Source organism: Euprymna scolopes, chromosome 8 (assembly GCF_053919585.1).
Source record: "Euprymna scolopes isolate OS-2025 chromosome 8, ASM5391958v1, whole genome shotgun sequence".
In the NCBI taxonomy this organism is placed as follows: Eukaryota; Metazoa; Mollusca; class Cephalopoda; order Sepiida; family Sepiolidae; genus Euprymna; species Euprymna scolopes.
Window position 1 is genome coordinate 91,600,301 of NC_136489.1, and position 67,500 is coordinate 91,667,800.

The 67,500-nt window shown below is 31.6% G+C and overlaps 1 pseudogene; it reads right to left on the reverse strand.

Moving 5' to 3' along the window:
• Nucleotides 1-18,086: 18,086 nt before the first annotated feature.
• LOC145284293 (U2 spliceosomal RNA) lies at nucleotides 18,087-18,186 on the reverse strand (annotated as a pseudogene).
• Nucleotides 18,187-67,500: the final 49,314 nt, after the last annotated feature.

A 67,500-nucleotide genomic window follows, 5' to 3' on the forward strand; every position in this document is an offset into this window, starting at 1 on the left:
ATATATATATATATATATATATATATATATATATATAATGATGTGCTGCACGTTTACATTTTTGACCTTGCGTTGCATCCGAACGTATCAGGATACCTCTACTATCGTTGTAAATTTTGAAACCTATACAGTATAAAATAGAGAACTCGCTGTTTACCGTCATAATTATGATGCAATAGAATGAGTGCTACCGAGAAAGGAGACCGGCTGGCGTTATGACGATTACAGGAAGAGACATTGCACACATAACCGAGTGCCAAAGAAATAGGCGATCGTACGGACGAGTTATAAACATGTATTATCTTTAGCTAACGACGCACCTGGCCGTATCGAATTACGCAAACTAATTACTCTTAACAAATTCTGAACAATCCCGACCTTGATGCATAGCAAAACGCTTCCACGAAAGTAGACTTTCTGGTGTAAGTGTGAATGTGGTAATAGAGAGCTTATTTAGAAAAGCGTAGCAAATACATTTAACGACTGCCGGAAGATTCTAGCACATCTAAATGCTTAGGAATAACTCACATCTTATAAACTTCGAAATCTTATGAGTGGACAATACTAGAAAACGCAATCTCCTGACATCAATGCAATACGAGGTGTGCTGCAAAGAGCAAAAAACTGCCGGGCTTAGAATTAGTACAACGTTAGAATATCGATAAGAAAAATATTATTATAGAACAATAAATAACGAATAACTATGCTAATGTACGGTGTTATTCTTATTAATAATTAAGCACCACTAAACAAAGCGAAATAGCGTTTGGAAATAAGCAGTAATGAGAGTTTTAGTATGAGTAGTGTAAAATGATGGACGGAATTAACAAAGTTGATAATATTGCATTTGAAGGTAGCCATGTTGTAGATCGTGAAAAAATGATTCTGCGGTAATGTATCCCACTGATTAGAAATACGTGGAAACAAGTTATATTGATGAAAATCCTAACGTGACGCACACGCAGGGCAAAAGGAATGCCTTTTGGCTTAGCTGTGATAGAGAAACAAGTTCTTGGTTTTAATGTTTTACAGTGAAAACAGCAACATTGAAATTCTCTCAAGCATCTTCCGTAGACATAAGGAAATGATAAAAAGTCTAACAGTATCTAGCCCCATGCTCTACGGGCAAATAATAATATATCTTCTTATAGCATACTTCATCATTTCTGTCCTAGGACAATATAATGAATTCCTTTTAGACTGTGGAAATATTTAAAGCCAGAGCACAGTGTTAGAGCGTAGCTGGATTTTCCACAGTAAAATTCAACATTGTACCAATTCGCCACCACCGAGAGATAAGACCTGTAATCTGAAAAATGACGTTACGCATAGTAGCCAATACAAGCAAGATCTATCGAGCAGTCAAACTGTCGATAATCGATGACAGCTTTTTGAAAAAACGAGAAAAAAAATTTAAATATACCCTAGAGAAAGACCTCCAATCTGTAGTGGAATGAGGACAAAAATGGATGGTAACTTTCAATTTTGCCAGGACTAAGCTCATTTCCTTTAATAATTACAAGAAACCTTCTCAACACGCAATAGCTATGGCTAAAGATACATTATCTGAAAGTACTTCGTTCAAACTGTTCGGCTTATCGTTCATAGGAACATTAATCGGAACAGATATATCGAGGGCATTTTCAAGGCTCCTTCTAGGAAGGTGGGCTTTCTCTACAATGCTAGAAATTTACTTACGCCTGAAAATATCTTTAACCTCTACAAGGCCACCATTCGCCCATTTATGGAGTATTGTTGTCATATTTGGACTGGTGTATCTGTTACTAGTCACCAACTTGATAAATCCTGAACTGTCGTCTAAGCTTCAATTTGTGTCTCACCGTCGAAAGGATGCATCCTTCTGTCTGTTTTACAAGTATTTTAATGGTGGATGTTCCAACGAACTACAACCCTCTATACTCCCTCGACATAAATACTCCCGACAAACCTAACAAGCAGCAAAGCCCCATACTACATCGTTGAGATCCCCAGATGTCAGGCAGCCTTCTATTCTAATAGTTTCTTCCTCAGAACTGCTAGACTTTGGAATTCCCTTCCGAGTTCCTGCTTTCTCAATTGTAGTGACACGCAGAAGTTCAATTGTAATGAAGACAATCATCTTGCTGCTCAACTCCCTACATAGTATCCCTGCAATTTATGTGTCTCATAGTAGCCCCTACATCAAAGTGCCACTGTGCCTTGTTTGGGGTGAGAATGTAATAAAATTGTTTTAAAGAGACGTGGCCGTGTCGAAATACCTTAATAACTGTAGTAAAATCTGAAACAATGTTTACAATACCGAAATGGCAATTCCAGAAAATGAATGTGATTTTGTCTCGCCCATTTCGCCAATTTATGAGATGTCAGATTAAAAACCGATAACCCTGCCAACAATTTACTAGGCGAGCTTTATGGGCCGTTGTTGGGCCCAACTGCCAAGATATGCAAGACGGTTTTCTTGTTTGTTCCCCAGCCAGAATCAATCAATCAAAATAAACTTGCTTGGATTAATTTGACGGCCATATTTCCTTATCTTAGTGGAAAGTACGCACTTCGCCCCAGCGCTTCTTAAGAATAATAAAACCGATTTATTCAAATGTTTTAAAGATTTATAAACTTTTTCTCCTGTTCCTTTTTTAGCTTGAATATAAAAGAAACTATGAATGTTAATCACTATCCAAAATCGGTATCAGCTATGAGTCAGAACACTATCGCCATCCTTAAATAATAAATGCGTTTGCAATTATATATATATATATATATATATATATATATATAATTATGATTAGTTTTTTTTTGGAAAAAGAATTCCAGCAGAGTGCTCAATTAAAAGGAAAATCCAAATTGTAAGAGCGTATTTATATTTTGTGTACGAATATTGGCTGAAGAGAGCTTGATAAGGATACCTTAAACGGGCCTTATTATCGGGCTTGAAACCGACGGTACCAATGATCTGTCTCAGCTAAGAACTTTCTGTACACAATATATATATATATATATGTATATATATATATATTACCGTTTTACCTGCTTAGTTACACATGTTTCGGTTACCGAATAGTATCAACGACCCAGTAACTTCATCAGATTTTATAGAAATGGTTATTATGATAAGAAATACGATATTAGAAGAAGCATACACAAAAGAGGGGAGGAAGAATTTCAATTCTAATTCGACAATAGCTAAGTTTTAAGATTTATTAAACATTAGAAGGTGGTAAGCGGCGAGGGGGAAGTTTAAGATATTCAAAAATACACGGTTAGAAATAGAGGGAGGGGGAAGAGAGAGAGGGAGAAGGTTGGAAAGAAGGGAAGAGCCTAAGATGGGTTAGACTTTGAAGGCGGGAGCTAACATCAAGTACCCCGGATTAGAGTATTAAACCAGGTAATTACCCCCAGTACATTATCCTAGACCCCCCCCCATTTTTCTTTCTTTATTTAAACCTACCTGAACGTGTCTTTTTGAATATCTCGCCGCTTACCACCTCCTAATGTTTAATAAATAAAAAAAACTTTAAGGATTTTTTAGCCATTATAGCTTAACCCCTACCTAATGAACCCTTATATCCGATCAACTCTATAGAGACTCCTAAATATTAAACTAACCACATATCTAGGAACATAATTTATCATACATCTGCCTAGCCTCGCTTAATTAATTATACTTATTTATATATCCTATTTTATGTTATTTTATTTATTTATTTATTATTCTATTTTATATCCACTGTATTTGTACAATTACTTAGCGAATATTATCCGATTTCCTTTACTTTTTTTTTTAATTCAATTTTCACCCCAAACAAGGCACAGTGCCACTTTGAAGCAGGGGGCTACTATCAGGGACTTAATTAGCAGGGTCATTATGAAGGGAGATGAGTAGAAAGATGTTTGTTAACATTACACTTGAACTTATGCATATCAGTGCAGTTGGGAAAGCAGAATCCCGGAAGGGAGTTCCAAAGACCCGCAGTTCTGGGGAAGAAACTATTGGAGTAAAAGGCTTTCTTGCACCTAGGGATCTCTATTGTAAAGGGATGAGACTTGGTAGCTTGTCGGGTTTTTCGGGGGTAGATACGTCGGGGAGGTACAAGTGTTTGCAGTTCGTCAGAGCATTCACCATTAAAGTATTTGTAGAACAGGCAGAGGGGTGCAATATCTCGTCGATGGGACAGAGGCTGAAGCCTAGATGATAGTTCAGGACCTATCAGGTTGACGACTCTCTTTTGAACCCTGTCCAGGAGCGAGAGACAAGCAGCAGATGCACCAGCCCAGAGGTGACAACAGTACTCCATACATGGGCGAATGGTGGCCTTATAGAGGTATAGGATACTGTCAGGCGTAAGTAGTTTTCTAGCACGGTAGAGGGAGCCAACCTTCCTTGCAGCAGCCTTGGCAATACTCTCAATGTATCTATTCCAGTTCATATTCCCTGTAAACGTTAGGCCGAGGAGTATAAAGAAGTACTTTCAGGCAATGTGTTCTTGGCCATTGCTATTGGTGGTAGAGAAGGTTTCTTGTAGTTATTGAAGGACACAAGCTTAGTCTTAGCAGCATTGAATGTGACCATCCATTTTTGTCCCCATTCCACCACAGACTGGAGGTCATCCTCTAGTGTTTCTGCCATCTCCCTGGATATGTGTTCATTTGTTTCCCCCTCATATCTGTTATAGAGAGTGGTGTCATCGGCAAATATACCCATCTCCGAAACAATTTTATCAGGGAGGTCATTTATGAATATCAGGAATAACAGAGGTACTCCCGCATTTATGTCATATTGTTTAGATGTACGACCGTCGAGGACAACTTGGATTTTTCTCTTACTTAAGAAGGATTTAATTACATTATGAATTCTTCCAGTGATTCCATATGATCTAATTTTCCTTAGAAGACCATCGTGCCATACCCTGTCAAAAGCCTTAGATATATCAAGGGCTACCGCTCTACCCTCCCCTGTTTTGTCCAATGAACGGTATATACGTTCAGAAACTACAGTTAAAATATCTGCTGTTGAACGGGCTTGCTTAAACTCATATTGTTTGTCAGTCAGGAGTTTAGCAGCTGTTAGGTGCTGGACAAGGGCTTGATTAACTAAGAACTCAAATATTTTGGCGAAAAGCGGGAGGAGGCTAATTGGACGATAATTTAGTGGGTCAGTTCTTTCACCAGAATTCTTGAAGACTGGTACCACAAAGGTGGTTTTCCAGCAGTCGGGAAAGCAAGATTCGTTAAGCCATTTATTATAAAATTTGGAGAGAACTGGAGCAACCTCGGCAGAGCATTTTTTTAATAGCACAGCCGGGATGAGATCTGGTCCACATGCTTTTGAGGTGTCTAGGTTTTTTATAATAGCATGTACCTGAGAAGGGGTGATTTTCAAATCGTCAAGTGTGGCGTCTGTTCGCAGAGGAAAATCAGGGAGGGAGTTGTGTACCGAGTTCAGTGTGGAGTTTGAGGCAAACTGACTGGCAAGCAGATTAGCCTTGTCAGTTGCTGTGCAAGCAACCTCATAATTGTTTGATAGTGATGGAATAGTTGACTGTCCATTATTTATTACGCTGTTGTAGATTTTCCAAAAATCCCGGGTTCCTAATTTCTGTGCTTCGATGCGTTTTCTGGTGGTTTCAGAGTAATCTGTCTTAACTGTCTCTATCACTCTCTTACAATTATTTCTAGCTTCTATAAACTTCTGTTTATTTGAGCTGGACTTATGTCGGTTGAATCTGCGGAACGCATGCTGCCTTTGACAAATGACAGCTGCACAAGCAGGAGTAAACCATTGGGGAGAGTGGGGCTTGGTATGGAATTTCCGTGTGGGAACATGTGCTTCAATTGCAGTTTTGAACCATTCAGTTATCTCATTTGCACACTGTTCCGCTATCATTATTATTATTTTTTATCTTTATCATTTTATTATTATTATTATTCTTATTATTATTATTATTATTATTATTTATATCCTCCTACATGAATATTTTCATGATTTTATATCCTATTATATTTATTTAATCCATATCGGGCAATTTTTAATTTACTTTATTTCTTAGAAACCATTTATAGTCAATGCATCTAAATAGATTATGCATTTAAGTTGGATGTAACTAAGCCTGCTTTGAGAGGACGCATCTTAGTTATTGAAAACAATGCCCACCTACCAATCCGCATAGATCTTTAACGTGTCAAACTCCATATGACGTGTATCTAACAAAGAACCGCGAGCCGCATCTTGAACTACTTGTCTTTCTTCTTCTCCCTTTAGTTCTTAGTTTTATTTCTTATCCCTCTCTTTTTTTCTATAGCAGGAATGAAATTACCCCCGCCTTCAAAGTCTTACCTATCTTACGCCCTTCCCTTCTTTTCCACCGTCTCTCTCTCCCTCACCCTCTCCCTCTATTTCTATTCGTGTCTGGTTGAATATCTTAAACTCCCCCCTTCGCCCCTTACCACCTTCTAATGTTTATTAAATCTTAAAACTTAACTGTTGTCGAATTAGAATTGAAACTCTTCCTTCTTTTTTGTGTATGTTTTACTAATATCGTTTTTCTAATCATAATAAATATTTCTGTATAATCTGATGAAATCACTGGGTCGTGGATATGATTCGGTAACAGAAACATGTGCAGCTAGCAGATAAAACGGCAATAAAAATATATATTTGCTCTGCAATAGTATTTAGCACTTTCTTCAGGCTTTTACTAATTACCATTTTTACTTTTTTTTATTATATATATATATATATATATATATATATATATATATATATATATATATATATATATATATATATAAACGTGTATACGAGTTACATTCCGAAATGAATGCCTGGTATTTTTCTATTCGGATGGGTAATTGCAAATTGTATTGTTATGATAACTAAATTATGCATTCATGACCCAAAAGTTTTATCTCTCAGTGGAAGATATTGACGGTATCAGATTGCTAAGACAGCAACCCTTTTGGTGGATGTGCGTCAGAAGCAATGATGTATCCTTGGATTCGTTCATGCAGTAAAAATTGAACCGATCAGCATTCATTGACGCCTTTTATTTACACTAAACAAGGCACAGTAAAACTTGGACGTAAGTGAATACTATTTTTGAACATATCTGCAGTGACACAGTGCAAGGATTTGAGCAATGAGATGTTTTTTCACATTACATTTAAACTTGTGTTTGTCAGTTAATGAAGCAGGAAATCGTGAGTTCGAAGGAAGAAGATATTAGAGTAGAAGCCCGTATAGAATCTAGTGATCCGTATAGTGTAGAGGTGCGAGTTTGTATCTCGTCGGATTCGTAGGAACTATTTACGTCGAGCGGGCACAAGTGCTGCGAGTTCGTCAAGCACATGCCGTTAAAATACTTCTAAGATAGGCACAAGGATGAAACATTTCGGCGATGGAACAGTAGTTGGGTGTGGTTGACAGTGGGGACGTATTAAGTTGAAGACTCTGAAAGAAATACATATATATTGATACGTCTTATGTATTCCTTTATATTATATATGTGAAAGAATTATGAGAACACACACACACACACACATATATATATATATATATATATATATATATATTATATATATATATATAACCATAAAAGAAAACTTGGATTTCTTCTATTTTTACGCCTCTCTGTTCACCTGCTTACTCCGAATGTATTAGAGCCCATGAATATAGGTTCCGAAAACCTTTCATTTATTTCATGTCTGGCTTTACACACACATATACACACATATAGAAACACACAAACGCATACGCGCACACACACACACACTTATATATATATGTATATTCAGGAAAACATTATTAAAAACAACACAAATACCTTGCTTAATGATTCTTTTTTTCATTTTTTCGATCTTTCGTAAGATTTTTTAACTTCAAGATGGAAGGTATTTACAAATGTTCCATGGTTCACACGAGCGCTTTCGATTCTTTCTTGAATCATCATCAGGTGGAGATAAAATATTAAAAATAGAAGTGAAATATATAGTTACGAATGATAAAAAGAGTCAATGAAATGTCGATTAAAATATACATTTACGAGTGATAAAAAACTCGATTAAAATTAGGATGATAAAAGGCAATATTAGTAAAACCAGTCGTATACTGGTTATGCTAAACATTTCAGCACATTATTGCTACTTTAAAAATTAATGCTATTTATAGATGGGTGCTGGGTTTTTATATATAGTGCTTCAAATATTTTTAATTTTTTACAATTACTTTCTCGTTGCAAAATCCTTGTGTTGTCCAGGAGGACCTTTCTACGATTAGAGGGGGGACAGCTATGTTGATTTGTTAAATGCTGGTATATTGAGCTAGTACTGTTCAAATGCATCGTTAATCGACGGGACAATGTTGTTTTTGTATGTCCAATATATGCGTTTTTATTTTCGCAGTTACACTCTCCTAAGGGGCATTGAAATTTGTACACAATATTGGTTTGCTCTAACATTTTTGTCGCCGGCGAGGAGTTATTTTTAACGATGAGGTTCTGGGTTCGATACTTCTTATAGTATATAATAAATCTAATCTTAGAATTGTTCTCTAGAGGTGCTGTATATCTATGTATGATGCTTTTAATTATTTTTTATTCCACTCTAAAATTTGGTGTCTTTTGGTTTATATAAAATATGTCTATAGGGTTAGTGTTAGAAGATTGACTAGTATTGCTGTTAATGTTTTTAGGGGACTGTAACAATAGTTTAATTTGTTGATCAACAATATAATTCGGAAAGTAATTATTTATAAGAACCTGTTTGATATTTTTAATTTCTATTAGTAGTGCTTTGTTCGTAGAAGAAATCATCTTAGGACGGTTTAAAAGATTTTTTATTATGGCAATTTTATAACGCTGAGGGCACTCACTCTTAAAGTTCAAGAGGCTGGATTTTGTACGAGTTGGTTTTTTGTATACAGCTGTGTCGAAAGTATTGTTAGATGAGTCAATAAGGATCTCCAGAAAGTGAATTTGTTTGTTATCATTTAATTCTATTGTAAACTTAAGGACAGAGTTTTTTTTAAAAAGATCTTGAAGTTTATATATCTGTTCGTCATTATCAGCTAAGAGGAGTATGTCGTCAACATAACGTACATACATAGGGGGCTTTATATTATTTTTAAATGTTTTATTTTCTAAGTCTGCCATATAAAATTCACTCAGGGTAGGTCCGAGGATTGATCAGATTATTAATATTTTTAATATATTTTTATTAATTTTAAGTGGGGGGAGTGACGGATGATTGTAGATATTGTTTATAATTATATCTATGGTTTTCGCTACAAGAACATTTGTAAAAAGACTTTCTACGTCAAGGGAAGCGATATTTCTATTTTCTGGTTGCATTGTTTTAAGTATTTGCATGAGCTCATGTGTGGATCTAACGCTGTACTTGCTAAGAATGTATCGGCTGATAAGTTCGTTTAAAGTTTTGGTAAGTGAGTGGGAGTGGAGACAAAAATGTTGGAGCAAACCAATATTGTGTACACATTTCAATGCCCCTTAGGAGAGTGTAACTCCGAAAATAAAAACGCATATATTGGACATACAAAAACAACATTGTCCCGTCGATTAACGATGCATTTGAACAGTACTAGCTCAGTATACCAGCATTTAACAAATCAACATAGCTGTCCCCCCTCTAATCGTAGAAAGGTCCTCGTGGACAACACAAGGATTTTGCAACGAGAAAGTAATTGTAAAAAATTAAAAATACTTGAAGCACTATATATAAAAACCCAGCACCCATCTATAAATAGCATTAATTTTTAAAGTAGCAATAATGTGCTGAAATGTTTAGCATAACCAGTATACGACTGGTTTTACTAACATTGCCTTTTATCATCCTAATTTTTAATCGAGTTTTTTATCACTCGTAAATGTATATTTTAATCGACATTTCATTGTCTCTTTTTATCATTCGTAACTATATATTTCACTTCTATTTTTAATATTTTATCTCCACCTGAGGATGATTCAAGAAAGAATCGAAAGCGCTCGTATGAACCATGGAACATTTGTAAATACCTTCCATCTTGAAGTTAAAAAAAGCTTATGAAAGATCGAAAAATGAAAAAAAGAATCATTAAGCAAGATATCTGTGTTGTTTTTAATAATGTTTGCCTGAATGGAGGAATGCTGCCTAAATACACTAATATATATATATATATATATATATATATATATATATATATATATATATATATACGTTCCTATCAGTTTTGTTCAAGAGAAAATAATTTGATATATTCAAATGTTTAATGTTTGATAGCGTTCAACATGCGATAGCAAGGAATGAATAAATATTTACAAGCCTAACCCAAAAGGAATGAAGTTTGTAAGTAATGGGCATGGTAGACGGATTCCTATTTCAGTAGGGGATAATCTAGGAAAAATGTTGTGAGTGTATTTTTAGCCATAAAATATTTGCCAATTAATATCCTGTAGTTTGAAGGCACTTGACACACAGTAATCTGTAGGAGGTATTTCATGGCAAAGGAAGCTGACCTTTGCGAAATGAACGTGAGAAACAGCTTTCTGTTATTCTTTTTTATAATAAGTAACTATCAAGGCCAAAATTCATACAACAATAAGATAAGATGGGTAGATTGTCAGTTCGGTGATAAAGAATAATATAAGAGGATTTAAAATGAATTGAATACATGCAATCAATTTTGTTACGCGAAAATGATCTGTGGGAAGTACATTGGCATTGGCGTTGAAAGTGGCTACGTTATAGTTTACGAGTAAGTAGTTCTATGGTACAGTGATCCACAGATTGAACTGTATACTTCGTATCGGCATGCTTGTGGCCCATATCTTCAGAGCATACTCTTACATAACATTACATATATTTAAATACGATAAATTGATGATGTAATTAGGCACAGTATAATATATATAAAATCGTCCATTATATTAAAGAATGGAAATCTGAATATACTCTCTGTATGGCAACCCTATAGAATATCAGGCTAAGGGTGACCAGGAACTGTGCAAGGCAGAGACTGTCGACTCTCTGAAGTGTTAAATATACTCACTGTCACGGAATCGGAACCCATGACAACAACACGTCAAAGCATCGCAGTCTTTAAGCAGTGTAAGGAAAACAAAGCTGCGTGAACAACCTTGTTCTCCCCTTACCACTTTCTGTGACCATACAGGCCGCTACTGTTCCACCACGTATTAGATCTTCGAAGGCATTAATAAGGAAGATAGCAGACAACCGATAGAATCGGATATTCAGATACCAGTGGGGGTAGACGACGAATAAGGAAGATTATATCGTTTTCTAATAAGACCGATAGATTTAGAGATATGACTTAATCGAAAAGAATCTCAATTTAGTGCAGAAGCTTGTCAACAGAATGTATTATAGCTAGCAAGAAATTTAAGAATAAATATGCTGGCCAACATTTTTGTTACAGCCGGCTTTTCTTAGAAATACAGACATTGCATCCATTATTCATATGAAATGTGAGGACATTTTCGTGATTGTCTCATAAGTCCAAGATAAAGTGTGTTATGAGCGTCACACTCACCTGACATTAACCTGTCTAACAGATGTTTTATCTTAAATATAATACCCATATAAATATCTATTCCTAAATGAATATGGTTATCACAGCTGAAATATAGACAGTCCCAAAAGATGAATAGCAAGACATTGACAATTTTGCAAGTGATGAATTGCTAGACATTGAAAATTGTCAGACATTGACAATTTTGCAAGAGATAAATTGCCAGACATTCACAATTGTCAGACATTGACCATTTGGTAAGTGATGAATTGCTAAACATTGACAATTGCCAGAAATTGACAATTTTTTCAAGCGATGAATTGCTAGACATCGAGAACTGTCACGCATTCACAATTCTGATTGTGATGAATTGGTAGACATTGACAATTATCAAACATTGACAATTTTGCAGGCGATGAATTGTTAGAGATTGACAATTGTCAGGCATTAATAATTTTGCAAGAGATGAATTCGTAAACATCGAAAATTGGCTATTCATAACTGAAGTCATTGGTGTTTGGATAGATTTTAAAAGAGATTATGGATTTTATTATCGATTCCGTGATTTTCGTGAGATCACCGTATAGTAAGATACTATTAATGGGATATATAAGTAACGATTCCCAACTAGAAATTATTAAATTGTTCTTGTTATACGCAAGACTGTTTTACTATTAAACGTGTTCTGAATCAAAACGCTGATCGCAAAAGTAAAACTATGCATTTGAGTAGAAATAAATATAAGGGCATCACAAGATGATTGGCTGATCGGTGCTACTTGTAAACCGTAACCGATCGGAAGTTAAATCATGTCGATCAATTGAAATGAGTTCTTAAAAGAAGAAAAGCGTTTCCCATCTCTTTATTTCTCTAGTTTTGCCCGGGCTAATAAAACGAGATGGATTGCAGAAATTCATTTGCGAATGATATAAATATCACCATCATCATCATCAGCATCATTAAATTTAACAGTAGGTACAAGAGGAAGAAAACGGTATGAAGATGAAAGAGGATTGAAATAGATAAAGAATTAGACGTGAAATAGACATTGACGCCAATTTAACTCATAAATGTGAGGCTATATTACGAAGACCTTTTCAAAATTAATGTCGCCTATTTTTTATTTCGCCTGAATTGAGAATTATTCTAATTGCATTTTTATTGTGACTGAACTTATGCATTCATGACCTGAAAGTTTCATCTCTCTGTTGATTGTTTGAAACTCTAAGAGAGCAACTCCTCTTATGGACATGCGTCAAAAGTTGAGCTGCGTCATTGATTTTCTGGCGAATGTGCATAAAGAATTGAGGTAACTATGTAGAAAAAAAATTATAAAGCACAAAAGGTCCCTCGTTTTAATGGTACTACTCTCATCTTCGTTGCTCTCTAGCTTTCTGGGTTAGAAAATAGAAGGTTTTTACTTTTGGACCGCCATTTGTATAATTAATTGAAAAACAAAACATTGGAATTTGAAAGCGGGAATGCATTTCATTAAAATATTCTTATTCAGATTTAATCGTGTATATGCGACATTTATTAGACAAGAAAAAGATAAATAGCAAACAATTAAGTTGGAACGAATAACTATTCCATGATGAATTGAAAGAAGGTTTTACATGCATTCACGACACACAACGTATATTGTCACTAGGAGGTGAGAGATTAGTGTGAGTTCAAATCCAGGTTTCTAGGGCGAATCACGAGTGGGCAGCACGATGTTCGAATTACATTTCTGCATTTAGGGGAAACGTTGCTTATATACATACAAGCGATCTGAGGAAGAAACAAGACTAGGTTTTCTGGGATGTGAGGACATATACAGTGAGGGGTGTGATTTTGCTGCTTATCCACTCAACAACGGGAATATTTACCCGAAAAGAGCATAAATGTAGCAAGTTTGTCAGATAACATCCCATTGAAGCATTCGTAAAACAATTTCAGTAAGGCAATATCGCGACGATGTGAAAAAAGCTGGATCTTTGTCGATAATACCGGACCTATAAAGGTAGCGTCTCATTTTTTTTGCACCGTTCAAGTGATGATGGAAACCATACTCCATGCATGGGTGAATACTGACTTTAAACATAGAATACTGATCGGTGTGAATTTTTTCTCGTTTGGTAGAATGAGTTCATTTTCTTTGCAAAAGACTTGGCAGTAGCTTCTGTATTTTTGTCAATATTACCTGTGAATGCTGTGTCGAAGATTTTGAGCACTGTGATGTAATTGTTAAAAGCGTTTCTTTGATAGCAAAATGTTGGCATCATTTTTGGCCGTACTTCACTCTTGACTAGATGCCATGTTCAAAATATTCAACCATTACTTTGTATGTGGGCGTGTGTTCATGGGAAATTATCGTATCTTTTTATTGTAAATTTGATTCGACTTATTATTATTAATTATTTAGTATTTCTCTTGCTCTTAAAGAAACTATTAAGCATTAACGCACTGAACGGATTTAATCTTCTAATTTCAATACTATGTAATTAACTAAGAACTTACTGCAAATACAAATGGCCTTTTACTGGTGCATTGGTTATTATAGCACAATATAGGGTCGGTGTGTTTTCGTGTTTCGGCAAAGACATTCTATGATGTTCATTAAAAGGTATGTGTATATCTTTGGATGTAATAAAAAGATACTCTCCAAGTTTGGTAAAATAATTAGTTATTCTAAACTAGTTGCTCTACCAAGCCTTGAATGGAATCTTCGAAAGTACGGCATTCAAAATCATACCAAATAATTTGCCACACAACACGCTATATATATATGTATGTATGTGTTCTGCAAAGTTGCGACTGATGGTTAAGGTTTCCACAAGTACAATTCGGGTTCTTTTTATCCGGCTCGAATCTCGCCTATTCACGTGATTTATCACGTTCTTCATGTCTTCTTGCATAAAACTACATACACTTCTTGCGTTTTCTTTTTTCTTCTTTTCATGTATGAGTTACAGAAAAAACACACCGTTTGTCTCTTCGCGGTAAGGCTATTTGTGACATTACTAATGCAGCGTGAGCTGAAACCGGGCCAAAATGACGGATCGCACGTGGAATTATAAGTTGTATTCTTGTTGTCCACGACCATTAATGGTTAATTAGAAATTATCAATAAATATACTAAAAATAATAATGATCAAAATATTATGATTAATATATGGAGACTAGGTCGTCCGATATGATCGTATACCAAATATTTAATCCAGCATGAAACAGATGGTCTGCTTTTGAAAATCTACCATTTTATGTAAGGGAGAGTGATAGCAATTTACATGGATATTATTCCTATTGAATTAGAGATATATTCCGCAGAATCATTTTATAGAAGTCTGCAATACACAAAACTTTATTCCAGACATGGTAACAAAAGATCATAAAATAAAAATTTCTTCTTGGAATACAATTCTTGAAGACTATAATGCAGCTTAATTATCTTCAAAATAATATCCAGATGTAGAAATCTTGAAATTGATACTTCAAGAATGTTGCATACGAAATGGTTGGTTGTTTTTGTTTTACGGCATATCAACCTTTTTTCAGATTATTTAATGCCGAATCTAGTTATTTTGAGGAACGATTTTTAATGGAGTATATTTATTGTTTAAGTCGGATTCTATTTAACCCATAGTTGGGACCCTAACAGGTACTACCACTCCGAGTCAGAGTGGACCTGAGAGCAATGGCAATTAAAGGGTGGCTCCACACTCCCCAAGGCTCGCAAGGTGGGGCCTCCCATCGGATATAGTTTTAGGTCATATCCAGGACCGCATACGAAATGATCAATTCGTTAAGTAATAATTGGGCCACTATGTTTAATTGAAAAAAGTTGAATATGTTACTTGAAAATATCATATAAGAAAATACACAAGTATTCTGAGAAGCATAGTCTGTTCATTTTAAATTGATATAAATAATAATAATAATAATAATAATAATAATAATAATAATAATAATAACTAGCGGGACCTGTAGAAATTTCACAGCAGCATTTTTCCTATGTAATATATTCTTGCTGGGCATGCTGTGAGCGTTCTGTTCAACATAAATGAAGGCACAATCATATTATTCTAGTTTTTTATTAAAACTGTACTGCCTCCTTACTAAAATAATAACTTTGATATATTTCCTGGGCTGATTATTTCATTACAAACACACCGGTCAATTAACTCACATTTTACCATTTTTCATAATTATTATGTTCGACACTAATTTTGCATAATTTCAACCCACATTATCGCTCCACCTTTTGCTAAAATATGAAATTTAATATATTGTATCGGCTGATTATTTTATAAAAAACTCAACTACCAATTAACTCACATTCATCATTTAAACTCACCATATCGCACACCTTACTAAAATAATAACTTTGATATATTGTCTAGGCTGGTTATTTCATTACAAACACACACATCAATCAACTCACATTTCATCATTGTTGGTAATTCTTGGATATGTTACTAATTTCGACAATATTTTTTCATAATTTAAACAAACGTTGTCGCCCAACCTTACTAAAATAATAACTTTGATACATTTGCTTGGCTGATTATTTTATTACAAACACTAATCAATTAATCTCCATTTCATCATTTTTCATAATTCTTGGGTATGTTACTAATTTCGACAATCTTTTTTTTATAATTTATACCCACATTAGCGCCCCTTCTTAATAAAATAATAGTTTTGAAATATTGTCTACGCTTATTATTTTATTACAAACACACTAATGTATGAAATCACATTTAATTATTTTTCATAATTCTTGGATATGTTACTTATTTCGACAATCATTTTTCATAATTTTAACCCACATTTTCGTCCTTCCCTCGTTACTAAATAGTTACTTTGATATATTGTCTAGGCTGATTATTTCTTTACAAACACACCAATCAATTAACTTATATTCCATCATTTTTTCGTAATTCTTGAACATGTTACTAATTTCGACAATCATTTTTCATAATTTAAGCCCTCCGTTTCTTCTTCCCGGTTTACTTATATAATAACTTTGATACATTGTCTAAGCTAATTATTTTATCATAAACACACCAATCAATTAAATCACATTTCGTCATTTTTCGTAATTATTGGATATCTTACTAATTTCGACAATATTTTTTTTATAATTTAAAACATCCTCGTCGCCCTCTCTTACTAAACAATAACTGGGATATATTTTCTGGGCTGATTATTTCCTAAAAAACATAACTATTAATTAACTCACACTTCATCATTTTTCTTAATTCTTTGATATGTGACTCATTTCGACATAATAACTTTGATATATTATCTGGGATGATTATTTCATTTCAAACACACCAATCAATTAACTCACATTTCGTCATTTTTCATAATTCTTGGATATGTTACTATGCCGACAATCATTTTTCATCATTTTAACCCATATCATCGCCCACTTAATAAAATAATAACTGATATATTGCCTGGTCTGATTATTTCATTGCAAACACATTAATGCATTAAATAACATATTATCATTTTTCATAATTCTTGGATATGTTACTAATTTCGACAATTATTTTTCATAATTAAAACTATCCTTATCGCCTTCTCTTGCTAACATAATTACTTTGATATATTTCCTGGGCTGATTATTTTATTATAAACACACAATCGATTAACTCACATTTAATCTTTGTTCATAATCCTTGATATGTTATTAATTTCAGCATTAATTTTTATAATTAAAACCCACATTATGCCTCTCCCTCCTACTTATATAATATATTTGATATATTGTCTGGGCTTATTATATCATTACAAACACACCAATCAAGTAACTCACATTTCATCATTTTTCATAATTCTGGGATATGTTACTAATTTCGACAATAATTTTAATGACTTTATATTGAAGTTATTATTTAAGTAAGTGGGGTGGCGACATCACTATATCCCCCACCTCACTATTAAAAATATATATGAAATAAAGTAATGTTTAAATCGTAAACGGTTAAAGTAATTTCCGGGATTAACTTCATATCCCGTAACTCACTGTTTAAAATATACTTGAAATAAAGTAATGTTTAAATCATAAACTGTTTCAGCAGCTTTTCGAAATTAATACATATAAACATTAACACGGTTTGGGATTAGACAACCATTGCTTGAACATGAATTTCTGAGTGTACTATCAGTTTCAGTATTCCAGTGACTTAAATCCACCCTTTTTTTGGTCTTGGTATACGAGGAGAAATCCTTCATTACTGATACTATTTTTATTTTTGCTATTGACCAGAGTGCCCCTTTTGGGGAGCTGGTTTCCCCCTAAATTTTTAACCGTCCTCATGTCCAATTCCGCCTTTGTGGGGCGGCAAGTAAACAAAAAAAATAATCAGAACGGACATTTTCCAGGACATTTTATAATTAATCAGAAGTGACATTTGTAGGGCATTTTGTAATTAAATCAGAAATAACATTTTCCAGTTACTTTTTTAATATTAAAACTTTGTTACATATAGTACCTATTCACAATGCCTCCCCACGGGAAAGATTTAGACACCAGGGTCGTTTTTTTTAACGTGGAGAAAATTGTCTTAGTCGTAAAGGATTTCTCTTCCACTGAGAGAGAAGAAATTGATTGAAATGTAACACCTGAAGAACAGATACTACACTGATCTTAGCCAAAAGGCCAAGAAAGACAACTAATTTTTATTAGTTTTGCCTGAACAGCGACACCAATTTTTTTTTTTTTTTACTTTTTTTTTTTTTTTTTTTTTTTTTTTGACAAGGTTTATTTTATTTCTTTTTTTTTTGACAAGGTTTATTTTATTTCTTTTTTAGGTATATTGCATTGCACAGCATGATAACGGACGGAGCGATAAGCGGCGGCGGCGGCGGCGGCGGCGGCGGCGGCGGCGGCGGCGGCGGCGGCGTAGAAGTAGTAGTAGTAATAATAATAATAATAATAATAGTGATAGTAATAATAATAGTGATAGTAATAATAATATTAATAGTGATAGTAATAATAATAATAATAATAATAATAGTAATAATAATAATGATAATAATAATGATAATAATAATAATAATAATAATAATAATAATAATAATAATAATAAGATTAATAATGATAAAAATTATAATGATTATAATAATAATAATAACTAGCGGGACCTGTGGGAATTCCACAGCGGAATTTTTCATATGTAATAAATTCTTGGATATGATGCTAATTATGTCAATAATTTTTCATCATTTGTAACTCACCATTTCGTACACCTTACTAAAATAATAACTTTGATATATTGTATAGACTGATTATTTCAGTAAAACCCACATCATTTAATTCACATTTCATCATTTTTCATTCTTGTTACTAATTTCGACAATATTATTTTATATTTTTAAGCAACATTATCGCTCAACCTTACTAAAATAATAACTTTGATATATTTGCTGGGCTGCTTATTTAATTCCAAACAAACAAATTAAGTAACCTCCATTTCATCATTTTTCATACTTCTTGGATATGTTACAAATTTCGACAATCATTTTTCATAATTTGTACCCACATTATCTCCCCCTTCCTTGATAAAATAATAACTTTGATACATTGTTTCGGCTCATTATTTCATTACAAACACACTAATGCATGAAATCACAGTTCATCATTTTTCTTAATTCTTGGATATGTTACTTATTTAGACAATCATTTTTCATAATTTTAACCTATATTTTCTGCACCTCCCTCTTTACTAAATAATAACTTTGATTTATTCTAGGCTGATTATTTTATTTCAAACACACCAATAAATTAACTCACATTTCATCATTTTTTATAATTCTTGGATATGTTACTAATTTCGATTATAATTTTTCATAATTTAAACACACCTTATAGCTCCCCCTTACTAAAATAATAACTTTGATATATTGTCCGGGTTGAATTTTTCATTACAGCACACTAATCAATTAACTCATATTTCATCATTTTTCATCATTCTTGGGCTTACTAATTTCGACAATCATTTTTTATCATTTAAACCGACGCCATCACCCCTCCCCCGTACTAAAATAATAACTTTGATATATTGCCTGGTCTGATTATTTCATTGCACACTCATTATAGCATAAAATCACATATTATCATTTTTCATTATTCTTGGAGATGTTACTAATTTCGACAATCATTTTTCATAATTAAAACCGTCCTTATCGCCCTCTCTTACTAACATAATAATGTTGATATATTGTCTGGACTGATTATTTTATTATAAACACACCAATCAATAAACTCGCTTTTCATCATTTTTCATAATTCTTGGATAGGTTACTATTTTCATCCATAATTTTTGTAATTAAAACCATCTCTATCGCCCTCTCTTACTAAAATAATAACTTAGATATATTGTCTGGGCTGATTATTTCATTACAAACACACCAATCAATCAATTACCATTTCATCATTTTTCGTAATTCTTGGATATGTTACTAATTTCGACAATAATTTTTCATAATTTTTGGCCCCCATTTTTTCCTTTCCCCTTACTTAAATAATAATATTGATGAATTTCCTAGGCTGATTATTTTATTATAAACACACAATCGATTAACTCACATTTCATCATGTTTCGTTATTCTTGGATATCTTATTAATTTCAACAATATTTTTTATAATGTAAACCATCCTCATCGCCCTTTCTTACTAAAACATAACTTTGATATATTGTCTGGGCCGATTATTTTAAAAAAGCACAACTATTTATTAATTTACATTTCCTAATTTTTACAAATTCTCGGATATGTTACTAATTTCAACAATCACTTTTTTATATTTTTTGCTCAAATTAATAACCCCACACTACTCAAATAATAAATTTGATATATTTTCTGGGCTGATTATTTCATTTCAAACACACTAATTGATTAACTCACATTTCGTCATTTTTCGTTATTCTTGGATATGTTACTAATTTCAACAATCATTTTTCATCATTTAAACCCACATCATCGCCCCCTTACTAAAATAATAACTTTGATATATTGTCTGATCTGATTATTTCATTGCAAACACATTAATGCATTAAATAACATATTATCATTTTTCATAATTTTTGGATTTTTTACTAATTTCGACAATAATTTCTCATAAATTAAACACACCTTATAGCCTTCTCCTTACTAAAATAATAACTTTGATATATTTGCTTGACTGCTTATTTCATTAGAAACACATCAATCAAATACCTAACATTTCATCATTTTTCATAATTCTTGGATATGTTACTAATTTCTGCAATCAGTTTTTATAATTAAAACCCACATTATGCCCCCCTCCTACTGATATAAGAACTTTGATATATTGTCTGGGCTTATTATTTCATTACAAACACACCAATCAAGTAACTCACATTTCATCATTTTTCATAATTCTTGGATATATTACTAATTTCGACAATAATTTTCATAACTTTTAACCCACTATGTCGCTTCCTCTTATTTAAATAATAACTTTGATATATTGCCTGGGATGATTATTTCATTACAAACAAAGCAATCAATTCTGGGTATTCTCATAGTATATATGTTTCACCTATCTTATCCAATCCCGGGTGACGTCACATATTCTGCTAATATATATCGTTCGCCTACCTCATTCGATCCCGGGCGACGCTGGGTATTTTGCTACTATATGTTTTCCGCCTATCTTATTCAATATTGGGCGACGCTTTCTGATAGTATATATTTGCACATCTCATTCAATCCCGGGACTCACTTCATATCCGCCACCCTATTGTTGAAAACATACATTAAATAAAGTAATGTTTTAATCGTAAACTGTTTCAGCCATTTCCAAGACTGACTTTATATCCCCAACACACTGCTAAAAATATACATGAAATAATGTAATGCCTAAATAGTAAACTGTTTCAGTCATCTCCGGGACCGACTTTATATCTCAAACCAACTGTTAAAAATATACATGAAATAATGTAATGTCTAAATAGTAAACTGTTTCAGCCATTTCTGGAACTGACTTATAATCGTCAACCGACTGTTAAAAATATACAAGAAATAAAGTAATGTATAAATCATAAACTATTTCAGCCATTTCCGGGACCGACTTCTTATCTCCCATACTACTGTTAAAAATATACCTTAAATAATAATGTCCAAATGTAAATGGTTGTAGCCATTTCCGGAACCGACTTCATATTTCCCACCCAAAAGTTAAAAATATACATTAAATAAAATAATGTGTAATGCGTAAACGATTTCACCCATTTTCGGGACTGATTTAAAAATATACATGAAATAAAGTAATGTTTAAATCTTACAGGGTTTAAAAATATGTCAGCAAGAGTTGTTAGAAGACACTAAATGGAAAATAAATTAATTAATTAATAAATAAATAGAAAATAATAAATAAACAATAAATAAATAAAAATAAAATATAAAATATAAAAACTAAAAGTTATTTAAGAGGAGAGGATGACCGGTATCTGCAAATTCAGGAAAAAGCAAGAAAGAAAGTAAGTAAATACATATAGTAAAATATGAGTAAATATACATACAAAATATGAAAGTGTGCGTAGATTGATATATTAGACAGATAGGAAAGTTTAAAGAATAAAGCAGAAATTGCAGATAAAAAACCGGCCATGCAAAGAATAAATAAAGAATTAAAATAAAGGATTATTAAATTATAAAGTATTAAGAAGTATATAGAAAAAAACGATAAAGTTGAAGAAAAAATTATATATCTATATAAAAGGTAAAAGTAATAACTATGTAATTTCAAAATTGCCATAATTAAATTTGGGCTGATGTTTACAGAAAGAGTTCAGTTCATTTTTAGAATTTATTATATTGTTATTCGAGGGGAAGTAATTATATTTATAACTTCGGTTGTGCAGAGGCGACTTAGAGCCTGGAGTATAAGACTTAACTTTTTTTATAATAGTCCATTTGATTGAGAAGGGGGTATTGTTAGAATTAAGTTTTTTAATTAAAGTGGTTAGAGAAGTTCCTTGGTTATTATTAGAATTATGGTTGTTAAAAAGAAGAAATGTGGTCTGATATTCTTTTCTTAATGAGCTCCCACGCAATCCTCCCATAACAGACACTAATATTTCGTCTTCAAGTTATCCTTCTTCCCATCCTCCATCTGATATAGTTACTAATCCAATACACCATTCGAGCAGTCCCCTCTATCTACAATCATACAACTAGTAATAATAATAATAATAATAATAATAATAATAATAATAATAATAATAATAATAATAATAATGTTTCTCCTAACAGCCATCCTAACACTAACAACACTCATTATCCCCTCAAAAATAGTCCTCATACAGACATTGTCCCACCATTTGTTGAACACTATGAACAACTGATGATCCCTTAAATTAACATTAGGACTATAGTGAATTCGAGAGAGCAAGTTGAATCAGTGATTGCGGATGATTAAATGACTTACTGATTAAATAGTATTCTAACGAATGATAAAAAATATAAGAATTTAATATATTTTTATATAGTTTTAAAAGTAAAAAAAAACTTCCAAGAATATATATATATATATATATATATATATATATATATATATATATCCTATGTTGCATGTGTTGATATATAGAATTGCTCTTTGGAAATCTGTTTAATAAGCTTGGAATTATAGTCGTCGTATAATCTTCTCTTTTTATATACATAATGATCATAAGAAAGTCTTTTGCGTTTCGTGATAAAACAAAGACACGGAATGCGTGTTCAAATCTCGTCTAAGGTCATTAATTTCCGACTCAGACAGCTTACAAAAAGGTTGAGGATATAATGGCGGATAGTGGCAAGATAAAGCGACAACCCCAAAACGAAAAAACCGTCGAAAGGTAAATTATCCAAAATATAATGATTATAATTTAGTTTTTTTTTCTTAGTCCACTAGATCAAACGTAAATAAGAAAGTTAATTAAAAATGGCGGCTAAAGTCTAAATTTCAATCATTGCATTAGCTATATGAGTCAGAAGAAGACTATTTACAGCAGCCAAATTCTTGCTTTTCAACTAATAATTCTCTGAGTCGGGTTTAGCTTGACAATTGTGGGCCGTTTCCGGTTTTGCTCAAACAAACCTTTACATCAAATCACGGACAACGACGACGGAATGAATGGCGGGAACGGGAAGTCATAATTATGGTAATTTCGTCGGAAAAAGAAATGGCGTCGACATGCAAGAGGCCGCATCGGCGGATAATTAAAGTCTTTTACATTTCTCTTGTAGACACGGGATATTTCTGCGCTTGTTATTCATTATCAGATACATGACAGCACGATTGTTACACACATATATATATATATATATATATATATATATATATATATATAATGAACTTTTCTATCGTGTTCGACGTAGGAGCGTTTAAAAGTAAAATCATTCGAATGCTTATGGCGATTGTGAGATTTAAGTCCAGTAAATTGTTTACAGAAGAGACCACAAATAATGACAGGCTTAATGTAGTCACACACACACACACACACACACACACACACACACACAGCCTATACATATATATACATATATATATATGTGTGTGTGTGTGTGCGCGTGCGTGTGTGTTGTGTGTGTGTGCGTGTGTGTAGTGAGAAAGAGACACTTTAAGGAACCGTGACTGGTTGTGTTGCAGCAACTACCATAATCTATTCTACTTTTATTTTATTCGAAGTTCATACGCTATAACATATCGCCTTCGGACGTACTTATCTAATTACAACAAGGTATAACTTCTACACTGGAAAAGAGTTTCAAGTCTTGATTCTTTTTGGTCCTTTTCCAGTTCTATTTTCCCAACACTCACATCGCTGACACTGCTATATCAATGATTATCGCCTTGTGTTCCTTTTTTTTCAACAAGACTAAACCTAGTCTGCTTTCTTTAATTACATTATCACATTGAATATTCATATTTAACAATAATTTTACATTATCACTTTCCATCACACCTCCTGATACACGCCTATATCATTTTTCATTGCATCCCATCTCTCTTTCCTTACATAGATCCTAATGGACCTTTCTCGTAATATTTTCATGCCGCCTTTTTACTAATTTTAAGCTAACTTTTCTCAACTACTGATGAGGTAATGTACACATTGGTAATTAAGAAATTAAAAAATTAATACAAACCTGTTTGTGTGCAGTGTGCAGAGGTATGTGTAAACAAAAAAATGAAGGAAAAGAAAAAATGGCGGCTTTTTATATGCTTGCAAAATTTTCACATAACATGCAAATGAGATGCTTCCGGTTGGATATAAAAAGTTTGATTGTTAGAAACAGAGTTGATTTTGGATTTGGATGTACAAGCAGCAAGAGTTGTCAGCAGTGCGTCATGTTCTAGAGGTCAGTTTTGAGAGTAGAGTGTTGAGATTTGCAATTGAGTTTTTGATAGCTAAGCGTCGAGATTTGGAGTTGAGTTTTGACAGTAGAGCATTGAGATTTTGAGTTGAGATTTTGAGTTTGAGATTTTTTGGCAGCAGTGTGCCGAATTTTTAATTTTTTAACTACATACAAGTTTTTCATTCAATATCCTTGAACACCATTTGGTCCGAGAGCCTTCAAATTTGGAATTTTCTAACAATGTTTCTGTAACTTTCTTTGTTCATTTTCGCCACATCTTAAGTTTGCTTAAACTTACTTTCTATTTCATTCTTCAGATTTTTGAACCAGAAAGTTCTTCCGTTATGTCACTTTTCAATACTCCAAATATCACTCCAAAATGTAGCATATTTTTCTGAATTTGCTATTTCATTTAAGTAATTGGACCATTTATTAAGTTTTTCGTATAACCTCTGGGCTAAAGTAAACAACCTATTCTGTATAAACTGTTATATTATCTCTTCGTATCTCTTCATTTTTACAGTTTTTGCTATTATTATTAGTATTATTACTACTACTACTACTACTACTACTACTACTCGAACCCATCACATTTACGCTCTTATTTACACTCAAGTAACAATATTTCCATATGTTTTGTTATAAACCGATCTTCATAACGATCAGAAACAACTTAAATAATTTAAAATAGCATTTGTTTTTTATCTTTAAATTGAAGCCATATACAGAATCATGTGCTACAGGGAAAACGTTCGGTCGACATTTTAAGATACAATTTAGAGGTCCTTTTTCGGGTCCTGATTTCATTTTCAGCTGTATGTTCCTATCCAATGAAATAAAATAAACATGTATTAAGTACTGGATTGCCATGCTTATTCATATTACCGCCGCCATTTTTAGCTTCGAATATTTAATAATAAAGCATGTTTCTGCGTGTTTTAGAAATCTTGCTTGTACAATATGAAATTATGCACACAGAAACACACACAACAACATACACACACGTGTGTATATGTGTGTATGCGTGTTTTAATCTGTGTATATATACAATAAATTAAATTTGAACCCTCTTTAGGGAATTAAGAAAAAGCGGTTGACCTAAGCAAAATGTAATATTTAGACATCCTATCATGGAATAATCTCTGACGAATCACTATTTATGCCCGCTTATTTGACATTTATAGATACTTAATTCCCTCAATTTCCGTGTTACTTTCTGATGGCCTGAAGGCAGAATATCAGTATACAAAGTCAAGGATGACTTCGTCCTAGCTTTTGAATCTCCTTAGGTTAAGTCACACTGATCGAGCTGTAGAAACATCGAAAACGTATCTATAGATAGTTATACACACACATACACATACACACACACACATATATATATATATATGTGTGTGTGTGTGTGTGTGTGTGTGTGTGTATGTGTATGTGTGTGTATAACTATCTATAGATACTATACAAAATACATCGGACTGTAACTGTAGAAGAAAAAATAAATGTCCCCTACAAGGCTCATGTAAAATTAAAAATGTTATCTATAGCTGCACAGTATCAAAAACTCCAAATATACAAGAACCTATCAACAGCCATAACTCAACTACCAGATTAAATAATAACACCAACTTAAATCAATCTACCGATCAATTATTAACCAACCCACCACATTATAATCCAACAATAGACCTAACGGAAAATAATCATAATAATCAAGAGGTAATATATATTGGTTCCACATCTGGCCCAATAAAACATAGAATTTCAACGCACAAACATTCTTTTAAAAATAACTCTCTATCAAACCAAGCTACTCTATCCAACTATATTTGGCAACTAAAAAATAGCAATATTTCTTTCAACTTAAAATGGCAAATAATTGAGACTTGCAAATCATATAAACCAGGAGATAAATTTTGTACATTATGTACAAAAGAAACCCTAAAAATTTTAAAATATGAAGATATAAAAAGCACAACCAAACTAGTAAATTCAAGACACGAGCTTCTATCATGTAATCATTAACGTTGGTTTAAATTTAATAAATATAAACCACCTTAAATCATTAAAAATTACTCATTAGTAAAAATAGATATTTTTTTTTTTTAATAAATTAAGTTAAACCAATTACCGCCCTTAGACTCGTAAATCAAATAATAAATAAAGCCATGACAATTATCTCCCCTTAAAAACTTGCAAAAAAAAAAAATACTCTCTCTCTATAGATATTAACTGTAGCGTCTTTAAATCAAAATACGCTAACGGAAACAATTTACTGCACGAGCGTCGCCCTTTTAAAATTCATCATTCAATAAAATAAAAAGCTATAGCAAACATCTAAATGACTACTTTAAATACAGTTCCTGATTTCAAAAAAAGAAAAACCAAAAGGTAATTATATATCTATATATTTTTAAATCAAATTTATTATGTAAATTCAAAAAAAATATATTTTTTCTACTCATTTCTATCTCTAACCTATACCAATTTTCTTATTAATTTTCTTATAAATTTTAAATCCAAACCTTTTACTTCAATTTTTCAGATTCATCTGCCTTACTTTTAATGCTAGGTTTATTTTTGGTGTCTTTTCAGTTCAATAGAAATCCTCCTAAATTTGCTGATGAGGAGACCGTGCTTACCAAAAAAACTATGTATAATTGTTCTACGTGACTTCATGTATACCACAAATAAAATGCACGGATTTCCGAAACGATCGTACAGATAATTGACTTTGTTGTTGTTCCTTCTTATGAAACTGATTTTTAATTTAATTAAATTTTGATTTTTAATTTAATTAAATTTTGATTTTTAAATTTTAAAATTTTTTTAAATTTTTAAATTATAAATCACATTACTTAATATATATATATATATATATATATATATATATATATATATATATATATATATATATACATGGGAATTTTTAGATAAATTATATATAATTACAACAGAATTTATTGGTTGACAAAAGAGTACAGATAATTATTAAAGTTTTTTTTTCTTTAACCCCTGGATTTTCAATAAATGATTTATCTCATCAGAGGAAATTTTGTTAGCTAAATAGACAGGATTAATTGTGAATTTTGCTTAAGAGATTTAAAATTAAAATTGACGTGATATGTGGAAAAGGATACTGAAAGTTGAAATAACGAATATACTAGGAGCCGTTATAAAATCAAATGAATAAAGATATATTCCAAAATGAATTGCGGGATTTTATAAGCATATTCTAGTTAATGTGTATTTGGCAATCCAATTGCTTGAATCCTTTGAATATCCGCGTAGGCAAAACTTTGAAGTGAATTAACTGAAAAACAGTATTTTGTTCATTTGTTGCCGATAAGATTCTATTAAATTGATATATTTTTCTTTCTATGTTGACGTATTTAAAGTTTAATTATATTATAAAATTGGATAAACTAAGAGTGAGATTTTCAAATGTTCGCCTCGGCTATTTATGATAAAAGGAGTTTAATTATTCTTTATGCTGTATCTCGGTTATGAAGCAATTTGTGCGTATCCAGTGAAGTTTGAGTTTTAAAAGGAAGGAGGGGGTGTTCGTATAAGAAAAAATATTAGAATCTTACTGATGTAGGTTTTAAAAGACAGAGAAGGGAACTGGTGTTTGCTGTGATTAAAAAAGTATACAGGTCAAAATCGGTGGAGGTAAGGGGTACATAAATAGACGAAGCTATATATATCAGTGAGAATGTGTGTGAGGACAATTCTCAACTTATATTCTCAACGAATTTTTTATCTACAGACTTAAAATTTAGTATATAGGATATTCAGACAACTGGAAAACTTTTACATTATTTTTATATGGAAAAAAGGGTTGCTAATGGCTCAAAATTGAAACATTGGTACGTGGGGATCGTCGGATTTTTATCTGTTTGTCAATTGTTTCACACATGCGCATGTGTGAAACGTTCACATGACAAATTCTTTATGTTAAAAACAAGTAGGTTTGAAAACATTTGTAGATATCGTGTGAAGCTGGTCTAATTGTTATCTTATTTGACTCACTGTCTTTAGGTTTTGGTTTCAATCTCAGCCCCAGTATTTTTTTTACTAACGCGAAGTGAACAGTTTAGAAAAACAGCATAATACACGCATGCACATGTCTCAGTTTTTGTATGAATTTAAATATAATATTTATGCGTATTTTACGACTGGGCACCGCCGAACGGCCTGCTAGTATTATATGAAAAGAACATTGTCTGTATATGTGGGTGAGTTTGATTCCTATGGACTCTTAAATGACTGGGCCAATTGTTTTGAGATTTCACGCAAGTGTAGTTTATGTGCCCAGCAGTGTTCTTAGATAGGGGTTGTGTCGGAATGATTAAATAAATATCGATAATCGATCATCGAAAAATTCGATAGGATATTTTGACTAAAGGTAACGCCTTCTACAACTTAGTATCACACGTGCATTTAAGAAATTGTATTACAACCAGAAAGACCCATCATATAAAATCAACATTAGGTTCTTTGATATGACAGGTGCACGTTCGAAAGAAATTATTTTATTTAGAGGACAATTGAACCATTATACTTAGCCTTTGCATTTTAAACCACAATTCAAGCTATTATATAAAAATAATTCTATAAAATCAACAGTCGATTCTCTACAGTGCAATGTAGACTACAATGTATTGTGAACTAAATCACTGCAGGCAGCCACTTCCGGTGTTTGTGGCTGGTTTCCAACTAAAGCGGGCAATATATCGATTTGATTGAAAAATAGTCGATTTCACCGATTTCGATAACAATAAAATGGGAGAGGAGTGAAACATTCGTTAATCCTTCTTCAATCCGGGCAACTTCGAGTCTAGTATATAATAAAGATTATTTAAATATTTCACCGTAATGAAGAATTAGAAAGGAAATAATAAATTCCGTAAATATTCATCAACGTTTCGTCATTATTATAAAAGTGTTTCTTAAGATGATTGATAAAACTAAATGAAATACAAATACAGTATTTTAAAATATTTGGTTTGTTAGGCGAAATATTTCTTTTTGATAATTATTTTATTTTGTTGCTTGTTGTTAGCTTTTTTTCTTTTTGCGTACAAATGTACAAAGTTTTGTTATTAATGTGGTTTAAAATCGCTAAATGAAGTCTAAATTCAAGTTTTTTTTAGTTAATAAATGTTTTCTGATAAAAGGAGATAAATTCAAAAGCTTTACCTTGTTTAATTGCATTGGGTTTATAATGAGTGCTAATTCAAAAAGTCTTCGCTAAAATTTATTAAAAATTTATATGCTAAGTCTAGCTTATATATTTCGAATGTGTTCGAAAAAGAACTAAAACATTTTTTTTTACTTCGTATTTTATTTTTATTGAGCTCTTTACAAGTACATAAACTATATTACATATATTGAACACTCTAGTGTTATAGAGTTAAATAAATAATGATATATACCGCTCATGAGAAATCAGTTGTATGCCTAAATTTTACAATAAATAAAATGACTGTTGCTTACTTATGTCAACATACATCGGCCATACACACTATAATACAAGTTAGGCCTGACATATAAAATAGACTTTTATATAGCGATGCAATAAAAAACCAATGTTTCTAGAAAACGTAACTAACAGTAGAAAAAAAACGAAGCTCTTAATTTAAACCCAGAAAGTACTCAGGTTAAATAGATGAACTTGATGACTGTGTAGAAGACTACACTGACCTTGTTAAAAACATAAAATTTCATAATAAAATGGACTCCTTCCAACTTTAATATATAAATGCTATTAAAATATCACCAAGTATTTAATACCAGCTTGATAAAATTATATATATATATATATATATATATATATATATATATATATATATACATATAAACTCAACCCATAACAACATAACGAGTTACTGATGGAAAATATTAAAAAACCATATCAAAAGGTGTCATGTGATATAGAATTGAAAATAAATATAGAAGCAAGATAAATAACAGCCTAAGTAAACCTCGACAATCTCATAAATCCCTTAACAAGACTACAATTCCCTATCACATTAAAAGACCACAAAGATAACTTCAGAAACAATAATGTAGATTAGAAATCCCAGCAAGAAGTGAACTAGGAAAAATTAGCGATGAGGAAATTGACACCGAATTTAAAAAAAAAAGAAAATCACTTGAATAATCCAATGGAAAAATACCAGAAAAGCTAGAGACTGTCCCGGGCATCACATATAGATCGCGCTACTAATATACAAAAATGCAATTGATTTCTATAACGTACTTTTCAATGATGTAAAATGTGAAGCAATTGAATTGTTATTTTTACAACAAACAAATATTTAATGGAAGCCGTTGTTTCAAATTTTCAAATCAATGGGAAAAAGTTAATTCCATGAGTAAATGAACATTTGCTGAAACAAATCAGTAAGATGATAAGTGTTAATTAGTTAAAAACCATGTTTTAGATGTAGTATCTGATATTAACCGCGGTCCTTTAGGCACAAATGATGCTGGACGCTCAGTTCGCCCATAATTAGCAGTACTCTCGGAAAACATAAAAGTGACCCAGAAAATTGTTGGTTAATCGTATATTGTAGTAGCGTGAGATAGAAAAAGAAGTTAGGATGTCAAAAATCAGCGTCTTCACCGTTTTGAATGAAAATTTTTTAATGAGAAAGTTGTGTTCAAATGAGTGTCGCGTTTACCAAAATCGATCAACATCAACAACGCGTAGACGACTCATAGCGTTGTTTGTATTGTTTCAAGGCAACAACGAATGACTTTTTGCGTCAATATATATGAATGGATGAAACACAAAACAATCTCTTACTACAGAGTACAAGAGGCATTCGACTGAGTGAATGGATGCCTCTGTTCAGTTTCAAGAGAAAATGGATACCTCCTATATGGGCAACTGCGCGTATATATATATATATATATATATATATATATATATATATATATATATATATATATAATTATCCACTTACACGTGTTTCATGTCCACGACTCATCAGAGTGGATTAATCTCGCTAGATTCAGCCACTCTGATGAGTCGTAGACGACGAAACATGTGTCAGTGTATAATTATATTTTAAAAATAATATATATGCCGCTCCCCATATGGGGGTACCAAATTGGATAGAGGGAAAATTATTCCCAACTCGCATTTAGGTAAAAATGCACTTTCGTAAATAATTGAATTCTATTCAAAACATATCACAAAAACAAAAACAAATATCACACACACACACACACACATATATATATATATATATATATATATATATATATATATATATATACTTGTGAAACAAGGGTTGCGCATTCTTCAACTCTACCTTTCCTGAATCGCCATTGTTTGAGTCCATGTGCAAGCAGAAGTCCAAAATGATTGAAAACAATGCCGAAATAAGCGGAGAGCACATACAGAGCCTAGAATTCTCAAATGATCACCTATCTTAGTACTCTTTAGGTTCAACGTTGCTTAGCTTCGGTGATCTAATATGAAACACTATGTCAACGTGATCATGCCGTATATAAGTGAATACTGGTAGGTGAAACGTGTGGAATGTATTTACTACATCGATTTCTTTGATGAAGAAGAACCATCAATAGCAAACTTTATATAACATTATTGTGATTGTATGATCGGAATTCCCAATAAACTACCTCACATCCCACATCAAGAAAAAGAAGTGCCCTTACATCAAGATAATGCACCGTGCCACAAGCCAATCGCAACGATAATAAAACCTCATAAATTGTTTTGCAGGCATTCTATTTTCTAGGTCCAGGGCTATTTGCAGATCTAAATACAATAGCCCAGAATAAATATGTGAGTAAAATTGACAACGGGGGCCTATATTGAACTCAAGGAAGAGCGTTCTAAAAATATTAACATTCATAAGTTATAAAAGACTTATAATCGTCTCGTCATCCAAAAAACAAACTATGTTTATAATTAACGTGGAATTTTGCCTAGAAGTTGCTATTTTATTAGTTACACATGCGACTGTAATGTGTTACGTTATTATTTTAGATAAATATATTCCTATTCTGGTTACTATTAGTTTAATTTTCGGCCGAGGTAAATTCCCATCCTCTCTAAGTACATGTTTTTGAAATTTTATGTAGAATTTGGGAACTTATCCTGAATTTCAAACTAAAACAACCAGCAGTTGATAATTATCTTTCTGTCCGACATGTGTAAAGTAATGATTATTTTATTTTAATTGCTATCACTCGTAGTAGGAATTGAACCTTCAACACATTGAAAGATTGTTGTTATATAATAACATGGTTAAAAGTTTAATTAGTCATTCTCGATCTATCTATCTGTCTATCTACTTAGCTATCTATCTAGTGGTATTATTAAAACAGTTTAAATTGGGAGATGTTTATTGTTTAGCTGAAAATGTTTACAGAAATGAGTCAAGTTAAAAATAAACAAAATAACATTAAGCAATTTCGTACGTAACAGAGGTCACACGTTAGGAGACGTGTACTTTTGGTGATGACGTAACAGAACTGGCAGGTCAAGAGGTCAACACGATTAGATTGATAGATTAGATTGGGGAAGGAGGTTAACAGACTTTTCAAGCCCAGAAAGCGGGGATAGAAACAACAAACAAGGTATTTCAGTGCTTCAGTGATATTCACAAGGAGTCTACTTGTGAATACCACTGAAACACTGAAATAAATGTCATCGTTTCTGTGGTTTCACTAAAGAAGAAAAAACAGGTGTCTCAATCGGTTATGGTGTTGGTCGTTGTATGTTTCATCACAGAGACCAGCAATGTAGACGGAGAACGAAATGGTATTAAGGATATATCCTTCTTCTTATAAAATATGACACCTTTATCTAAATACGTAATATATCCCATGATTATACCATAAAAAATGACTCAATTTATACGTTTACATGAACACAAACCCAAAATAACACTGTTACTCAGAAGAGATTGCACGCCTTTATCCAATGTACTATTTATATAATACATAAAAGCAACTTCAAAACATACAATGGCAAAATAACGCCTGTGTTTCCCTTAAACGGAGATCATCTATAAAAAGCGTAGTATATGAAGTCACCGTAAAATGATCAAAATAAAAAGGACGAGGATATATCGAAGTTAGAAAGGGTAGTTGTAAATCAGCAAAATAATAACCATACTTTAAAAAAACAATAAATTTAATTATTATTACTTGACAAACTAGCCATCATCATCTACGCAATAGAAGGACATTATCAACAAACTTCCGTATATATTACATGCTATAAATATATATATATATATATATATATATATATATATATATATATATATACTAGCCGTACCCGGTCACGCGTTACTGTGGCTCAGTTTGTTAAAATGGAACACATTCCTCAAGAAAAATTGCATTTTTTTCGTTTATTTACTTTTATTATTTTTTGCAATTTTTTTAATCAATAAAAGTTGTTATTTTTTCCACAAAACAAAGATTAATTTTTTACCATAAATTGTTAGGTGAAAGTTTTTATTTTCAGGAAAACTTGCACTTTTTTAAAAGAAATTTGGCAGTAAACGTTTCTCTTTGAAAACGAATTTTTATTATAAAAAGAACAGCTGAATGATTTATATGAATATTGTAAATAGTTATATGAAAGTAGAGAAAAGTTTGATTCTTTTTTCAAGAGAATGTACAAATTATTTTTTTAACAGATGTTCCGAAAATAAACAGAAAAATACTTCCATCATTAATTATGCAGAAAAATAAATAAAATGTTGATTTAGTGTTTCAACATTATGCTTATAAATTACGATAAAACTTGCTGAGTATGCGCTGTTTTATTGTTGTTGTAAAAATGGAACGGAAACTTAAATTTTGTTCCGTTTTAATCTTTCTTAATTTTTTAATTGTGCCCCCCAAACGAATATAATCAAAACAGTAACATTTAACAATTGTACTTTATGTATATAAAACACAAAATATTTTTTTAAAAAAAAGTTAATAACGAAAGGGAAATAATTCCATTTTTAAACGAAAAAGTCAGTTTGGTATATCTTTTTGTTATTTTTTACATAAGTCCAGCTTACCATTCACATTGGAAATATCGCCATTTATAGGTTGTCGGGTACGTTTACAACGAATAAACACTCCAATTTAGTAGATGTATCAGAATTTTTGTAGGAATTTGTGACACCCCTATCACGAAACTGCGAATAAAATATAAAAATCTCGTAATTTCTCTTTTAAAAGTGGGTTGTTTATTTTCTTTATGGAGTATACTTCCAAAATAAACTATTAAAGTTGTTTTAAAAGTAATAGAAATATTTTTTTTATTTTTAAAAAAACAGTAATGAATTTTACGAACTCAATATTTTTCAATTTTTAAACTTTAAAAATCTATCAAAATTTTTCTATTGATTCTATTTTTACGATATTTTCAGGATCAATGTGAAATTGTATGCTCTTTCCAATAAACCGAATATAATATTTTAGACAAACAGATTTTTTTAATTCACGCCCCCCCCCATTTTCAAGTGTCTATTAAAACGTAAATAATTAATTTACTCACCAAAGTTTTATATATCACAAATTGAAGAGAAAAGGTCAATATAATATATATTCAAATTTAAAACAAAAAAGTAGTGTTTTTAGAAATTTACCTGTAAAGTTAGAAGTTTTTTTTTAAACCACGTTGTTTGTTTGTTTGTTTTTTAATGTAACCTTAGTTAAAAATTAGGGCTTGTATTACATTTTTCGAGTAGTTATAAGCTTGGAAAGACAGAGGGTCGAATAATTCACGCCTCCCATTTTGAAATGTCTATTAAAAAGTAAATAATTTACTCACCAAAGTGTTATGTATCACAAATTGAAGAGAAAAGGTCAATAAATAATATATTCAAATTTAAAACAAAAAATTAGTGTTTTTAGAAATTTACCTGTAAAGTCCGAAGTTTAAAACCTTTATTAAAAAGACCACGTTGTTTGTTTTTTTTTTTAATGAAACCTTGGTCCTTGCTCCTTTAATTGAAAAATAAATTAGGGCTTGAGTTACATTATTCGAGGAGTCATAAGTTTGGAAAGATGGGTGGAATTATTCACTATTTTTCACGAAATTTCTGACACACCTACCAATCTACCCATGTTAGAACGGCTTTCGGAATAGACACCCCTAACCTTGCTAGCATACCCGAAAAGATATAAAAGATGACGTGTCGAATGTGAACGATGAGTTGGACGTAATGTAAAAATGTACCGAATTTAAAAGGGAACAAAATTCAAATTTCCGTTCCATTTTTACACCAACCGTAAAGCAGAGCATTCTATGCAAATTTTACCTAACTTACTGTATTAATGCTATTTTTTTAAGCAAAAAAAATATTTAGGTTTGGCTATAAATTCCTAAACTCATTTCACCCTAAATAATTTAGGTGACTGAAATAGGAATCTAATTGAATTTTTAATTTCCTGAATAGTATGTGAGAAATTCATTTTTCTTCGAGTTATATCGAATTCATTAATACGGACTTTAGGGGGTTTTCGTAATGTTACTGTAAAAATTATTTACGATGCTTTATTTATATAAAAAAAGCAAAAATAAATTCTTGCGTTTTTTATTTACTACTGAAAACCATAACTTTAGTAAAGGTATTTTTTTGTTTAAACAAAATAAAACATTTTCACTGTGAGTTAAATAAAAATAATTAATTCATTATATTCTGCGATCATTATTTGATAAATACTTCAATTTTAATTAAAATTAGTTAATTTCCTGATATTTGGTGAATTTTTAAGTAAAGGGAGGGGTCAAAATGTTTATACACTTTGAGCGTCGGAATTCATTTTGTCTGTACCTACCATTTTTCGATGAATATTTGATAGGAAAGCGACCACGTTTGGTTAATCTAAATCAAATTTCAATCACATGGTTACATTATCAATAATCATGTGATTAAACCCATTGAAAATGTATCGATATTGTAAACACATTCTGTTTTCATTAAGCTTGTAAGACCAAAATATCCTTTTCTGAGATTGTTTAAAAAAACCGCGAGATCAGGAGAAAGAAATGTCCAGAAAATCGCTAGATTTTTAACTTTTATCATCTGAAATTTTCAAAAATCGCTAATTCACCCCCCCCACCAAAAAAAAACTCCATATTTTAACTTCATACAATAAAAAAATTATAAATATAGTATATTCAATATATAAAATGTTCCGTGTTTTCTCACTATATGTTTCTGGAATTATATTGAAGCGGTTAGCTCCCCAGAAGGCTTACATATTTTATCAGCTAGTTAACCTGTTTTTTCAGAGAGGGTTTTTTTTTTGCAAGAAACAAATAATAAACTCAAACTATCAAGCTATCAAATTCTATTGAAGCGGTTAGCTCCCCAGAAGGCTACCATATTTTATCAGCTAGTTTTACCTGTTTTTTCAGAGAGGGTATTTTTTTGCAAGAAACAAATCATAAACTCAAACTTTTTATAATAAAAGTTAAATCGAAATATACTGCAAATTAAACATCACAATAATGGTGCAACAGATTTTGAAATTAGAAAAATAAAAAAACAAAAAAAACTTTGTTTTAGCCTGTTAAAAAGTATTTAGGTTGGTAGATAATAAAATTCGACTGTATTAGTATAAGTTTTTTTTTGCTGTTGTTTCTTGCTTTTTACAATTTTCGACTAAATACTTCTAAATTAAGCAGGGTTACTTAGATCGTATTTTAAACTAAACTTCGGAGGTTGGAATGCCCCCACCTAAAATGTACTTGGAAAAATCGATTTTATAGCGAGATTTAAGAATGGTTAGCCGAAAAAAAGGTGAAAAACAAAACAAATAATCAATAAATAATTGTTACCAAAGGCAATAAATGTTACTTTTTTACTTACATGAATGAGTTTATTTTATGTTTTAAAGTATTTTCAAGCGCTTTTCTTTATTTTTTAATCTAAAATTGCGGGTGTGTGGGTGCGAAATATCTCCAGATTTTCTAGAATTCCCCGCTAGATTGCAACCGAAATCTCCAGATCTAGCAGGAAAACCGCTAAATTGGAACCACTGGTCACGTGAGAGGAAGCGGTAATAAATAATTGTCCCTAAATAAAAAAAATGGTCTATCGGTACAAAGAAAACCACCTATTTATCATAGAAAAATTAAGTATAATGTTATAATTAAAAAGAAATATATAAAAACACACATGGATATAGTAAACATATTATACCAAAACGGGGAAGCCATCCGTCCAGTGATTTTTTAGACTACTAATTGCGAACGAACCAAGAGTTACATTTATATATATATATAGATGTATATATATATATAATTATTTTCTATAAGAATTATCATATACCTACATATATATAAATATATATGTGCATGTACGTGTTTTAGAGAAACACATATATATAAACATATATATATACATGTTGTTTTATATAAGCATTAATACGTTACTGACTAAGCTTTTGTATAGACAATATCGCATGAAGAGGTCTCTAGATACTTGTAACTGACTGATTGAAACATGCTCATGAATATGAACAACATATTAATGCTTATATCAAACAAATAAAAATCATATCTTGCCCTACTCAAGCATTCTTGTTTTATCCTCGTTAAAACTTCATTGATTGCTTTACCTCTGGCAAATATTAACCTGGATTATATATATTTATATATATATATATATAGATAGATAGATAGATAGATAGATAGACGTGTGTGTCTTCTTGTGGATATATACATATATATGTGTGTGTATGTGTGTGTACTTAAATAATATTATCAGGATAGTAATAATGATAAAAATGGAAAGTCTTTATTACGAAAAAAAAATAATGTACTTCTTAAGAGTAAAACAAACATTTTTCTCCGTTTAATAACTAGATTAAAATAGAAATTAAAAAACAACAGAAGAATGAATGTCAAAAAAATTTTACCGACGGTTTCTCAAGGTGCTCGTTGGCAATCTATACTCCTATGAATATGCTTTTTTTTGTTTATGTGTGTATCGATATTCATATTAAACCCCCTTTTTTCTATTTATTTAAAAAAGCGCATGGGTCGCAGAATTGCATCCTCTACAAAAGATCTTAATTTGCATATTCTTTGAAACATTCACTTTAATTAATTTCCTATCAGTTTTCTATATATATATACATATACTGTGGAAGCAAAATCAAGACTTCAAATAGGGTGTTGATGGCAACAAAAAGTGTATTTCATTTTACGTTACAAGTATTTCCATGTCCAGTCGAATAATTTCAAACATTATAAATGGAATACACTTTTTGATGCCATCAACACCCTGTTTGAAGTCTTGATTTTGCTTCCAACGGTATATATAAATGCTCAATTATGAAATATGATAATTTTGTAGCTTACTCCTTAAATCAACTCTTTCTGGCTTAAAACTCATTGGTATATGAAAATTTCCTGAATTACACGAACTCAGTATATTACATATATATATATATATATATATATATATTACATATATATATATATATATATATATATATATATATATATATATGTTTAAAAATATTTGGCCTACTAAACATCTCTGTTCGTTTAAGTTTGAAACTTAATACATACGGTATTTGAACACATGTGAAACTTTATATTTGGGTTTTAGCCGGGGAAAACTGTTGTGACAGTGTGAAAACTAAAAAAATCGAATTTGCCAGGTGAAGGTCAAACGATGACATTATCAACATGCATGCGTAAAGTAGTAGCTATTGGTTTATATTTTTATTTTTAGTGTTGCAGCAAACATGTCTCCATAGTTCAAGCATAAACATCAAAGGAAAAAGTAAATCGTTAGCTAAAGGTTTTGGTTTCGATTCTATGTGATGGCGAACGAATATTTTTTTTAACTATTTTAATCCGTATTATGTATTGCGTCCAATATAATATAATATAATATAGATATGAAATCTTCATTAATCAAAATATCATATTATAGGTTATTTTACAACATGACAATGCCGAGTGTCCTGCTAGTATAATATAAATATGCATCTGAAAAATAGATTACTTTGTATTACTTTTTTAAATTAAGAATTAAAAACCTAACTGTTTAACGGTGATTAGGATGTATTCCGCAGAATATTATTATATTCTATGTCATAATATTGTACATATTAATACCCCGTATACATTTCCATTAGAAACAAAAGGTTTACTACGACGTGTGACGAACTTCCTGTCGATGCTACTAAATGTATAGAAGGATTTAAATGCAGTAATATTTTGTATGATTTTTATATGTATTAGTAAATATTTTCATAGTAGTTAGAAAAATGTAAATGATATTAATCGTTGTTTAATGCAATAAATGTATGTATAATATTGCGGTTACAAAACGTATGGTAATGGAATCTAAAAATTACAACATCTACGTTTATAGCAAATCTGAACATCTGGAAACAAGCGTTGATGTAAAAATAATGACGTCTGTATAGAATCTTTTATCCGTAACATTAGGTGAACGAAAAGAATTTCATGAAAAAGGAGTAGAATTATTTGCTCTCATTTTGTAGGAATATGAGGTCATCTTTGTTACTATCTTAAGGAAGTTCCTATCAAGAATCTGGTAGAATTCTTTTGACAAGTTGTTTTGGATGTACGCCATGCAAGGCGGATTAGACCATGTTATTTTTATTTCCGTGATATATATATATATATATATATATATATATATATATATATATATATACATATATATATAGACTTCCTAGTTTTTTAACGTTTAAAACTATACAAAAAATATTTTTATTTTTATCATTCGTTAGAAAACTATTTAGTCATTAAGTCATTTAATAGCCTGCAATCACTGCATCAACATGCTCTCTCAAATTCACTGTAGTACTAATGTATTTTATGGGATCATCAGTTATTTACCATGAAACACTGTTTCGGGGATTTAAAAACAAAACAGTTTATTACAGCATGACTCCTCAGCAGTGTTGATCAAACACCACCTCCCTAGATCTTATCTTAAACTATAATTAGTATTTTGTCTATTTACATACTTATTTATTGAAAATTAAATATGTATAAAGATTAAAAATATTTATAAATATATACCTATTTTTAGTACATTTTATACATTACCAATATAGTTTTTTATTTTTTTATTATATATGCTGGCTAATTTTATACTTTTCAAAAGCATCAGGATTACGAACAAATGCTTTATTTAACTGTTTAAATAGCACCTTGTTTATCATCCTTATTACAAAGCTAGAAACTGGTGGTATAAAATCTATTAAATGTAAAGTAATGCGAGCTATTCTGAAAAAAAAAACTCTTACATAATGGTTCCATAAAACATAAAAACAGGACAGGTACGTCATACGAACTATTTGAAAGGGGAAATAGTTTCTTTTATCGAATATTTTATAAAGAAAAATCGCATCCTCAATTTTTATATCTTAATTCAGTAATGTAGCCTGTTGTCCTCTATGTTCACAATTCAATTCTAACTCCTTTGAATATTTCTTACACCCATGAAAATTATATGTTTTAGATATATCATTTTTTATTTGCGATGGTATATATATATATATATATATATATATATACTCGTGCAGGATCCAATCCCATTGGGATACCTATCGCTTGGAGTTATATTCTATTTCTTATTTGAAAATAACATTCTTTAATAAGATAACTTATTAGTATTTTAATATACCTTTAGAAACACTAGTTTTGCTATTTTTATTTTTACAACAGAAAGCTTTAGAGTTTAAAAAGTCTATAAATTTATCTTTGCCACCTTCAAAAGCTAAATCTTCAGCATCATTTAATTCTTTTATAAGTTTTTTATGTGGAATTTTAGTGTATAGCGTACTAAAATCATAAGTAGCTATAGATTTTGCTTTTATTCTGAAGTTTATTTTATCTCATTTTTCTTTTACTGCTTATGAATTATTTACCACCCAAAATAGATTAATGTTACCGTAGAATTTTCTTTTCTGGTGGAAATTACTTATTTTATTTATAAGTGATTAAAATATTTTAGATATACCTTTACCTAAAGGTTTAGTAATGTACGCCTTTGAACCTACAATAAACCTAGCGCTAACTTGAGTTTTGTGCATTTTAGGTATCCAATACATACATGGAAGGTTTTTTTTTTCTTTTAAATTTAATCTTACTTTTTCACTAATAATACTATTCTTCAGAATAATGCTATCCTCATTAATATTACTTATTTTATGGGTATCTGGAACTTTACCTGTAATTCCTACTTCTATCAATAAACGTTGTATATATTTTTTTACATATAAAAGCTATATTGTTTGCCGCTTTATCAATAGAAACTATTAAACACTTATCTTGAAGTATTTTAAGTCCCTCCAGTATTTCTGAATGTTTAAGAAGTGGGTTAGTTTTTTTATGTATGTGTGTAATTTCTTATGATTTGTCTCTCTGTCTCCGTTCGTTCACGTTTATTCGGAAACTACTGGTCGATCTGACTGAAATTTTGTATCAACCTTTGTTAATAAAAGGCGTAGCTAACTTAGTATTATGGTATCCGTCCCATGTAAAATTAGGCATTTATGATTAATGATTAATGGTGATTAATTTTAATGCAAAAATAAGCATAAATTATACCAATTCCGACAAGGAATTTCACATACACCACTCATTTTGAGCGAACGTGCTAAAGCTTTTCCCGCCTTATACGGGCTAAAACTATATATATATATATATATATATATATATATATATATATATATATATATGCAGAACGGTTTTTTTTTTATTCTTGTTCTATCAATGTGTTTGAGTAATGTATAATCTTGACATTTATCTAGGAATTGAAAAACGTACGAGAAGACGTGTAATCTCTCGAGTGAACTCAGCATAAAAATGAATGAAACAAAATGTCGAAAGTAAATATTCGGAAGATTTTGCAAACGATGACATAACGCATGACATGGATAAATTTTCATTCTAAACTTCTGGACAAATCCCAGGAATCTAACACTGATTATCTTGTGTATGGGTACGTTAGTTCATTTATGTGTTTGTATATGTTTGCATGTGTTTTCTGTTGTATTGCAGATGTTGTGTTTTGGTGTTCTTGTTTCATCGTGACACATCAATGTTTTTCTCATGTCCCTGTAATCTTTATATAAAGTGCTGTCGATACTCTCTCCCAACAAGGCATATTTCCACTCAGAATGTATGGGGCAACTATTTGGGAACGTGTCTGAGAGGAGAATTGATATTTTAGAATCGATATGTCTGTTCACATTACATTTAAATTTCATGTTAATATAGTAAAAAAAAATAAAAAATAGAGAAAAGAATCAAAAGTCTAGTAGTTCGAAGGAAAGAACTGATGGAGTAGAAAACTTTCCAGCATCTAAGGAGCTAAACACTGGAAAGGTGTGATTTTGCTGCTTGACCAGTTAGTGGGGGATATATATGTCGAGGGGAAACAATGTTATGAGTTCATCAGAGTACTTTTCATTAAAGTAAACCAAGTACAAGGATTCGACATTGTGGTGATGGGACATCGGTTTGAGCTAAGACGACAGTGCGGAACTTATTCGATAATAAACTCATTTTGTCCCAAGATGAGAGTAAAAGACTAGTCCTAGAAGCATCAGCCCGGACGTGGAAACACTCTATCATGCATGAGTAAAGTGTGACTATGTAACTATATAGGATTCATAAAAGCAATTTCATCGCAAACGCACAAATGTTATAAGAGACTTTGCTAGTCTCTCACGCATAAGTTTAAAATATCGTCCTCCCTTCTTTGGCACGCTTAAATTCAAAATGTTCTATTTAGTCGGCCATGATTAAGTTTTAAATAACAGTTCCATTAGTTTCTCAGAGTTTAATTTCAAATAGAATTTCTCTATCAAAGCTCGCAAATTGAATGGGTGCAGTCTTAGAATATCCGTTCGAATATTTCTTAAAGTTAATTTGTGATCATAAAATTGCAAAGATCTCTCCGCCATTTTTGTCCCTATCAAGTGAAGAAACAGATAGAAGATAAGTTCTCTGTTTCTCTACCTATCTATCTATATATCTATCTATCTATCTATCTATCAAACTTCTCTATACAACTGAAATGTCTAGCCTCGTTTTAAGATTGCAAAGTTACATCAACCATTGCCAATATCATTCGAAGTACGTAATTATCCATAATCGCCGATGTCATTGTCCATTAAGGAGAGGATACAATACAAAAGCTGAAATGTATATGTATCCTTTATCTTAATATTAACGATGGCATGTGTGTGACATACGATACTTACTTTCAAGACTTAATCTCTCCAATAAAATGTTTTGTTTTCGTATTGTTTTTTTTTAATTCATATTTTTCGCATTGTTTCTCCGAAATTGATAGAATTATATAAATGAATTTCTACGTTTTCTTTTACGAACATAAAATTGCAAACAAATATATAAATTCCGCATTATACTACGTCACGCCGTTTTGTTTATTATTTGTGTATTGTCTGCGGACAAGCATTATCTTAGACATTAATCAAGTACATGATAAATCAAATTAATATTTTTATTTGATCAATCAGATTTCTTTATGTTATCAATATTACTATAATTTTTTAGTTAGGTAACATATATTAAGTTAGTGTTTCGAGGTAATAGTTAGTATTTAAGAGTAAGTAGACAGTGGTTTATTTTATTCTAATATATTTTGTTTCTTTAATAATTTCATGCAAATTATTGAATTCTTGTTTGGTATATTTACTTTCTAGCAATGGTACAATTCCTAACATTTTCCCCGGTTCTGATTTTCTCCGATTCCTATACAATTACTGATATGTTCTAAAGAGAAAGAAAGAAAAAGAGAGATAGATAGAAATATAGTGATCTACACGCAAACTGTTTTGTTGTATCATAATTCATCATATGGTTAGATTAGCACTTTTCCTTAGCTAGAGATCTAACTTTCAATAATCGAGTGATTGTCAGACTAATAGACTTATAGAAGAAACGGCAATAAATGGCATCTCATATATCTATTTATATAAGCATTTTGCTACCATTCTACCGTGCCACGACATACGTAAATATAGATGGGCCTTGCACTCAAGTTGCGTGACATGCTGATGTCAGGGAATAAAGTTTGAAGATACGACTGGAAGTTCTGTATTGAATTGCAAAGGGAAATTTTATTTTATTTTTATTTTTTGATATGTGCAAAATTCTGGACAAGAACAAAAAAAAAAGCATGTTATATATATATATATATATATATATATATATATATATATATATATATATATATATATATATATATATATGTAGTATGTATGTGATTCATAGACTGTTGTATCATGTCTCTTTTATGTTACTAGACTGAGTTTTATTTTTTAAATATTTATTTTTATTAAAATATCTTCTCTTTGTATAACTTGTTGAAAGAAGTCTTCACAATCTATTCTTGTTTATTCACCACTTGGTGGACAGCATTTTCATGTTTTTTAATTAAACACGCATTGTCCCAAAGTGACGTTTTTCCTTAAACATGATGATTACTTTTTCATTTGCATAGCTGTAATTAAAAGGGAGAATTTCTTGCCAAGGAAATACAATAAAGTCAATGATGCTTATATTTGTTAAGTTTATTTATTTATTATTAAAATTTGAGATTTAAGAAAGTTAATGCTGTATGTGTTTTTTTTTCTTAATAAGAAATAGTTATTAAACTTCAAAGATAAATTAATAGTTATGTATGCAATAAATCATTATAGAGTCTTTTATTATTACAATGGATTAGTTTTTTTCTGTTAACTGTTATTATTTTAAACGTATCAGGTCACTATTAAATAAACAGAAATAAAATAAAAATATATAGTTCTAAATCAAAGTTTTTCTTTCGCATCCTTAGTGTATCAAAGAATAGTTTGATTTGTTTATTTATAATATATGTTTATTAATAACTAACTTATCTTCTACACAAACTATATAAGTTTTTCATTTTCAAGGATTTATATTTAGATCATGCTTAATTCATTATCCTCGATGATTATTTAAACCGTATTGTAAGGAAAAAATAAATAAAAACAAATCTTGTGAACATACATGTTAAAAGCATGTGTAAATGAAAACTATCCCGCAAAAAAAGTTATCGCCTGCATAAAAAAGTAAGTTCTATAAAAAAACAATAAATATAAAAAATAATAAATATAAAATAACAATAAACATAGATGAAGTTCATAAATATGGCGACTATGTTTTTCAGCAGTTTTCATGTAGTCGTTTCACGTATACGATGTACCTTGCTATAACTTGTGTTTGTTATTTCGGTACTTATGCAAAATACCATCTTAAAATAATAACGTTATTATTTTGAAATCTATTCTTTACATGGATAAGGGGGGGTTATCTTTTCACTTTACAATTTAATAAACAAAAATACTGTAAAACTTTAATTTAACTTTTAAATACTGTTAAAAAGTATCACGGTACATTTCTCTGCATGAGAAACACTACCTCTTTGAAGCATGGTTTTAGTAAATAGAACGTTTAAGGACAATGCTGAAAATCATTTCACTAAATAAATCCCGAGACTAAAATAGGAATGTTATTTATTAATTTGATGTAAATAAGCTTTATTTAAAAAAAAGGTAATATATATAGGTTTCTCAATTTTTTTTACACAGACATCACTACATTATTAAGGCCAAGAGGCCACTCGAGGGTAGGGTTAAAGAGTGTACAGTAGAAATTGGACAACATAGTAATCAATTCGGTAAATTTGTTAACTTATATGGAACGGCTCATCAAGAACTTGTTTTACGTTTGACTTGAAGATAACCATACTGTAGTCAGCCGGAAAGCAGGAAAACGGAAGACAATTCCACAGGCGTGCAGTTCTAAGAAAGAAGCTTTGTTCATGGAATCTACGTTTAGGTTTAGGCACAGATAAAGAGTGGGGGGAATTACTGATAGTGTTTTCAGTTAAACGAGTGTTTCTTGTGAAAGTTTGGCGAGGGGGGTAATTGACTGAAGCTCAGTCGTTTCCATGAAAATAACGATACATCAGAGACAAACTCGCAACATCTCTTCTGTGAGATAGAGGTTACAGGGAAGAGAAAAGGACATCTCCTACGAGACTACGAAGTCTATTTTGAACTCTATCAAGGCAGGATAAGTCCTTTCTAGCAGCTCCTGCCCAGATGTAGAAACAGTATTCCATCCTTGGACGTACCTGGCTTTTATATAGATAGAGAATTGCATCATCAGTGAAATATCTATTGGATCGATAGAAAGATCCCACCATTTTTCCAGCGGCCTTGGCAACAGATTTGATGTACGTGTTCCATTTAAGATCAGGAGTAACGGTCAAGCCCAGAAGCTTATCAAAACTTGAGGCCTCCTGAAGACGAGAACCATTCATTTCAATTGATACCAGATGTGGATCAGAGTGTTAATGATGTAAAGAGAGAAACTTGGTTTTAGATATATTAAAAGTAACCAGCCACTCATTTCCCCATTGTACTACGTGCTCAAGATCAGTGGAGAGAGAATCGGAGAGAACTTGGTCGTTTACTGTCTTAGATATGCTACCATAAATGGTAGTGTCATCAGCATAAATGTCTACAAATAATGTAAGGATGTGATTTGGAAAATCACTAATGTAGATCAGGAAAAGAGTTGGGCCCAGGATGGACCCCCTGAGGGACTCCAGCATTAATACTGTGAGCTTCTGATTTTTGCCCATCAACTACTACTCTTATGAACCTATCAGAAAGAAATGATTTAATAACTGAGAAGACATTTCCAGCTATACCATAGCTAGAGATCTTGTGAAGTAAACCTTTATGCCATACCCTATCAAAGGCCTTTGATATGTCAAGAGCAATTGCCCTAGAAAGGTTGCCTCCGTCGAGAGATTTGCTTATCCTATGAGATATAACTGTAAGCACATCTGCTGTAGATTTAGCAGAACGGAAATCATATTGAGTGTCACTAAGAAGGTTGTTTTTGTTGAGATGGTTGATTACTTATGTATTTAACACAGATTCCAGCAACTTACTCATGACGCACAGGAGACTTATTGGCCTGTACTGAGAGGGGGATGAGCGATCACCTGAATTCTTAAATACAGGAAATACTGATGAGATTTTCCAGGGTGGTGGCAAGCTATTCTCCTTAAGACAACGTTTAAACAGTTTTGTAAGTATAGGTGCTAGTTTTGGTTGAAGTATTTTGAGTACTATAATTGGAATACCGTCAGGGCCTGTTGCTTTACTGGAATCAAGGTTTTTGATTATTTGGCAACATCACGAACAGATATATGTATATCACATAGTGTGATTTCTGATACAGGAGGAAATATTGGGGGTTGGCGGCCTTGGTCGCTGCAAAGTTCTTGGCAAAGAGTTTGGCTTTGTCTGATGCTGACGAGATTACCTCAGGTCCATTAATGATAGTTGGGATAGAGCACACGCTTCTGTTCAGGATTCTGTTTGCTATTTGCCAAAACTGATGGGAACTAAGCCGCTGCTCAGCTACTTTGGACTTGACGGACTAAGAATACAACTCTCTCGTGTTCTTTATTACTTTCTTACAATGGTTGCTGAGAGTCCTGAAAGCGGCTTTAATTTCCATACATCTTTGACGTTGGAAGCAGTGGAAAAAGTGATTTCTGTGCGCAATGGCAGCAGCACATTCTGGAGAGAACCATGGCTGGCTGTTAGGTTTTTGCTGGAACTTCTTGAGATCTTATTCCATGCTTTAAATCATTTTGTGTATGCAATATTCAACTACTCAATACACTAGAGCATTGCATTATTTTACAATATATACTTATCGAACGTGTTTCATTCCATCAAAGGATTTTTTAAATTATTTTTGTTTAATTATTTTTTTTAATTATTTTTTTTTAATTAGGCTAGTGAATTATTTTAGTAAAAAAGAAAAAATGTATTTTTAGCATCGTTACTTTAAGTATGTGGTTTTACACTATTGAATATATAACCGCAAATGCGTATATATTTGCACCTAATAACAGATACTTTAAATACACCCCATTTGAAACTGAGTGCTTATCTTAAACGTTCACACAACCCAAATTAACCTTTATTTAGTTTCCCTTCATAGGACTCTGATATTATTGCTACGCTTTTCTAATCCTGTAGATTGTAAATGCTTTCATATATATATATATATACATATGTGTGTGTGTGTGTGTGTGTGTGTGTGTGTGTGTGTGTGTGTACGTATGTGTGTTGGGGTGGAGAGGGCTCCCATAAGCCGTGGTGAAGGCAACCTTTCTAGGAGAAGCAAATCTCTGATTTAAAAAAAAACATAAAGCGGGAGACCAGTACCCGCATTAAGCTAGTCTGCAGTTTAACTTGTTGCTGGCTATCTTGCTCTTGCTCGGTGCTGGATCTGAACATTTTGAACGGAGAGAGAGACGTAGCTGTCGTACAAAACTAAGATTCTGTAAAATCATCTCTGTATAGAAACTCCATCAGACATTTGGCGATGGAAGTCATTTTTGGGCTCATGGACTTTACCTGTCTGAGGGAGTGGCACTCGTCTGACAAGACGTTGCAATCATCATATGTATATATATATATATATATATATATATATATATATATATATATATATATATGATTTATGCGTACGTGTACGTTTGTAATTGTGTATATGTGTGTGGATAAGTATGTGTAATTCAATTTTTTTTTATTTTGGATGCAAACGATTTTTTTATACCCAGGAATTTGAAATTTCTACTTATCCATTAAGTTTCTTCTGCGCATGATACCTCAATTGGTCATACACACTTCGACGTTCCCCACTTAAGGATCGGTCGGTTAGCCTCAATTTCACAATATTTTTCTCGCCGCCGCATTCGCCAACCTTTCCATGTTGTCCATTCTATCCATCATGGAAACTATTATTCCACGTGTATAAACGCTAATGTTAGCACCTTATTCTTATTTTTCTTAAGCTTTCCAAACATAGATTCAACACTGCAAAACTCTCATGCAAGAATTTATAGATCTACTAGCAGGCTTTTTTTTATTATAAACAGAAATACTGTAGGTATTAAACGTAACGTTAAATTCCTTTTTTTAAAAAATAAGCAAAAAATGGATCGAAACTGAGACATGTGCATTCGAGAATTATCTTTTTTTTCTAAACAGTTCACTACTTGTAAGTAAAAAAGTGCTTAAGCTGAGATTGAACTAAGACCTAAAAACAGTGAGTCAAGTACGATAGCCATTAGGCCAGCTAGATATGACAATTGAGAGTGTTTTCAAACATACTTATTCTTAATACAAGGAATGTTTTATGTGAACTCTTCACGCATGCACATTCGTGAAACAGTTGACAAACAGATAAAAATCTAGTAATCCGATGAGCTATTTTTTATATTGACCCCTTAGCAACATTTTTGTCCGGATGAAAATCGATTAAAACGTTTTGCTCATTTTTGAATACCCTATATAACAAATTACACGTCTGTAGATCACAAATTCGTTGAGTATATAGGTTGAGAAGTGTCTTCCCACAGACTTTCTCACTTTTATTAATATATAAATATGATTTGGATATCACATATGTACAAATGGACAGTCCTTTAGTTGTACATACGGATAGAATTATCGGATCTACTCGTACGATTCAACTTAAAATACTTACCACTGCGTTTGGATTTCTTAGCGTTCTATTTTTTTAATTCATGGACTTCAGGTTGAATATCGTTTGTGATCCATATTGTTTTATATTATCTTTAATAACACATCTCATACTCTGAATTTTTACAACAATTTTATAACAAACAAATTTATAACTATTCTACATACATGGTATTTTGGTAATTGAGAATAAGAGTTATTTTTTAAACTTTATGGAATAAGGAAAAATACGTTAATCTGTATCCTTTGTTTAAAATAATAAATCTTGTATATTCTGTCTCTAAGATTTTTAAGTTAGTAAACTTGAATTTATAATTATATATATGTGTGTATGTGTGTGTGAGCGTGCGTGTCCGTGTGCGTAAATTATTGACAGAATTTATGTTGATATAAAGTTATATATTAAAACTTTTTATTTCTCTCTTTTCCTTATCTCTCCACCGTCTCTTTCTACACACGCACACATACATACATACATACATACATACATATATATGTGTGTGTATGTGTGTGTGTTTGCGTTATAACCATATGACAGCATAATATATGATTCTCCATATTCAGTACCTATTACAGTATTTACCCCAACACCTATCAATGCACGAATATAACTTCATGGCAGTGTGTAGCTATGGTTATTGAATGTCTCACATAATGTGTTGCTGTTAACCTAGTAAGAGCTTATCAACATTAAGCCTGGATAGTTTTCACCTGCAAATCTTCTAGCAATACACAACTTTACATGAAACTATATTGTTTCTCGGCAAACCATAATAGATTTATTCATATATGAAAAATAATAAATTGTGGAAAATGTTGAACCATATAAATTATGGGCATTATTATCATTTTGATTATTGTTTGAGCTTTTCTCAAAACGTTATTAAATATAAATATGTAACTTAAGAACTGGGCATAATGTACATTTCGTTTGTGTTTTAAATATGTTCTGCGTATCCTGTTATATAGGGTGACCCCCCCAAAAAACGGGCCCCAACTCTAATTAGGCACCGTTTCTTAGTATTTTATCCGAAGGAAATGAAACTTTGGTCATAACAAGTTTATTATATTCAAATCATCACATCAAAACACTAGGGTCTTTGGCCTTTTTTTTTCTCCGTTCTACAGCATACGTTCTAGATGGCCTCCATTTAGCTTTTGTTTTTTTTTGGGGGGGGGGTCACCCTATATATATATATATATATATATATATATATATATATATTTGTGCTGATGAGAAGATAATATTAAAAAAATTCATTGTCAATTATTTTCAATATTATTGTCAATATTAATAAAATGAACATCGATTCCGAAACGATCGAACACTCAATTTGATTTTGTTTGCTTTCTACTTGTGAAACTGATTAATAGTTTACAGTTATTTATTTTTATCCTCAATATTAATATAGGTCTAGGATAGCTTTACCTATTGAGTTTATTATATATATATATACATATATATATATATATATATATATATATATATATATATATATATATATATATATATACAGGGAGAGAGAGTGAGGGGATTTGACCGGAAGTCTAGAAGAGACAAAATTCAATTTATTAATACTTTCAGGAAACATTGCTCATAGTACTGTATATATATATATATATATATATATATATATATATATATATGTATATATATATATATATATATATATATATATATATACAGTACTATGAGCAATGTTTCCTGAAAGTATTAATAAATTGAATTTTGTCTCTTCTAGACTTCCGGTCAAATCCCCTCACTCTCTCTCCCTGTATATATATATATATATATATATATATATATATATATATATATATATATATATATATATATATATATATATAATAAACTCAATAGGTAAAGCTATCCTAGACCTATATTAATATTGAGGATAAAAATAAATAACTGTAAACTATTAATCAGTTTCACAAGTAGAAAGCAAACAAAATCAAATTGAGTGTTCGATCGTTTCGGAATCGATGTTCATTTTATTAATATTGACAATAATATTGAAAATAATTGACAATGAATTTTTTTAATATTATCTTCTCATCAGCACAAATGGGGTGGGGATAGGGTAAGACACAAAACATATAAACGATTGTTTTTAAGTTTGTCACACTATATATATATATATATATATATATATATATGTGTGTGTATGTGTGTGTGTGTGTGTGTGTGTGTGTGTATTATATAGAGATATATTGTTGTCCTTGTTTTTTTATCATAACAATAAGTCTATGTATATAGTGATAAACTTAAAAACAATTATTAACATCCCGTTCACCATAAAGATTCATCCGCCTTATTTATTACAAAAATACTTGTTTAGTTCGGTGCCTTACTCAATCCCCACCCCATTTGTGCTAATGAGGAGACAATATTAAAATATGAATGTTTTTAATTGTATTATACTTCGCTTACCAGATAACGTCAGGTAATCAGAAGAGAATATTCACTGTTTCGGGGTCCATCATTGAAAAGCTTCTTTTTGTCTACCGGGCCATTTCACTGATTGTGAGGCCGATGTTATCTGAATTGCATATAGACAAACTAATTTGTAAAGTTTTAAAAAGTAAAGAATGTGCTGCCGTTACTCACCCTTTTGCTTAGAATGCATATTCCATAATTCATAATGATGTTTTTAACAGTTTAGGACTTTACCAAGTACATGCATCTTATTGATTTTCGAGCGTATGATCAATTCTGTCACAATCTATTATTTAAAATAACTCAAATTTTGATGCAAAGCAATTCGTTTCCTATTAAATTTACTGTATTTACCTTATTTCAAAATATATTTTGGAAGTATGTCCGAGTTTGGATAGGTGCACCCCCTAAATAGTTTTTGCAAAAACTCATCATATCTTGTTGCCTAGAGAATATATTCTGAAATTCATAAAGATCTGTCTATTAGTTTATGTGTATAAAAGATGATGGCGTACGTACGAACTTGAAATATGTTAACATACTTTTATATCGATAAGTTGTTTAGACGCATTCTTGTCTATTTTTAGAAGGCTTTATCCGTTGGCGTATCTGTAACGTTACAAACGTTAACACACATGTTAACATGTAAAGATCCAACACGCTGCAGTCATCGTCGCAAAGAACATAAAAAGGAAGGCAAAAAAATCCAACTCACTGCTTCAGGTTTTAACAAAAAGTCGTCATTCTCCTGTTCTCGCCACGCGTGACCTCGTCTCAGCTGTGACGTCACCCACGTATCTCTAACGTGATCCTGATCATCAGTCTGTGTATACGTTCTTTTTTATACATCTTTTCTTTTTTTTCCTTTCCGTGACGCCATTTAACACACGGCGCGGTCATTTACATACAGTTGTTATACGTGAGTTTGCTCTCTGTTACAGATCATTCATGCCTCAACTTCAATGGACGTATGTTATTGTAGATATGTCCACGCTATGTGTATCGTATAGTATGTTTATTGACAATTAAAATAGCATTTTCTTTACTCTGTCACATTTGCATTTCAAATAGCACTAATACCTAAATTTATAATAGCCTGCTTAAATGTATAGACGCATCTCTATATACATATCTGTTAGTTAGTGCGTCTTGGACCTGAATCTGACTCTTTTAAGACTAACCAATCTTATTATTCTACATCCACCTTGGAAGTTTACTCTTTTCGCTATAATATATTGTCATCCTAGGCATAAATATTCCTGACAAAACTAATGAATTTTAGTTTTCATTCGGTATAAATTGCAAGCTAATAAATCAACCGGGAAGTTATAAACGTACAAAAATATCTAATAATATGTGAATCTTGTTATGTATGAGAGTTGAAAAGATAACAATTTTAATACCTTATGTACGCCAGAAAGTAATAAAAATTGGGTGCCATTATCGACCTTATTTTAGTAATGAAAGAATGGGGGCAAATATAAAATGGCAACGTTGGAAGAAGTGTTTTCAGATAAGGTCGATGTAGAAAAGAGAAAATAGATTAAAAAGTATGAAAAAGTGGAAGCTGGGGTTGCAAGAAAAAAAAGTAGAAGTTGCAGACCAATATGAATAAGAAAAATGAAAGATGATTTTGAAGATGCTATTCATGAGGAAGCAGAAATTGAAGACGAAAAAAGAAATGAAGATGGTGATAATCATGATGATCATGCCAATGATGATTATCACGAAGAGTTTTAATATGAGGTTGAGATGTGAAAACCTAGAAAAAAAATCGAAAGCGAAAGAACAACAATGTGCAAAGAAACTGAACAATACAAAAGAGAGAGGGGGAGGGAGAGAGGGAGAGAGAAGGACATAATAAAAACAATAACTTGATGAGGAAAACAAAGAAAAAACAGGAGACAAATGATAAAAGGAAAGAAATAATGTTGAAGAAGCGTTTGAAGATGCTGTTTATGAAGGAAAGGGAGAAAGAAAGGAGATAACGCTGAAGGTGAAAAATAAGAAGGAAAGGAAGAAGTGGGCGTTGAAAGAAGAAAGGTTGTAAAGTGATGTAAACAGAGAAGAAAAAAGACAGAGCAGAGGTTGAAGAAGTAACAGAAGAAAAAGCAGAAAACAGAAGACTGAAATTGAAAAAGACGAAAACGTAGAAAGAGAATTAGAAGACGAAGAAGAAAAAGAAGTAGAAGACCTTGAAACTGAAGAGAAGTGGGCGTTGAAGATAGAGACCAGTTTTAAGAAACGTTAAAAGAGCAGAAAACAACAACGATGTCGAAAGAAAGGATAAAACCCGAGAAAGAACCATAATACGTTGAAGGAGGACAGTGTATATATATATATATATATATATATATATATATATATATATATATATATATATATATATATATATATATATATATATGAGCAAACAGTTAATAAAATATGGTAAAAATCACTTTGAAATGAGTTAAAAACATACTTAATCTGAAAAGGAAACACTAGATAAATGGATAGTCCTTAATCCGCGGAGTTTCGAAGAAATACTTTCCTTCTCATCAGAGGGTAGGAATTAGCAAAATGCGGGATTTGATTTTGCATGCAGAAGTATTTGATGAAACAACAAGTAAGTCAAAGATCTTACTTGAAAACAAAATAAGTTAAGCAGAGGGAATATGGTAAAGAAAAAGGTGATTACACACGAATGGATAGTCTGGTGGAAGATAAAAAAAATCCAGTGATGGTCAAATCCAAATGTAAAACTTCAAGAAAGTTAAAAGAATTTCGATTTGTACAAGTAAAATCCAAGGAAATCCCGTAATTGGAAGAAGATGGTCCATAATAATCCAAAGGCAGAAATCCATGGAATAATTCACAAAAATATGTACAAGGAAAAAAAAGAAAAGATTCCAATAATATTAATAAAAGAAAAATAAGATGTGCTTTTCCCTCTACTTCCAAGACATGAATATAAATAAGAAAGATCTAGGAAGAGAAAAAAATGATGATAAAGTTAAATATAAAATATAAAATAAAGGGAAACAAAAGTCAAACAGGGACGAAAAAGAATAAGAACAAAAATAAGAAAAAGAACAAGAAAAAGAAGTAGAAAATGGTGTGGAAAAGGAAGCATAAATAGGATGAGAAGTTGAATAGAAAAACATTAGAACAAAAATAGAAAAAAGGAGTTGAAGAAATTGGGAAGAAAGAAAAGATGTGAAATGACAGAAAAATAGATGAAAACGAGAGAAGAAAAGGAAGACGTCGAGAAAGAAGAAGAAAAAGATGACTTGGAAAAAAAGGAGAAAAGGCATAACATGACAGAGTGACAGGATGCAAGAAAAATCTACTTGACAAAAAGGAAGATAAAACTGCCTACCCTAACCCCCCCGCACCCATAGAAAAAAAAAACGAGTTGGCATCGATGAGTTTTTGTTTACATTTTTATTCTTCCTTGGAGATACACTTTCGATTTCCTTCACATAAGCGTTATCTATTTTGCCCGACAGTTCCAAACATAATCTTCGTCTGATTTAGCCAAACATTTCGATTTCTTGTTCAATGGCTTGAGTTTTGCAATGTAGGTCTCCTAAGACAGGCGCCATATGTTTTTTAATATAAATAAATAACAAACAATTTCTAAAAGAGAAGTATACAACACAAATAAAAATTTAAAAAAAAAAAATCAGTATCATATGATAAGACGGGCGAAAGATGTTTACTATTAAATTCCCAACTTGAATAGCGTGATTTATTGACAGCGTATTATAAATCTTGTCATATTTACAAATTGAGTTTTAATCTTTCGGCCCCTGTGTTGTTGTTTTATTTTCTCTTGTCCATCAAACATGATTTAAAAACTCGCTTCCTAAATGGATTTTTAATAATGTAGACCGGATGTCTAATGAAGTAGACCGATGGACTTTTTTTTTACATTACATCGTAAATTTTCTGTCGAACTCGGGAATCTGCATGGAATCTATACGGAATAATGCTATTGTATACTTGATCCACGAGGAGTATCATTGTCTTATTCGTTGTGAAAATAACGGAAAATGAAAAAATAATAAACAGTAGTACGGATAAAGCAAATAATCTTTACAAAAAGTAAATAATGTTCAAAGTATTGTAAAACACCATAGAAAAAACCGAAGAATTTTACAAAATAAAGAGCTTGCAAATCAAATAAAACCACTAAAAATATAAACATTAAAAAAGTAAAGAATGCCATTAAAAGGTGATAAAACAAATGGGCTAATAATAAATAGCTATCATTTGAAAGAAACAGAACTACTTATCTTTGAGATAGTGTCTAAAAGATTACTAGTATATTGTTGAATTTAGGTAGCTTAATTATAACTAATACATTGATAACTTAATTTATATGATGTTGCAAATATATTTCTGTTACAATTTTATTAAGTTTCTAAGTGGAAGGTTTAATGAAACATTAACACAGTGTGACATAAAAAGATAACTGAGAGGGTAGGTTTGGTTTGGTTTGGTTTGGTTTGGTTTGTTTTGGTTTTTGTTTGGTTGTTTTACTGCAGATCAATCCATTTTCATGTTATTTAATACCACAACCAGTATTTTTGTGATAAGACTGTTTATGAATCAAGTACTTTATGCGTTAAAATATAGATTCATGGTATTTATTTATTTTTATTTCGGCATAGCAAACTTTTTTTCTGGATATTTAATGCTGAATCCAGTAATTTTAGGAAAAAAGTATTTATGTTGAGAGTTGTTTATTTTTAAACCTCTAAATATTAATTCATGTAGTTTGGTTAATAATCATGGTATCGAATCAGTCTCGGAAGACAATGGATACCCTCTGTAAAGGTTTCTGCGTGTCTAATTGTAAAACAAGAGTCGCACAATCCCCGACTACGCCTCTCTTCAGTAAGCATCGTGTGATGTCAGTAGCAAGATCTTCAAGACCAATGTCGAGATATGTCTGATATTTCTAAACGGTCAACCACTTTACTACTAACCTGGCTCAAAATGCTATTCTTTTTTATCTATCTATTTTATATCAGTCTACCTATCTATCTATCTATCTATCTATCTATCTATCTATTCATCTATCTATCTATCTATCTATCTATCTACTCCTATAAAATTGAACTTTTTCTTTGTGTGTAAATTCGTTCGTTATGGACTCCGAAGCCGCTGAGCTGATTTCTTATAAAATTCTACACAAATGTTCTTTATGTATTTGGCAATGTCTATAGATAGGTTTTGTATCGGAATGTCTTTTGTATCGTTTTGTGTCGGAATAATAAAATATTCATAATCGAAATAATCTGACGAAAAACAAGTAACAGAGATTTTGACCAAAGTCAACACCTTATACAGCCTAACATTACAAGTTCATTTGAGAAGTTTTATTATCGCCCATGCAGAAATGCTCAGCATATTGAATCAACAGTAGATTCTTTGATATTACAGGGGCGCGTTCGAAATGAGTGTTTCAGTTTAAAGCACGACTGAATCATGATACTTCACTTTTTCATTTAAAACATAAATCCAAGCCACTATCATCGCACAAGCAAAAAGGCTAAGCATGCAAAATAAACAGTAGATTCTTTGATATGACAGGGGCGTGTTCGAAATGAATGTTTTTGCTAGGATACAATTGAATCATGATACTTAACTTCTAAATTTTAAACTTTAATTCAAGTCATTATGTATAAAAAATAATTTTATAAAATCAACAGTAGGTTTTCTACAGTGCAATGTAAACTACAATGCAATGTAAACTAAGTCACTGCGGGGCGGGGGGAGGCATGTGAAGCTTCCTTCCTGTGCATCACAATGAGTTCCGAACTAGAGTAGACAATCAATTGATTTGATTTTTTTAAAAAATTCACTCATTTTGATGACAATAAAAATATGGGACTGATCCATTCATTAATTATCATTCACTCTCAATAAACATTGCGTCTACCTGCTAGTCGTTACTATATATTGCATAATAGTCAAGAGAGAATTGGCTCTTAAATAATAAATAGGAAATCTGTATAAATTAAAGCATGATATTTACCCTTAGTTTACGACCGGGCAACGGCGGGCGACCTGTTAGTCGTTAATAAACATCGATAATAAATAGGATAATATAAAATGAAACATTAATTACCTGCCATAGACGGAGTGTTAGAAAATAGATCTTTTTCTATGTAGTTGGATTAGTATTAAAATACATATATGGTAAAGTAATCGGATATTTAATACAACTATGAGATGAGAAGAAAATTATGGGGAGAGAATAGCAAGTATGTCTCAGATATATTAGCATTAGCAAATACAGATTTATTATCGAAAACAAAAACTATAAATATATATATAATGTACTCATAGAAGTGCCTAAAATATAGGAATATATTCTATTGTTTACATTGGTGATTTATTAACAATATTTTACAAGTTAATTAGGTATTAATCTTTAATTATTGTAATAATCATATTATCACGTTGCTAAATAGAGACTCCAATTAAAATATAAATGTTTAAAATAAATAAATTATGGATATTGCAGAGTGAAATATAAATTCTCATAATATTCGATAAAATAAAAGAAGGCAAAAAAATCCAACTTACTGCTTCAGGTTTTAATAAAAAGCCTTCATTCTCCTGCTCTCGCCACGCGTGACTTCTCATCTCAGCTGTGACGTCACCCACGTATCTCTAACGTGATCCTGATCATCAGTCTGTATCAGTCGAAAATAAGATAGTTGAGATCTATAACGTTTTTCAGCATGTAAATTCGAAAACATTTAAATGTGGCAGACAAAAATCGCAATTCCATCAAATAGTGTAAAATATTGTATATATATTTGTACTTGCAGGTATTTTTCACTTGCTACTTGAGCATACACAATGGGCTTCTTTTAAGTTTATAAACGTATAAAGTATATATATATATATATATATATATATATATATATATATATATATATATATATATATATACATACAGTTGAAAGTCAAAAAAAGAATTCCCTGATTTAAAAAAAACGGAAGAGTAATCTCCCTTGAAAAATGTCAAGATTTCATATAAAAATTCAACCGTGTAATAGAAAAGAAATCAGCGAAAGGTAATTTCGAACATGCTAACAGATTAACCTGAATTTTCTAAAAATCAAAATAAAAATATACGTTCCAAAAAATAATCAACAACATGATCATAAAAAATAAGAGAATAAAAAAATAAGATAAAATATTAAAAACTATTGATAAAAATAAAATATTTATAAAAACTAGTGATAAAATAAAATATTTATAAAATCAATAAATAAATTATGTGTAATATAAAAGTAATCCCGTCAGATTGCCAGTCCGGAATAACCAGATAAAAACAGAAGTTGACGAGTATCCAGTATTTTTCGGCCATTAATTGCTCCCCTCATATCGTTGTTAAAACCGCCGTTACCGTCGTGATTTTGGCATCCAGTAATATCTTAAAAATAAATATTATGCTATATTATTGAATTTTATCTTTATGATTGAGCAATTTGCTGTTTTTTACCAACAAACGTATCACGTTATATATATATATATATAAAGAGGAAGAAGAGAATAAGAGCAATTCTAAAAGAGGAGACTTATATAAAGCTCAACAAATTTCAATGGAGCTTACATAGGAGACAATAGGAGTGGAAAATTAATTCACAAATACTTGATATTTGAAAATATAGGATGATTCATTTATTTAATAAGGATATACATACATTTAGTTGGGGGAATAAAGGGGATCACCTAACTAAATGTATGTATATCTTCATTAAATAAATGACTCGTTCTATATTTTCCAATATATAGTATTTGGGAATTAATGTTCCACTCCTATTGTCCACTACACAGACACGTATATATATATATATATATATATATATATATATATATATATATATATATATATATATATATATATATATTATTATTATTATTATTATTATTTTATTTTTTTGAACCGCTATTTTATATTTCTATGCATTTCAATTTTGTCATATTTGTATTTGTCATTCTTCCTCTCTCTCTCTCTCTCTCTCTATATATATATATATATATATATATATACATATATATATGTATGTATGTATATATATATATATATATATATATATATATATATATATTCATTTATATATTCTTGTATATTTTTTCATATACCTCATTCAGTTTGGGACACATCTCTATATCGTCTCTATTGCATTTAGCCCCTATCCCTACTTGCATCCGTACGCTGCTAAATATTTCTCCATAAATAATCTAGCATTCTTCCTCAAACCTGTATCCCTAAACTGTTATATCTCATACCCCTCCCATTTATATTAATTCTTTATTCTTTATTGTTTATGATATATATACACACACATACATACATAATACACGCACACACACACACACACACACACATATATATATATATATCTTATTCTTCCTCTTTTTATTTAACTTTCTTATTTAACTTGTATTTTATTTTATCCCATTTCTTCCCAGTTTATTTTAGTTTAGGATGTTATAACTTATCTGTATCCGTTAATTTCCACCTTAAATTCATGTTATATTATGTTTGTATCGATCTACCTTTTCTTTTAACCTTTTATCTGTATTAATATATATATATATATATATACATATATATACATATATATATATATACTAGCGGGGGTACCCAGCGTTTCCCCGGTGTTTTGAGGTGTGTGTGCTCAGGAGGGGATGGGGGGTGTTAATCAAAACATAAGAATAAGCGAAGTAAATACTTTAAAACTTTAAAAACTCGAAAAAAAACTAACGTAAGGCAAACGAACGATGTTTAATGTAAAAATCGGAAAAACAAAAAAGAAAACGCGAAAATAAAAACAAAAAAAACACTGTCTTAAATAACCCTGTTTCAATATTAAAATTTAAAAAAAACAGAAAGAAAACACATCTCACACCACGATTCGAACCCAAAACCTTCAGTTAATGAGGTTGCGCTCTAAGCAATTGAGCGAAGACGATATCGACGAAATCGTGTCGGTTTTTTAAATATTTAAAGTAAATTATGTTCCGACGTCGTATGACGCCTGCGTAGAAGCGAACTTGTCATGAGAGGACGGTTTTTGCTGACTCCTCTCTATAGAAAACTGATGATTTTAGGGTGAAGAAATTAATGTGTTGGGCCAATTTTTCGATATTTGTCGGGCGAAGGTTGCAAGTTTTAAATGATACCGATCTCGTGAAAATCCGTGACCCGTGTCGAAAGCTTTTTGCGAGACATACAAACATACATACATGCATACATACATACATACATATCAAACAAACATAGATACACACATTTTCGTTTTTATATATATAGATGTACTTTTTTCAACGGACTATTTTCACTAGACTTATTTACTATACTATCTACTGCATTTTATTTCATTTCACCTTTTCACCTTACGCTACTCAACTCTTATCGCTCGTTTTATAATATTTAGCAATTTATATGATCTTTAACACTTCGTATCTATCTAATCCCTCTGCTCATTGAATATGCAATTTTACTCCGTTTATCCAGCAATCTCATAATTCTTATATATCTCCACAACTCATATCTATGTTACGTTATCTAATATGAACGGTACACATGTAAACGGATGTATACGTTTCGTGTTTGTTTGTGGCTTGTCCTAAATGTGTTACTAAATGTCTATTAGTGGTTCTTCACTTTTATAAAACCATTGTTATGTTTCGTGATCGTCTATTGCCCATATGCGTGCGTGCATGGGTCATATGTGTATGTACAATATACCTTTATCTTTCTGATCACTGAACCTGGTCCATCCTGACTTCATCTTGTGCTTGGAGGGCGCTGGAGCCTTTTGAACGAAATACATTGACTCCAAGACGATGATTGGTTTTCATATTAGCTTTTATTTACTTTCGAGAGGTCGATCGCAGAAGAATGGAAAGTGTTTTCTTTGCTTTGGATCTTAATAGTCTATATTTAGAGCCACGTCACTCTCTCCCAAGAGGGGAGGAGAGACAACCGTAAAGCCCAACCGATCTGCTTCAATCCTAAGTTCCAACTCTTCGATGATCCCCGGCTAACCTGACCACGTGACTCATATGTAGATCCGATCAACTGACCAGACCTTCCGGTGAATTTGTCTATGATCTAGCTTTGTTATATTTTGATAGGTTTTATAAATATTCATCATAGCCATGTCTTGTCTTCCTCTCCAGTTTTTTTTTTTTTTACATGTTAGTCACCACTTATCAAGGTCCGGAAGCCACTCATGGATAAGGGTTATGGCAATGGGATAGTATCGTAGTAATCGTTAGTATTGGTGATTTGATAAAGTGTCTTACTAAATAGGACGGTTCTATAAGGAATTTGTTTATGTTGAACTTGAAGACATCCAAGTTTTAGTCAGGTTGGAAACAGGCCAACGGAACAGAGTTCCACAGGCGTGCACTTCTAAGAAAGAAGCTTTGTTCTTGGAATCTACGTTTTGGTTTTGGCACAGACAAAGAGTGGGGAAAATTTTTGACAGTGGTTTCAGCTAGACAGGTGTTTATCGTGAAAGATTGGCGAGGAGGGGACCAGATAATTTTTTTTTTTTTTACATGGAGTTCACCACTTATCAAGGCCCAATGGCCACTCAGGGGTAAGGGTTATTGTGTGTACAGTAATCAAAGGGATAGTGATAGTGTATTGGAGAATTGGTAAGGTGTCATTACTTGGGGGGCGCGGTTCATCAGGAATTTGTTTGTGTTGTACTTGAAGACATCCAGTTGAAGTCGGGAGGGAAACAGGCAAGCGGAACAGAGTTCCACAGGCGTGCAGTTCTAAGAAAGGAGCTTTGTTCATGGTATCTACGTTTTGATTTAGGCACAGATAGGGAATGGGGAAAATTATTGACGGTGATTTCAGCTAGTCGGGTGTTTTTTGAGAAAGATTGGCGAGGGGGGACCCGGGAATAGAGCTCAGACGAGCACCTTCCATGGAAATAACGATAGAACAATGACAAGCTCGCTACGTCTCTTCTGTGGGAAAGAGGTCGTAGGGTAGAGAAATATAGTTATATAGATAGATCGAGATAGACAGATAGCTAGATCGATAAATAGATAAGTTATTCTGTTCTAGCTATTTCACAATATCTACAATACATAGTCCCCCTTAATTCCTTATAGCCTCTAATCTATCGCAAGAGCCGAGCTAACTAAAATTCACCTACATTAGTTTAACACCCACAGATTGCCCCGCTCACTCCTCGTTCATCACACCGCTATATACCAGATACTTTAAAACTCCTCAATTCTTCCACTAGCTAGATGTTCCATTGAAATGTTTATAACCTAGCCCCCTAGCTCATCTTTTTTTTTACACAGTGATCACCACTTATTAAGGCCCGGAAGCCACTCAGGGATAAGGGTTATTGCAAGTACATTAAGTTAGTGTGGAGATTTAATGAAGTGTTTACTTAAGGGGGCGGTTCATTATGAATTTGTTAACATTGGACTTGAAGACATCCAATTTGTAGTCCGGAGGGAAGTAGGCAGACGGAACAGAGTTCCACAGGCGTGCAGTTCTAAGAAAGAAGCTTTGTTCATGGAATCTGCGTTTTGATTTAGGCACAGATATAGAGTGGGGGAAATTTTTCACAGTGGATTCAGCTAGACGGGTGTTTTTCGTGAAAGATTGGCGAGGGGGGACCAGAGATTGGAGTTCAGACGAGCATCTGCCATGGAAATAACGATAAAACAAGGACAGGCTCGCAACATCTCTTCTGTGGGAGAGAGGTTGCAGGGTAGAGAAAAGGGCATCCCCCACTAAGCCACGAAGTCTATTTTGTACTCTGTCAAGGCAGGATAGGCTGTTTTTCGAAGCTCCTGCCCAGATATGGCAACAGTATTCCATCCTTGGACGTACTTGGCTTTTATATAGATAGAGAATTGCATCAGTAGTGAGATATCTTCTGGAGCGGTAAAAGGATTCCACCATCTTTCCAGCGACCTTGACAACAGACTTGATGTACGTGTTCCATTTCAGATCAGGAGTAAAGATCAAACCCAGAAGCTTGTCAAAACACGGGGCCTCACCCAGACGAGAGTCATCCATCATAATTGATGCCAGCTGCGGATCAGAGCGTTGATGATGTGAGGATAGGAGTTTGGTTTTGGATGCATTAAAGGTAACCAGCCACATCTTCCCTCACTGAACCACGCGCTCGAGATCAGAGGAGAGAGAATCAGAGAGAACTTTGTCATTTACAGCCTTTGATGTGTTGCCGTAGATGGTCTTGTCATCAGCATAGATGTCAACGAATGATTTAAGTATGTGTTTAGGGAGGTCATTGATGTAGATCGGGAAGAGAGTTGGGCCCAGGATTGACCCCTGAGGGACTCCAGCATTTATATTGCAGGCCTCCGATTTTTGTCCATCTACCACTACTCTTATGAGCCTATCGGAGAGAAATGATTCAATGATTGAGAAAACATTTCCAGTTATACCGTAGCTAGAAATCTTGTGAAGTAAACCCTTATGCCATACCTTGTTGAAGGCCTTTCATATGTCAAGAGCAATTGCCCTAGAAAGGTAGCCTTTGTCAAGAGATTCACTAATCCTGTGGGATATAACCGTCAGCACATCTGCGGTAGATCGTGCAGAGTGGAAACCATATTGTGTGTCACTTCTGATGAGAAGCATCAGGCATCGAAATACCTAGATATAAAGAGAATAAAAGACCTCCTTTAATTACTGTGCCTCCTTATTACATCGACAAATACATCTGTTAATGTTGGGATGATTAATTGAAATCGGAATCAAAATTGGGAATTGGAAAAATCGGAACTTTTAGATTGTAATCGGTATCGGGAAAATTGGTGCGTATTTTCTCATACTTAAACCAGTTCATTAAATTTCTTTCTTTTTTTAAGTTTTTTTTTTAATAAAATCCTCCCCTGTATGTAGTAATAAAAAAATAATAAGTATTTGTTGATTTTAAACTACCAGTAAAACTAACAATCATTAACAAAGAACGACAAGTGTGTTTTATCGTTTGAGAAAATATATGCAGATAAACATGTTTTTATCGGAAACAATAACAATTCTATAGTTGAATATAATGAGATTCCTGAAAAATCGGAATCGGTAATTGTGTCGGAATCGGGAATTTAGTATGGAATAATCGTCACTAAAATCTATATATATTAACATATGAGTTTGTATTATCTATAATTGCTATTATATATATATATATATATATATATATATGTGTGTGTGTGTGTGTGTGTGTATGTGCGTGTGTGTGTGTTTCAAAAGTAAATCAAGATATTCCAACTATTTGTACAGTTGCCGAAGGAATACGAAAACACAATTATTTTGATGATAAAAGGTAAAAAATGTACTCTCGACACTTTACTCATGTGGTGTATATATATATATAAAAAATGAATAATAGAATTCTACTCGTAAGATGTGAAATATTTTAATAAATAGTTCTTGCTTTACACTGGGGAAGTTCTCAGTTGTGCAAAAATATAATACATGAACTATTATATATTATATGTCAACATTCAGACCGAAACAATTTTTTAGAAGTTGTTGCTAATAAAAGATCAATATTTTCAATAAGAGTAACTGTATCAGTGTCTGTTCTTTGTAACGAATTCTTTAAGATATATATATATATATATATATATATATATATATATATATATATATAACATGCGGTATATATATATATATATATATATATATATATATATATATATAACCATGCGTGTGCCTCGAATTTCAGTGCTGACATGTTTACGATCCTTAGTAAGTCACACTCTCTCTATCATTGGAAACTTTTAGAGACTCTTTTTATTAAGTCATTGAGACCTTCTCTTTGCAAGCAAAAAGAAAATTTTCTTGGACTTAATTTAGTCTCTATGTAATTTTCCCCTGTTTATTTCTGGGGAGGTTTCCTACCCCCGCCATATTCATGACTTTTTTGTTTGTTTTAAATGGTATTTTCCTCGATTTAGCTTTGATAAGTGAGGAACGAAACCTGGTTAGCTAACCTTTATTTTCATTTTATATTTTTTTAAATTCATTATGCTTTTTGGTCTGTATTTAGCCGTTATAAAATTCTGTACCCCCCGGAAAAATTTCATATAAATATATATATATATATATATATATATATATATATATATATATATATATATATATATATACATGATAATGCTTATATGATGTTATATGCATAGCAGTGTGGACGTCATTGTTGATGGAGATTTTATCCTAGTATATTAGATTATACATATAACAGTTATATTTATCATCCTAGTATTCTGCGTCTACTATGTGTTTTGTGATAGGCCTCTCTTAATAATGTATTAAATGAAAGCTGTGTTATAATAAGCATTATAATAAAACTATAATGCATAAAATAAAATTTAGAAATTTATATTTAAATCTGTTGAGAGATCTCCATTATTCAATACATATGCACTTCACCCAAAGTAAACATATTTGTTTTGTCAACCAGTATGATTTACTATTAGTGTAACATATGTATTGTCAAGTGCAATATTAGGCATTTAA